Source organism: Macaca fascicularis, chromosome 19 (genome assembly GCF_037993035.2).
Source record: "Macaca fascicularis isolate 582-1 chromosome 19, T2T-MFA8v1.1".
Classification (NCBI taxonomy): Eukaryota; Metazoa; Chordata; class Mammalia; order Primates; family Cercopithecidae; genus Macaca; species Macaca fascicularis.
In genome coordinates, this window is record NC_088393.1 from 46,596,792 (window position 1) to 46,666,203 (window position 69,412).

Below are 69,412 nucleotides of genomic sequence, written 5' to 3' on the forward strand. Positions count from 1 at the left end.
TCCTTTGTCTCTTTATTAATGCCACAAACATTTATTGAGCACCTACTGCATGCCAGATCTTGTTCTGGGAGCTGGGAATACAGCAGTAAACAAGATGGACAAGGCCCCATCCTTGAGGAGCTCACAGCTTGACATTCCTTCTCAAAGTGGTTAAGCCCCAGGATGCTGGAGCCTGACAGGTTGAGTTTGAATCCCAGCTCTGCCACTTAACTAGCTGTGGGCGAATGTTTAGCGCCTAGCACTGTAATAAATGTGAACTCTCAGCCTGGCGCAGTGGTTCACCCATATAATCCCAGCAGTTTGGGAGGCTGAGGTGTGTGGGTCACTTGAGGCCAGTGGATCACTTGAGGCCAGGAGTTGGAGACCAGCCTGGCCAACATAGTGAAACCCCATCTCTACTGGAAATACAAACATTAGCTGGGTATGGTGGCGGGCAGGATGAGGCAGGAGAATCTCTTGAATCCAGAAGACTGAGGTTGCAGTGAGCTGAGGTCACGCCACTGCACTCCAGCCTGGGCCACAGAGTGAGACTGTCCCTCAGGTGCTCGCCATCATTCTCCAGATGTCACTTGTCCCCTTTTCTAGGAAGCTGTCTCTGATTGCCGCAGGCTGACTGAACTTATTCCGGGAAGGGGGCCGCCCCTCCACACCTGTGGATATTTCTCATCGGGTGGGACGAGAGACTGAGAAAATAAGTAAGACACAAAGACAAAGTATAGAGAAAGAAAAGTGGGGCCGGGCGCAGTGGCTCAAGCCTGTAATCCCAGCACTTTGGGAGGCTGAGACGGGTGGATCACGAGGTCAGGAGATCGAGACCATCCTGGCTAACACGGTGAAACCCCGTCTCTACTAAAAAAAATACAAAAAACTAGCCGGGCAAGTTGGCGGGCGCCTGTAGTCCCAGCTACTCGGGAGGCTGAGGCAGGAGAATGGCGTAAACCTGGGAGGCGGAGCTTGCAGTGAGCTGAGATCCGGCCACTGCACTCCAGCCTGGGCGACAGAGCCAGACTCTTGTCTCAAAAAAAAAAAAAAAAGTGGGCCCAGGGGATCGGTGCACTCAGCATACAAGGACCCGAGCTGGCACTGGTCTCTGAGTTCCCTCAGTATTTTTTTATCATTATCTCTGTCATCTTGGAGATGGGGATGTAGCAGGACAACAGGGTAATAGTGGGGAGAGGGTCAGCAGGAAAACATGTGAACAAAAGTCTGTGTCATAAATAAGTTTTTTTTTTTTTTTTTCTTTTTTGAGACGGAGTCTCACTCTGTGGCCCAGGCTGGAGTGCAGTGGCCGGATCTCAGCTCACTGCAAGTTCCGCCTCCCGGGTTTACTCCATCCTCCTGCCTCAGCCTCCCGAGTAGTTGGGACTACAGGCGCCCGCCACCACGCCCGGCTAGTTTTTTGTATTTTTTAGTAGAGACAGTTCCACCAGGTTATCCAGAATGGTCTCAATCTCCTGACCTCATGATCCGCCCGTCTTGGCCTCCCAAAGTGCTGGGATTACAGACTTGAGCCACCACGACCGGCCAATCATAAATAAGTTTAAGGAAAGGAGCTGTGCTTTGATGTGCACTATACAAACATCTGGGTGCATTAAAGAACAGTTTTGCTGCTAGCATGTCTCACCTCCAGCCCTAAGGCGTTTTTCTACTATCTCACTAAATATAACATAGATTGGGTTTTACACCAAGACATTCTATTCCCAGGGACTAGCAGGAGACAGATGCCTTCCTCTTATCTCAACTGCAAAGAGACAGATGCCTTCCTCTTATCTCAACTGCAAAGAGGCCTTCCTCTTGTACTAATCCTCCTCAGCACAGACCCTTTAACGGTGGTGTCGGGTGGGCTGAGGCGACGGTCAGGTCTTTCCCTTCCCACGAGGCCATATCTCAGGCTATCACTTGGGGAGAAACCTTGGACAATACCTGGCTTTCCTAGGCAGAGGTCTCTGAGATTAGAGATTAGAGAATGGTGATGACTTTTAACAAGCATACTGCCTTCAAGCACTTTTTTAACAAAGCACATCCAGCACAGCCCTAAATCCATTAAACCTTGAGTCAACACAGCACATGTCTGTGCAAGCACAGGGTTGGGGCGAGGGTTACAGATTAACAGCATCTCAAGGCAGAATAATTTCTCTTAGTACAGAACAAAATGGAGTCTCTTAAGTCTACTTTTTTCTACATAGACACAGTAACAGTCTGATCTCTCTTTCTTTTCCCTACATTCTGGGATCTCACAGCTCCTGGGCTCACTCATCCCAGCCCTGAACACTGGGCTGTGGCTCTTTGGTAATGGGTATGTGTCCCCCACTGGACAGGGAGCCTGGTGAGGGCAGGGACCAGAGCTTTCCTGATCCCTGCTCTGTCCCCAAATTCACCCCACAGAGAAGTGTGCATGCAGCAGGCACTCAGTACACATATGCTGAACACCTGAGTGCCACCGACAGCTGCGGGGGCACTGGGGCAATCTGTGTTTCTCAGCCTCGCGTCGGGGGTTAAGGGGGCGGGAATTACGCAGCGAGGTCCGGAGGTCAAACGCCCTTCGAAAGCGGTGGAACCCGGGGGCCAGGTGGAACTCGGTGTAACAGAGCCCCTGTGGTCGCGCCCCGTCTCAGAACCCGGTGTGGGAGACGCTCTCCCCGCCCGAAGAGGGAAGGCGGGCGGGACTCCCCCTGGGCTCCATGAATAACCAGGCGCGGACCCCAGCCCCTTCCTCGGCGCGGACCTCAAACTCAGTCCGGGCTTCTACCCCGACCCGGACACCGACTCCACTCCGGACCCCGACTCCAGTCCGGACTCGGACCCCCATCCGGACCCAGACTCCAGTCCTGACTCCGTCTCCGGCCCGGCTTCCCGCTCTGGTCCAGCCTCCCGCTCCAGCCCACATCCCCACTCAGGTCCCGACTCCCGCTCTGGCCCGGATACCCGGTCTGGTTCCGCCTCCTGCTCGGGCCTGGATCCCTACTCCGGTCCCGACTCCTGCTCGCGTCCGGAACCCAACTCCAGTCCCGACTCCGGCTCGGACCCTGACTCCTCCAGTCCGGGTCCCAGCCCCAGCCCCAGACCCCGCCCAGGTCCTGGCGGGGATTCGGACCGCGCTCCCCGCCTTGGACTCCTACCCGGCCCCGGCGCTATCTTTGGATTCGCCCCCGGAACCTGCTCAGGAGCCGCCTTTGTCGCCCGAGGAGGACCCTGAGCCGGCCCCGAGCCTGAAGCTCATCCCGTCGGTCTCCAGCGAGGCCGGGCCCGCCCTGGGGCCACTTCCCGCTCACACTCCTCTGGCCGCGAAATCATCCGGGCCCACCCTGGACTTCACCTTCAGGGCAGACCCGTCGGCCACTGGGCTGGCAGATCCCCACATTCCCAGCCCTGTCCCCGCGCCCATCCTGGGGACCATCCCGTCGGCCCTCTCCTTACAGAATTCTACGGAAACCTTGGTCTCCACCAGCGAGAACTTCGCGCTGGACAAGAGGGTCCTGATTCGAGTGACCTACTGGTGAGGACCTCACACACGCCTCTCCCAACTCCCGGGGACAGGGCCGGCGGTGGAGGCTGGGTCTCCGAGGACGTGGAGGTCAGGGTTGGGGTAGGGCGAGGGGAGGGATTCAGGTAGAGCCCCAGAGTCTCAGTTCCTAGATTGGAAACTCGCTCTTGTCTCTCATTCTCTTTGGGGCGGGAGAAATTCAGGTTCAAATCCCTGCTTTGGATATGAGCTTCATTCATTCATCCCCGCGGGCCAAGTGCCAGGCCTGTGCTGGGGATGAGGTGCTGAGCAGAGCGACCTGCTTTGCTCCCCAGCAAAACCGACACAAAGACACCGCACATGATGGGTGCTCTGGCTTCCCTTCCCAGCCTGTCTCCTGCCCTGGAAGCCTCTCTGGCGCCTTGTCTCTCTCTCTCTCACTTTCTCCTCTTCTGCCCAGGCAGTCTCTCCCACTCTCTGTCTCCCCACCTCACTCTCTCACTGTTTTGTTTTTGTTTTTGTTTCCGACAGGGTCTTGCTTTATTGCCCAGGCTGGAGTGCAATTTTGCACTCACAGCTCACTGCAGCCTCGACCTCTAGGGCTCAAGAGATCCTCCCACCTCAGCCTCCTGAGTAGCTGGGACTACAGGCGTGCACCACCATGCCTGCCTTTTTTTTTCTTTTTTTTTGAGCAGAGTTTCACTCTTGTTGCCCAGGCTGGAGTGCAATGCTGTGATCTCCGCTCACTGCAACCTCTGCCTCCCGGGTTCAAACAATTCTCCTGCCTCAGCCTCCGGAATAACTGGGACCACAGGCATGTGCCACCACGCCCGGCTAATTTTGTATTTTTTTTTTTTAGTAGAGACGGGGTTTCACTGTGTTGGACAGGCTAGTCTCTATCTCCTGACCTTGTGATCCACCTGCCTTGGCCTCCCAAAGTGCTGGGTTTACAGGCATGAGCCACCGCGCCTGGCCCCTAATTTTTTAATTTTTTGTAGAGACAAGGCCGGGGATGGGATGCGGGGGCAGTATCACTATGTTACCCAGGCTGTTCTTGAACTCCTAGATTCAAGCAGTCCTCCTGCCTCAGCCTCCCGAAGAGCTGGGATTACAGGTGTGAGCCACCGTGCCTAGCCTGTGTCTTTCCTTTCCCAGAGTGTTGTGTGTTTCTCCTTCCCCCTATCTCGGTTCCCTCATCTCTGGCCTCTTTCTTTCTCTCCATCTTCTCTTTTCTGTCTCTTTCTCTGACTCAATGGATTCATGGATTCATTCATTCATTTGACAACTACTTCTTCAGCACCCACCATGTTCCAGGCCCTATTGGCATCAGGGACACAGCAGTGAACAAGACAGAGATCCCTGTCCTTGTGGCTCCCACGGGCTGGTGTGGAGGGGCAAGCAATAAACAATAATATGACCCCTGGAAAATGATCTCATATGTGAGGAGGTGATACGTACTGTGAACAAAAGGCATTTTGGGGGGTTGCAGTTTTAGCTGGGGTGGTCAGGAAGGCCTCACTGAGAAGGGGATATATGAAAGAAGCCCTGAAGGAAGGAGAGAAGGACTTGTGTGGATGCTGTGGGGAGAGCATTCGGCTGAGGGAACTGCCAGTGCAAAGGCCCTGAGGCAGGGCATACCTGGGGTGTTGAAAGATGAGCTAGGAGGCCGGGCGCGGTGGCTCAAGCCTGTAATCCCAGCGCTTTGGGAGGCCGAGACGGGCGGATCACGAGGTCAGGAGATCGAGACCACCCTGGCTAACACGGTGAAACCCCGTCTCCACTAAAAAATACAAAAAACTAGCCGGGCGAGGTGGCGGGCGCCTGTAGTCCCAGCTACTCGGGAGGCTGAGGCAGGAGAATGGCGTGAACCCGGGAGGCGGAGCTTGCAGTGAGCTGAGATCCGGCCACTGCACTCCAGCCTGGGCGGCAGAGCGAGACTCCATCTCAAAAAAAAATAAATAAATAAAAAAGAAAGATGAGCTAGGGGCCAGGCCTGTAATCCCAGCACTTTGGGAGGCCGAAGCTGGTGGATCACTTGAGGCCAGGAGTTCGAGACCAGCCTGGGCAACATGGTGAAACCCCATCTCTACAAAAAATTCAAAAATTAGCTGGGCGTGATGGTGCATGCCTATAATCCCAGCTACTTGGGAAGCTGAGGTGGGAGAATCGCTGGAACCCACGAGGTGGAAGGTTGCAGTGAGTCGAGATCACACCACTGCTCTCCAGCCTGGGCGGCAGCACAAGACTCTGTCTCAAAAAAAAAAAAAAAAAAAAAAAAAATTGGGCACAGTGGCTCACGCCTGTAATCCGAGCACTTTGGGAGGCCAAGGCAGGTGGATCATGAGGTCAGGAGATCGAAACCATCCTGGCCAACATGGTGAAACCCTGTCTCTATTAAAATACAAAAAATTAGCCAGGCGTGGTGGGGGTCGCCTGTAGTCCCAGCTACTCGGGCGACAGAGGCAGGAGAATGGCGTGAATCTGGGACGCAGAGTGAGCCGAGATCACGCCACTGCACTCCAGCCTGACAACAGAGCGAGACTCCGTCTCAAAAAAAAAAAAAAAAAAAGAAAGAAAGAAAGAAAGATGAACTAGGGGCTTCTGTGGCTGGCACAGGGTGAATGAGTTGGGGAGAAGTGGGAGAAGATGGGGACAGAGGGGTGAGAAGGCAGATCCTGTGGTGACTTGCAGGCCACGGGACGGACTGGTTTTTCCCCTGCGTGAGATGGTGCTACTTCAGGGTTCTGAACAGGGGAGGAAAATGATCTAACTCAGGTGTTCACAGGGTCCCCTGAGCTGGGGAAGATACTGATGCGGTGTCTTCCCTGGTCTCTCTCTAACTTTCTCCTCCTGCTCTTGGCCTCCAGTGGCCTCTGAAGCTATAGCCTTCGGGTGAGTAGTTTTGGCTTTGGAGGTAGGGGGAGCCTGAGGCAGGAAGACTGGGAGGAGTCCCTGTTTCCCCTCCCCTGCGACCGCATGACCCCATCTCCTGCCCTCAGTACATTCTACTGAAAAACAGCCTGGAGCAGCAATTTCCAAGTCACCTACTCTTTGTAAGTGTGTGGGGGTCCTGGGGGAGAGGGGAGTGGTCAGGGATCTGAGATCCCCAAAGGGCTTGGAGGGGAGATCTTAGCCTCCCCTACCCCTGCCATCTCCTCCCAGGAGGAGGACAGAGCTGCCCAGGCTACAGGGGAGTTTGAGGTGTTTGTGAACGGGAGACTGGTCCATTCCAAGAAGGTGATTCTGAGTAAGGGACCGGGACAGGGAGGCGGGGTGGTGCTGAGGTCCTGGGGTGGGAGACCTGTGTGCTTTCTCCCCTCTGTGCCCAGAGGGGTGATGGCTTTGTGAACGAGTCTGGGCTGCAGAAAATTGTGAGCGTCATCTATGAGGAGATCAAGAAAAGGTAGCCGGCAAGGGGTGGAGCTGGAGGTGAGCGAGGAGCTCCCAAGGCTGTGGTGGGAGGGGTGGGGGCCGGGTAGGAGGATGGGGCGGGGCTCTGTCTCAGTCCTCATCCTACCTCACTGTTAGAATCATGACAAGTCACCTATACCCTTTTCTGAGCCTCAGTTTCCTCATCTGTAAGACCCTGGGGTAGGACTGTGTTCAGTGAGTTTGAAAAATAGCAAGGAGGCAGGGCACAATCCTAGCACTTTGGGTGGCTGAGATGGCAGATCACTTGAGCCCAGGAGTTCGAGACCAGCCAGGGCAACGTAACGAGACTCTGTCTCTACAATAAATAAATAAATAAATAAATAAATAAATTAGCCAGGCACAGTGGCTCACGCCTGTAATTCCAGCACGTTGAAAGCCTGAGGTGGGTGGATTGCTTGACCTCAGGAGTTAGAGGCTGCAATGAGCTCTGACTGGGCCACTGCACTCTAGCTTGGGTGACAGAGCAAGACCCTGTCTCTACAAGAAAAAAAAAGGGGGATGGGCGTGGTGGCTCACACCTGTAATCCCAGCACTTTGGGAGGCCGAGGTGGGCGGATCACGAGGTCAGGAGATCGAGACCATCCTGGCTAACACAGTGAAACCTTGTCTCTACTAAAAATACAAAAAATTAGCCAGGCGTGGTGGCGGGCGCCTGTAGTCCCAGCTACTCGGAGGCTGAGACCAGAGAATGGAGTGAACCTGGGAGGTGGAGCTTGCAGGGATCCGAGATTGCACCACTGCACTCCAACCTGGTGACAGAGCGAGACTCCGTCTCAAAAAAACAAAAAAATAAAAAGAAGGAAAAGAAAAAATAGTGAGGAAACTAGAATGGGCATTGTAGTCCATGGAAAACAGTAGAACAGTGCCTGAGGCATGGTAAACCCTGTATAAACACTTATTTTTATGGAGCCGTTATTGTTATTGTTATTTTAATTTTTTTTCTCTCTTCTCTCCCATCTCAGGAGTCTCAGCGGGATGATGAGAAGGGCTGAAATGTTGTCAAGTCAGGTCCTTTTCTGATGGTGGTTGGGGCTGGGGTGAGCTCAGGGAGGGGGAAGAGGAGAATACATGCAGAGTCTGCCCCCCTGTGTCCGGTCTGACTGTGTCTGCTGTCGCCACACTCACCTCGGAGGTCTGTGGAAGTCACCTGCTGCACTACTCCCAGCATCTCCAATATTCTAGCCCCAGGGGTGGGAGGGAGGAGGAGCTTGGAAGGCTAGTCCTGTGGCTCCAGTCCTCTAGCCTCCACTCTTCTTGCTGCTGAGGCCAGTTTGTTTCTTTGGTGGCTTCGTCATTTCTCATGCCCTGGTTCCAGATACACTTTGAAACCTTCCATCTTATTGGTATTTACTGGGGTTGTGAAGGAAACAGGGATGGCAGTCAGTCTCAAACTCTTGACACTCCAACTCGATTATGCTCCACGGCTCACTTTCTAAACCTGTAAGATCTATGTTCCAGCCTGGGCAACATAGTGAGACCCCAACTCTATAAAAAATAAAAAATTAGCCAGGTGTGGTGGTGTGTGCCTGTGGTCCCAGCTATTTGGGAGGCTGAGGCAGGAGGATGGCTTGAGCCCAGAAGGCTGCAGTGAGCCATGATTATGCCACTGTATTGCAGCCTGGGAAACAGAACGAGACCCTGTTTCGGAAAAAACCCATAGGTTTTAGAATGACAGTGTTGTAGGGAGTGTCTCTGTGACCTGGGGCTGGGGGAAAGGCATTTTCACATTCATTGGACGTTAGGGGCTCTCTACTGTGCACCTGGCATGGTGGGGTCAGTGGTCACATGCCAGGAGGTCAAGGGCACAGACGGGGGGACTCAGACTTTACCACTTAGTTGCTGTGTGACTACCAATAAGGGATGCCACCCCTCTGAGCCTCAGTTTCCTCCTCCATAAAATGGATGTCATAGCACTATTTAACTCGTGGAATTTTTGTGATAGTTACATACTAAATTATGCTTGGGAAGGGATTAGCAGAAGGCTTATCACAGAATTAGTAGGTTTCAGTTAGTAGTAGATTTCGGTTAGGAGTGCTTTTGCCTGCAAGTAACAGCAGACTTGACTGCCAATGTCTCATACAGTAGAAAACACAAATTCTGTTTTGTTTGTTTTTTGAGATGGAGTCTGGCTCTGTCACCCAGGCTGGAGTGCAATGGCGCAATCTTGGCTTACTGCAACCTCTGCCTCCTGGGTTCAAGCGATTCTCCTGCCTCAGCTTCCCGAATAGCTGGGATTACAGGCATGAACCACCACACCCAGCTAATTTTTGTATTTTTAGTAGAGATGGGGTTTTGCCATGTTGGACAGGCTGGTCTCAAACGCCTGACCTCAAGTGATCCACCCACCTCAGCATCCTAAAGTGCTGGGATTACAGGCATGAGCCACCTCGCCCCGCCTGATCTTTTCAACACCTCACAGGATAATGTGCTGGCCCTGTACAACGATATGCTGGTGTGAGCAGGAAATAATTTATCTATCATGTCTGCTAAGACAGAGTGCTGGAGGGTAGGGGAAAGTCCCAGAACATATATGGGGTTTCTCAGTGAAATCTGTATGTGTCAAGTGGTATAAAACATGAGAGGATATTTCCTATGTGAAAGATACTTTCCACCCCCTACAGTCAGGGAATTGCTTTTTTGTTTTGTTTTGTTTTGAGACAGAGTCTCGCTCTGTCGCCCAGGCTGGATTGTAGTGGCACAATCTCGGTTCACTGCAGCCTTGAACTCCTGGGCTCAAGTGATGCTCCCACGTCAGCCTCCCAAGTAGCTGGGGTTACGGGCATGTGCAACCATGCCAGGCTAATGATTTTGTTTTTTGAGACAGAGTCTCACTCTGTCCCCCAGGCTGGAGTGCAGTGGTGTGATCTCAGATCACTGTAACCTCTGCCTCCCGAGTTCAAGCCATTCTCCTGCCTCAGCCTCCTCCTGAGTAGCTGGGATTATAGGCGCGCGCCACTATGCCCAGCTATTTTTGTATTCTTAATAGAGAAGGGGTTTCGCCATGTTGGTCAGGCTGGTCTCGAACTCCTGACCTCGGGATCTGCCTGCCTCGGCCTCCCAAAGTGCTGGGGTTTCAGGTGTGAGCCACTGCGCCCAGCAGGCTAATGATTTTTGTATTTTTAGTAGAGACGGGGGTCTCCTCATGCTGCCCAGGCTGGTCTTGAACTCCTGGGCTCAAGCAATTCACCTGCCTCGGCCTTCCGAAGTGCTGGGATTACAGACGTGAGCCACCACGCCCAGCCAGGGATTTGCTTTAATCACACTTTTATGAACTTGGTGACACCATCCTGGTTCAGAACGCCTAACATACCTGATAAAATATTTTTATTTTTTATTTTTTTGAGACAGAGTCTCGCCCTGTCGCCCAGGCTGGAGTGCAATGGCGTGATCTCGGCTCACTGCAACCTCCGCCTCCCGGGTTCAAGTGATTCTTCCTGCCTCAGCCTCCTGAGTAGCTGGGATTATAGGTGTGCGCCGCCACACCGGGCTAATTTTTTTTTTTTTTTTTTTTGAGACGGAGTCTCGCTCTGTCGCCCAGGCTGGAGTGCAGTGGCCGGATCTCAGCTCACTGCAAGCTCCACCTCCTGGGTTCACGCCATTCTCCTGCCTCAGCCTCCTGAGTAGCTGGGACTATAGGCGCCCGCCACCTCGCCCGGCTAATTTTTTGTATTTTTTAGTAGAGACAGGGTTTCACCGTGTTAGCCAGCATGGTCTCGATCTCCTGACCTCATGATCCGCCCATCTCGGCCTCCCAAAGTGCTGGGATTACAGGCTTGAGCCACCGCGCCCGGCCCGGGCTAGTTTTTTGTATCTTTAGTAGAGACGGGGTTTCACCATGTTGGCCAGGCTGGTCTCCAACTCCTGACCTCGTGATCCGCCCACCTTGGCCTCCCAAAGTGCTGGGATTACAGGCGTGAGCCACCGCGCCCGGCCTAAAATATTTTAAAAGTATTTTTAATGCAAAATTGAGCTGGTGGGAAGGTAAGGGAACTCCTGGAGTCCAGAAATCTTACAGAAATATAAATCCAGAGGTGTTTGGTGTTGGAGCTGGTACTTGCTGTGAGGAAATCTGCTAATTTTGATGACGAGAACCTGCATGACTCAAAATGTGAAGGGAAAGGACAGAACCCAAGGCCCAAGCAGGATGAGATGCCAGAGTGGAGACCACGTGGATGCCGGGAACCCCAGGAGGCAGTACCCTCCAGTGGGTAGGTTGGGAAAAAATGCCCCTCACAGAGGTAGGAGGTTGGGGTGATTAGCTATCTTCACCTTGTTAGTGAGCAAATGATTGAAAGAAAGCCTTCTGGGCCGTGCGCGGTGGCTCAAGCCTGTAATCCCAGCACTTTGGGAGGCCGAGGTGGGTGGATCGCGAGGTCAGGAGATCGAGACCATCCTGGCTAACACGGTGAAACCCCATCTCTACTAAAAATACAAAAAAATTAGCTGGGCGTGGTGGTGGGCGCCTATAGTTCCAGCTACTCGGGAGGCTGAGGCAGGAGAATGGCGTGAACCCGGGAGGCGGAGCTTGCAGTGAGCCCAGATCGCCCCACTGCACTCCAGCCTGAGCCACAGAGGGAGACTCCGCCTTAAAAAAAAAAAAAAAAAAAGAGAAAGCCTTCTGTTAATAAGCCTGCACTCACAAATTTGGGACTTAAATTCCCGCCATCTGACAAGTCCAAAATTTCATCTAAATTAATGTCTGGTTAGGAATGTTCCCAAGTACATGTTAACATTAAACAGAAGTCAACTAAGATGCTAAACCATTTCCCAAGTAGTTCCCAAAGATAACGTTTTGAGGAACATGAGTTAGCCATGAAAAGGAGTGGGACATTGTGGCTCACACCTGTAATCCCAGCACTTAGAGAGGCAGAGGCGGGAGGATGGCTTGAGGCCAGGAGTTCAAGACCCCGGCCTGGGCAACATAGGGAGACCGTCTCTACAAAAAATACAAAACTTAGCCCAGCATGGTGGCATGGGCCTGTAGTCCCAGCTACTCAGGAAACTGAGGCTGAAGGATTGCTTGAGCCCAGGAGGTCGAGGCTGCAGTGAGCCAAGATGGTGCCACTGCACTCCATTCTGGGCAACAGAGTGAGACTCTCAGAAAGAAAAAACAAAAACAAGCAAAAAAACAAACAGTGGCTGGGCGCGGTGGGTCACGCCTTTAATCCCAACACTTTGGGAGGCTGAAGCGGGCAGATCACGAGGTCAGGAGATCAAGACCATCCTGGCTAACACGGTGAAACCCTGTCTTTACTAAAAATACAAAAAGTTAGCCGGGTGTGGTGGCATGTGCCTGTAGTCCCAGGTACTCCAGAGGCTGAGGCAGGAGAATCGCTTGAACCCAGGAGGCAGAGATTGCAGTAAGCCGAGATTGCACCACTGCACTCCAGCCTGGATGACAGAGTGAGACTCCATCTCGGGGGGAAAAAAAAATGTACTATGGAAAATGAGTAAACATGCATAAATGCATAGAAAATATTAAAACATTCTGCAAACAACCCAGATGTCCAAAAGATGTCTAGTTCATTATACTAAGATACAGCCTTACATTGTAGCTGTAAAAAAAAAAAAAAGCCCAGTGGAGTAGCTCATGCCCAGCACTTAGCACTTTGGGAAACAGGCGGGAGGAACAGTTGAAGCTAGGAGTTGGAGACAAGCCTAGACAACATAATGAGGCCCCATCTCTTTCTATATATTAAAAAAAAAGAAAAAAAAACCCTGATATATAAATCTCTCCATATACAACTGAAAAAACTCAAGATGCTGATAGAGGTATATAATACGCTACCTTGATTTTATATTTTTAAAAATGTATACTACGTGATGCAAATTAACTGCCTTGATTTTAAAAGGGAAAATGCACAATATTTAGATTGATGTTTATTTGCATATGCATTAGAAAACTTGAAAGGCATACAGTGAAAAAGCAAAAAACAAGCAAAACCAAGAAAACAACAACAACAAAACCCCAAGCCATAAGCAATGACACCTGCATGGAATAGTTCTGAGTTTGACAGAGGACAGCAACAAGAGAGAGTTCTCACAGCATCTTTTGATACTTTTTTTCTTTTTTTTTTGAGACGGAGTCCCACTCTGTTGACCAGGCTGGAGTGCAGTGGCGTGAACTCAGCTCACTGCAACCTCTGCCTCCCAGGTTCAAGTGATTCTCCTGTCTCAGCCTCCCAAGTAGCTGGGACTACAGGCGCACGCCACCACACCCGGCTAATTTTTTATTTTTAGTAGAGATGGGTTTCACCATATGGGCCAGACTGGTCTTGAATTCCTGACCTCAGGTGATTCACCAGCCTTGGCCTCCCAAAGTGCTGGGATTACAGGCGTGAGCCACTGCGCCCGGCCGATACTTTTTTTGTTGTTGTTGAGTCTTGTGAATAGAATACATATTCTAGAATAAAAAGTTTAAAATTAAAAAAAACAGTTTATTCCACACCTACCCAATTTCACATAGACTTGAAAACATGGATCATATAATAAATACGTGGGTTTTTCTACTGAATATTTACCGTTCATCTAAAGTACCTCAGAAAACACAAATATGAATCTTACACTAGGATTTGTTGACATGACCACAAATTGTGAAATTTCAAAGTCCTCTCAATAGCCTTCCAGTCCTAGTAACTCAGGTACACCTGGATTCCTGACAACTCTATTTCTTTGTTTCCTTTCATCACTTTGGTTCATTTCTATGGGTTCTATTATTGGCATTTTTTTTCTCAGATCTTTGCAAAACCATCCTTTATGGTGAAAGTCTTGAAGGATTCTCCACAAATGCAGGAAAATGCATTGCTAAAAAAGTGCTAAGTCAGAAGTATCTTGGGACCTGTTTGAACACAAGATTCGGCCGGGCGCGGTGGCTCAAGCCTGTAAAGTAATCCCAGCACTTTGCAAGGCCGAAGCGGGAGGATCGCTCAGGTCCAAGCGTTCGGGACCAGCCTAGGGATGCGAGACTCCCAGATTCAACAGTCTTGTCTGTTTCCATTTCGCAGTGTGCTTCCTCCTTCAATTGCACATTGCCGTATTCCCTTCCAGTTTGCATTCCCCCTAACGACAGAGTTAACTAAACTGGCACAGCCTGCCTGTTCTTTTGATCCGAAAAGGGTCACTTGGCTATTCTTTGCCACCAGTCCCATCATCACAGCCGACTCAGTCGGCCAGAGGACTGAGGGCCTCGGAGGCAGTCAGCGCTACAGTAAACGCGACAGCAGCGAAGTCCATCTGCGGTGGATCCGCGTCAAAGGCTGCTTCCCTCGCCCTGCAGCCTTCCACGAACAGCCTGCGGCGTTCCTCGAAATCCCGTAGTAATCTGACCGGAATCATGGAGCTACCATCCAGATACTCGCGGAACAAGAGCTGCCGGTTAATTTCTAAGAAAGCGAGCTGCTGATGGGGGTCTGGCGCGGACGCCAGGCCCGGGACGCTGCTGGGGATGGGCTCGGGCACAGGGCTCGGCACCCGCGCCATGGACCGCGTAGCTTCGGCCACTAGGCCTTCCCGGGACTCCTGCACCCGAACCCCGCCGCCGACTGCCCCCTGCAGTATGTCGCTGACGCCACTCGCTGTGCCCACCTGTGGGACACTGCTGTCTCCGGGGAGCTCAGACATCTCCAACAGTCCAGTCGACTCCGCCATAGTCCGAGTGTTTCTACGGAGACGGAAATAACGGTATTGCGCTGCTGTATGCAGGATATGCGCATGCGCGAGTCTCGGTGTGTGCGTAAACGCTGCGCGTGCGACAGTGTGCGCATGCGTAAGCACGGTGCACGCTCCTCGAGCGTTCCCTAGCGGTCCTGAGTAGCCATTACGTCTGTAGCCGCCTCTGATCCTCTGAGCGCCTGAGGACCTGCGGACTGTGCGGTATTTTAAATTACAACCACTTCAATATTAATGTAAAGTTCCTTATAAGGTCATTTTCCAGCTCCTGTCTTTTTTTTTTTTTTTCCAGACTGGGTCTCGCCCTGTCACCTAGGCTGGAGTGCGGTGATGCGATCTCGGTTACTGCTGCTTTGACCTCCCAGCTTCAAGCCATCCTCCTGCTTCAGCCTCTGGAGTAGCTGGCACCACCACACCCAGCTAATTTTTTATTTTTTGTAGAAATTGGAGCTCACTTTGTTGCCCAGGCTGGTCTCGAACTTCTGGTGTCAAGTGATCATCCTGCCTTGGCCTCCCAAAGTGCTGGGATTACAGGCCTAAGCCACGTGGCCTGGCCTGTAAGTAATATTTTGACACTGCAAGTTTGGGGGTTTCCCAAAACCACCTTTAGGCCTGATAATTCCCAGAGCTCATTGAAATGTTATACTCAGTCATGCGTATTACAGGCAAAGGACACGGATTAGAAGAGATGTATAAGGCACAATCTGGGATGGGGAGGGTTTCAACTGTGAAGTTCCTGTGTTCCTAGGGATGTGTTACCCTTTGTCGTCCATGTGTGGCAATAAGTGCGGGGGTAGTGCTGACATAGGACTCTTACCCAGGCTTTGGTGTCGAGAATTTTTATTGGGGTTTTACTACATAGGCATGCTTGATTAAACCATTGCCCATTTTGTTGAAGTCAATCTCCAGCCTCCTACCTGATATCACATGGCTCCAAGCCCCAACTCTCTAATGATGTGGTTAGTCTTTCTGTGTGGCTAGCTCTGATCCTGATGATAACCCAAAATGTGAAAGTCTGTGTTCCATTTAAAATCAGTCAGCTGGCCGGGCGCGGTGGCTCAAGCCTGTAATCCCAGCACTTTGGGAGGCTGAGACGGGCGGATCACTAGGTCAGGAGATCGAGACCATCCTGGCGAACACGGTGAAACCCCGTCTCTACTAAAAAATACAAAAAAAAAACTAGCCGGGCGAGGCGGCGGGCGCCTGTAGTCCTAGCTACTCGGGAGGCTGAGGCAGGAGAATGGCGTAAACCCGGGGGTCGGAGCTTGCAGTGAGCTGAGATCCGGCCACTGCACTCTAGCCCGGGCGACAGAGCCAGACTCCGTCTCAAAAAAAAAAAAAAAAAAAAAAAAAAAAAATCAGTCAGCTGTGGCTGGGTGTAGTGGCTCATGCCTGTAATCCCAGCACGTTGGGAGGCAAAGGTGGGAGGATCGCTTGAGCCCATGAGTTTGAGACCAGCCTGGGCAACATAGTGACACCCCTGTCCCTACAAAAACATATCAGGCAGGCATGGTGGCATGTGCACCTGTAGTCACAGCTGTTCAGGAGGCTGAGGTGGGAAGATGACTTGAGCTTGGGAGGTCGACTGTGCAGTGAGCTATGATTGCATCACTGCACTCCAGCCCTGTGTGACACAGCGAGACCCTGACTCGAAAAAAAAAAAATTCTTTGAATTTAACTGGAATCCAAATATGAGAGTTGCTGGCAATTGAACTTCAGGAGGATCCATCTAACAATTCTGACCTATCACAGGTCGTGTCTGGGAGCTGATTGGGTTGGAAATCATTCTGACTCATGCGTACCTTGCTTTGTTTCTACAATTCTCTTGGAGAGATGGAGTGAGTTCTCCTACATGTGACATATATGCTTCAAAAGGCACATTTGTGATATTCCACAGAAGACAAAAGAAAGGACTTCTTTGGAAGGTAACTTTAAATTAGGCAGATAGCTTGATCACTGGAGGGAATTGGTAATTATGAGCTAGCCGTAAAGTCTCCAGAATTCAGCATAGCTTCCAATTTGAATGGCTATAATAATACACTGCTCATTACCTGCAAGTCAAAGAGGCCAGAGAAACTCTCTGGAAAAATAGAAAAATCAAGTAAAAATTCTTAAAGTAAGTTTTAATGCTGAATCTCCAACTACCTTATTTTATTTTTATTTTTTTGAGACAGAGTCTCACTCTGTCACCCAGGTTGGAGTGCAGTGGGCACGATCTAGGCTTACTGCAACCTCCACCTCCCGGGTCACTGCAGCTTACACTTCCTGGGCTCAAGCGATTCTCCTGCCTCAGCCTCCTGAGGAGCTGGGATTACAGGTGCCCACCACCGTGCCCAGCTAATTTTTGTATTTTTAGTAGAGACAGGATTTCGCCATGTTGGCCAGGATGGTCTCAAAACTCCTGGCCTCAAGTGATTTGCCCTGCCTCGGCCTCCCAAAGTGCTGGAGGCCAGGCGCGGTGGTCATGCCTGTGATCTCAGCACTTTGGGAGGCAGAGGAGGGTGGATCACGAGGTCAGTAGATTGAGACCATCCTGGCCAACATGATGAAACCCCATCTCTACTAAAAATACAAAATTAGCTGAGTGTGGTGGTGCACGCCTGTAGTTTCAGCTACTTGGGAGGCTGAGGCACAAAAATCGCTTGAACCCAGGAGGCGGAGATTGCAGTGAGCTGAGATCGTGCCACTGCAGTCCAGCCTGGCGACAGAGTGAGACTCCATCTCAAAACAAAACAAAACAAAACCAAAAACCAAAATAAAGTGCTGGGATTACAGGCGTGAACCACCACGCCTGGCCGCCAAAACACAATTTTTGATAATTAGTCCCAAATAAATTCTGACCACAGCTTCTCCATCTCAACTGAAGGCAACTCAATCCTTCTAGTTGTTCCAAATGAAAAATCTTGGAGTCATTTGTTCTCTCTTTTTGTGTGTGTGTGTGTGTGTGCGCGGATTCTCACCCTGTCACCCAGGCTGGAGTGCAATGGCACCATCTCGGCTCACTGCAATGTCTGCCTCCTAGGTTCAAGTGATTCCCCTGCCTCAGCCTCCCAAGTGGCTTGGACTACTGGCACACACCACCACGCCTGGCTAATTTTTTGTATCTTTAGTAGAGATGGAGTTTCGCCGTGTTGGCCAGGCTGGTCTCGAACTCCTGACCTCATGATCCACCTGCCTTGGCCTCCCAAAGTGCTGGGATTACAGGCATGAGCCACCACGCCTGGCAACATTCTCAAATATGACATTCAATCTGTCAGCAAATTTTGTTGGGTCAGCTTTCTCAACATAATGAGAATCTGTTGTTCACTGTTTACACTTCCTCTGCACCCATCCTGCTGAACCACCACCATCTCTTCCCCAGATTATTACAATAGCCTCCTGCTGGTCTCTCTGCTTCTACTTTGCCCCCTACAATCTATTTTTAATAAAATATCCAGAATGGTTATTATTATTTTTCTGAGATGGAGTCTCGCTCTATTGCCCAGGCTGGAGTGCAGTGACATGATCTCAGCTCACTGCAACCTCTGCCTCCCGGGTTCAAGTGATTCTCCTGCCTCAGCCTCCTGAGTAGCTGGGATTACAGGTGCCCGCCACTATGCCGGCTAATTTTTGTATTTTTAGTAGAGACAGCATTTTGCCATGTTGACCAGGCTGGTCTCGAACTCCTGACCTCAAGTAAACCACCCACCTCAGCCTCTCAAAGTGCTGGGATTACAGGCGTGAATCACTGCACCCAGCCCACAATGATTATTTTAAAATGCAAGTCAGACAGCTCACTCTTCAACTCAAAACCTCCAGTAACTTCACTTCCCTCAGAATAAAAGCCCAAATCCCAACAATGGTCTATAATTCCAATACCAGTTCAGGCCAACTTGCTACTTCTCTGACTTCATCCCCATTCCTTTCCCCTTGCTTGCTCTGCTCCAAATCAAGGTGACTTCCTCACTACTTCTCAAATACCTCAGAGAACTCCTGCCTTTTTTTTTTTTTTTTTCTTTTTTTTTTTGAGACGGAGTCTTGCTCTGTAGCCCGGGCTGGAGTGCAGTGGCCGGATCTCAGCTCACTGCAAGCTCCGCCTCCCGGGTTTGCGCCATTCTCCTGCCTCAGCCTCCTGAGTAGCTGGGACTACAGGCGCCCGCCACCTCGCCCGGCTAGTTTTTTGTATTTTTAGTAGAGACGGGGTTTCACCGTGTTAGCCAGGATGGTCTCGATCTCCTGACCTCGTGATCCAGCCGTCTCGGCCTCCCAAAGTGCTGGGATTACAGGCTTGAGCCACCGCGCCCGGCCGAGAACTCCTGCCTTAAACAGTGACTGTTTAGTTTGCCTGGAATACATATAACTTGTAATAATATATGACATAAATAACATGTATTGTGTACAATAACATATAAAATATATTCTATATTTATAATACAAAATAATTTATTATGCCTATTTCCTCTATTTGAATGGAACCTGAATTCCACAGGGCAGGGAATTATAAAAATTTACCATTTTAGGCCGGGCGCGGTGGCTCACGCCTGTAATCCCAGCACTTTGGGAGGCCGAGGCGGGTGGATCACAAGGTCAGGAGATCGAGACCATCCTGGCTAACACGGTGAAACCCCGTCTCTACTTAAAATACAAAAAATTAGCCGGGCGTGGTGGCGGGTGCCTGTAGTCCCAGCTACTTGGGAGGCTGAGGCAGGAGAATGGCCTGAACCCGGGAGGTGGAGCTTGCAGTGAGCCGAGATCGAGCCACTGTACTCCAGCCTAGGTGACAGAGCGAGACTCTGTCTCAAAAAAAAAAAAAAAAAAAAAATTTACCATTTTAAGCCAGGCGTGGTGGCTCAGTCTGTAATCCTAGCACTTTGGGAAGCTGAGACGGGTGGATTGCTTGAGGCCAAGAGTTCAAGATTAGCCTGGGCGACATGGTGAAAACCCATCTCTACAAAAAATACAAAAATTAGCCAGGCATGGTTGTAGGTGCCCGTAGTCCCTGCTACTCAGGAGGCTGAGGTGGGAGAATCACCTGAGCCTGGGAGGTTGAGGCTGCAGTGAGCCATGATTATACCACTGCACTCCAGCCTGGGTGACAGAGGTGACATACTGTCTCAAACAAACAAACAAAGAAACAAACAACCAAACGAACAAAAAATTTTTTTAAAGAGATAGCATTCTTTATTTGAAGGCTGAGAGAGATTTTCTCCTGACAACACTTCTGACACCAAATATGTGTGGGATTTTCCATAACAATTCTCCAAAACAAAGTGAGTGTCCCACAGTTCCATTCTGATACCAACTATTTGCAGTTAGTGCAGACCCCACAGGTCCCATAAGACTATGCCCACTTCAGATGCCAGTCACAAATGGAGTATGTAGGCTACCCACACTTCTACCCAGCCAAGTACAAATTCAGGAGTTCCTATGACCCACCACCTCAGGTTTGATAATTTGCTAGAACTCACATAACTTAGCAAAGTGCTGTATTTACTAGTACTAGCTTATTTATTTCGAGACAGAGTCTCACTCTGTCTACCCAGGCTTGAGTGCAGTGGTTCCATCTCGGCTCAATGCAACCTCCACCTCCTGCATTCAAGTGATTCTTGTGCCTCAGTCACCTGAGTAGCTGGGATTACAGGTGTGTTACCACCATGCCAGGCTAATTTGTGTATTTTTTAGTAGAGACGGGGTTTTGCTATGCTGGCTAGGCTGGTCTTGAACTCCTGTCCTCAAGTGATCCACCCTTCTTGGCCTCCCAAAGTGCTGGGATTACAGGTGTGAGCCACTGTGCCCAGCCAGTACTAGTTTATTATAAAGGATACAACTCAGAGAGAGCCATGTAGAAGAGATGTACAGGGTAAAGGGTGGGTGTGGGGGTCACGTAGAGCTTCCATGCCCTCTCTTGGTAGGGTTCTCCCAGCACCTTGATGTGTTCAATCTGGAAACTCTCAAAATCCTGCTGTTTGGGACTTTATGGAGGTTTACTTACATAGGCATCATTGATAAATCACTTACCAATGGTAATTGACTCAATCTCCAGCCCCTTGCTCCTCTCCCCACCAGGAGGTTGGGGATGGGGCTGAGAGTTCCAAGCTTCCAGTGAAGCCTTGGTCTTTCTAGTGACTAGCCTCCACTGCAAAACTATCTAAGGGCCACCAAGTGTCACCTCATTAGAGCAAAAGATGTTCCTAACACACTATCACTCGTTGATTCTAAGGGTTTTGAGTTCTGTGCCAGGAACCAGAGAGAAAGACCAAACACTGTATCTTTCTTATTATAGCACAAAGGCTATTTTTACTTTGAGGATCAATGATTTTCATCTGGTGTTTGCTCCTTTTGGAGCAAACCCATGACCCATCCATTGCATGAGAAATGGAGGTATTTTTTTGCTTTCCTTGCAGAAAACAATATGTATGGGTAGATCTTGGTGACAGGAGGAGGTGGGAGTATCTAGTCATTGTATTTAGCTAACAGAGAACCACCTCCCTCTTTCCTTTTTTGTGTGTTCTGTCCAATCCCTGAAGAAAACAGAACCTTACCCACCATCCTAGTTGTATTCACTTCAGAGCTGGTGTCCAATGCCCATTTATTGGAAGGTCTTCCCACATTCAGCATGTGCAGGTGGCCATTTCTCCAGAAGCAGTTGAGTCTGGATCTCAGATATGAGGTCATGTGTTTAGGTTTGCATAAAGAAACTGAATTCAGTTTCAATGTGTATTTAATTCAAATTCAGTTGGAATGTGTATTTAGCTATTCTAAGGATGTGCGTTGGTCCAAGAACTCTAGATTCTTATGTGCTGCCCCTCACAAATCCCAAAACTTTGGATGTTTAACCTCTATAAGATGTCACCTTGACAGAGCAAGACTACATCTGGAAAAAAAAAAAAAACTTGTAAGGATGTAGAATGGCTGGGTGTGGTGGCTCACACCTGTAATCCCAGCAATTTGGGAAGCCAAAGGTGGCGGATCACTTGAAGTCAGGAGTTTGAAACCAGCCTGGCCAACATGGCAAAACCCCATTTCTACTAAAAATACAAAAATTACCTGGGCATGGTGGTGCACGCCTATAGTCCCTGCTACTTGGAAGGCCAAGGCAGGAGAATCACTTGATACCTGGGAGGTGGAGGTTGCAGTGAGCCGAGATCGCACCACTGTACTCCAGCCTGGTGACAGAGCAAGACTTTGTCTCAAAAAAAAAAAAAAAAAAAAAAAAAAAAAAAAAAAAGGCCGGGCGCGGTGGCTCACGCCTGTAATCCCAGCACTTTGGGAGGCCGAGACGGGCGGATCACGAGGTCAGGAGATCGAGACCATCCTGGCTAACACGGTGAAACCCCGTCTCTACTAAAAAATACAAAAAATTAGCCGGGCGAGGTGGCGGGCGCCTGTAGTCCCAGCTACTCGGGAGGCTGAGGCAGGAGAATGGTGTAAACCCGGGAGGCGGAGCTTGCAGTGAGCTGAGATCCGGCCACTGCACTCCAGCCTGGGCGACAGAGCGAGACTCCGTCTCAAAAAAAAAAAAAAAAAAAAAAAAAAAAAAAAGAAAAAAAGAAAAGAAAAAGAAAATAAATGAGGTGAGCTGACTTTGAGGTTGATGTAGTTACATAATGAATAAAACACCCAGAAGCACTCTGAAAAAGAAGTATAATAAAAGGCTTTAGCATTACCAGATTTAGAACTAGTTAGAAAATCTAGAACACAGTTTTTGTACAAAAAGGCATCTTAAAACAATTAGTGGGGCTGGGCATGGTGCCCAGCACTTTGGGAGGCTGAAGCAGGTGGATCGCCTGAGGTCAGGAGTTTGAGACCAACCTGGACAACATAGTGAAACCCTCTCTACTAAAAATACAAGAAAATAGCTGGGTGTGGTGGTGTGTGCCAGGAATCCCAGCTACTCGGGAGGCTGAGGCAGGAGAATCACTTGAACCCAGGAGGTGGAGGTTGCAGTGAGCTGAGATCCCGCCACTGCACTCCAGCCTGGTTGACAGAGCAAGACTACATCTGGAAAAAAAACAAAACCAAAACAATCAGTGGGGAAAAGGTGGACTACTCAGTAACTGATATCAGGGCAACCAGGAAGTCATCTAAAAAAATTGGATCCTTGCTGCTGTCTCCCATCTTCTGGCCTGCCTGGATGTTCAAGGGGACAATGACAGAGCTGTGGACTGCAGGAAGATGGCTTGCTTCTCTTCCAGTGTGATTTGGATCATGGGCATTTTGTAGCCTTTGAACTGGCATTAATTGCCAGGTTGGGCCATCAGGAACTTGCGCGTCCATCTCAGGGAGACCTGGCCTTCAGAAATGACAGCATTTGGCCCCAGGAGAAGCCTGCAATTCAGCCTTGGTCTTCCCAGTGTGTGCCACCCATGGGGATATGGGACAGTAAGGAGCTAAGCAGAACCTGCTGCCTGAATAGGGGAACCTGCACGCTGGGGTCCTTTTGTGGCTGCCCCCCGTCCTTCTATGGATGGAACTGTGAGCACGATGTGTGCAAAGAGAACTGTGGGTCTGTGCTCCATGACACCTGGCTGCCCAAGAAGCGTTCCCTGTGTAAATGTTGGCAGGGCCAGCTCTGCTGCTTTCCTCAGGCATTTTACCTGGCTGTGATGGCCTCGTGATGGATGAGCATCTCATGGCTTCCAGGACTCCAGAACTACCACCGTCTGCATGTACCACTTTAATGCTTGCTGGCATCTGCCTTTCTATACAAAGTTACTATTAATCGACATTGACCTATTTCCAGGAATACAATTTTAGATATCATGCAAATTTCATGACCAGTAAAAGCTGCTGCTACAATGTCCTAACTGAAGGATGATCATTTGTTAGTTGCCTTAAAATAATGAATACATTTCCAAAATGGTCTCTAACGTTTCCTTATAGTACCAACTACTTCTTACCTCTTTGCCCTGCCCTCACCCAAAAAACTACTTTTTTCAAAAGAAAGTCAGCCATATGGTCGGGTATGGTGGCTCATGCCTGTAATCCCCGCACTTTGGGAGGCCAACACGGGTGGATCACCTGAAGTTGGGAGTTCGAGACCAGCCTGACCAATATGGAGAAACCCTGTCTCTACTAAAAATACAAAATTAGCCAGGTGTGGTGGCGCATGCCTGTAATCCCAGCTACTCGGAAGGTTGAGGCAGGAGAATCGCTCAAACCCGGGAGGTGGAGGTTGCGGTGAGCTGACATCGCGCCACTGCACTGCAGCCTGGGAAACAAGAGTGAAACTCCGTCTCAACAACAATGACAACAACAACAACAACAAAAGTCAGCCATATCTCCATTGTGCCCAAGTCCAGGGTTTCTTTTTTTTCTTTTTTTTGAGATGGAGTCTTGCTCTGTCACCCAGGCTGGAGTGCAGTGGCACAATCTCAGCTGAAGGAATGGAAGTCCGTCTGCATGTATGCAGGGAGACTGGGTAAGAAAGAGGAAGCAAATAGGAGAGAGAGGTTGGAAAACATAAAATAGGTTATTTGATTGGTGATTAGGTGGGTGTAGAGAAGCAAGTTAAAAGGCTAAATGGAAGGACAAGTTTCCATCATCTATAGAAAGATACGTAAGACAAGGACTCCCCTTTTTTCCCCAAAGGCACTGTAAAAAGAATGAAGTCTTCTCAGAAAAAAATTATACCTCAATGTCCCCAACAAGATTGCTTAATAAATTATGTTTCCTCCAAGCTACACAATTATTTTAACTGTTGAAGAGAAAATGTTCACAATGTATTTAGTTGTAAACCAAGTGATAAAACCACATATTGTACAGCTCATTTTTAAAATACATTGTATATATGTGTATGCACAGTAAAAATGGAAAATATATTGAAAAAAATTTGATCCTTATATTGTACCTGAGAATAAATTTCAAATGGTTCAAAGATTCAAATATGAACAATGAAACCACACACACATACACACACACACACACACACCAAGAGTACCTTAGGATTCAAAATACTGCAGGTTTATTTATTTTTTATTTTTTGAGACAGGATCTCACTTTGTCACCTATGCTGGAGCCTGCTGGGCTCAAGTGATCCTTCCACCTCAGCCCCCAGAGTAGATGGGATTAGAGGCGTGTGCCACTACACCAGGCTAATTTTTCATATTTTTCATAGAGACAGGGTTTTGCCATGTTGCCCAGGCTGGTCTTGAACTCCTGAGCTCAAGTGGTCTGCCTGCCTCAGCCTCCCAAAGTGCTGGGATTACCGGTGCGAGTCACTGTGCCCAGCCTCCTGCCTCCTGCAAATTTAAAGGAAAATAGGCAACAAAAATTACCATGGCCAAAGGCTTTCCAAAAAGCCAAAACCTAATGATCAAATTGTGAAAAGATATTAACTCATATCCCAAGCTATTATCATACCTCATATCACTAACATGATTGTCATAAATAGCTACTGGATTCAACGAAGAAAGTACGAAATTATCTGGGAGGGGAGTGGATAAAGAATATGAACAAGGCGCGGTGGCTCACACCTATAATCCCAGAACTTTGGGAGGCCGAGGAGGGAGGATCATCTGAGGTCAGGAGTTGGAGACCATCCTGGTCAACATGGTGAAACCCCGTCTCCACTAAAAATACAAAATGAGCCAGGTGAGGTGGCATGTGCTTGTAATCCCAGCTACTTGGGAAGCCGAGGCACAAGAATCGCTTGAACCTGGGAGGCAGAAGTTGCAGTGAGCCGAGGTGGTACCACTGCACTCCAGCCTGGGCGAGAGAGCTAGATTTTGTCTCAAAAAAAAAAAAAAGAAAAAGAAAAAAAAAAGACTATGAGCAGAGAGTTTACGGAAAAGGGAATTTCCATGACTCTTAAAATTAACTGGCCGGGTGTGGTAGCTCACCCCTATAATCCCAGCACTCTGGGAGGCCGAGGTGGGTGGATCACCTGAGGTCAGGAGTTCAAAACCAGCCCGGCCAGCATGGTGAAACCCCATCTCTACTAAAACTACAAAAATTAGCCAGGCGTGTTGGTGCATGCCTGTAATCCCAGTTCTTGGGAGGCTGAGGCAGGAGAATCCCTTGAGCCTGGGAGGTGGAGGTTGCAGTGAGCCGAGATCACACCATTGCACTCCAGCCTGGACAATAAAACCGAAACTCCCATATCAAAAAAAAAAAGGTATTGGCCGGGCGCGGTGGCTCAAGCCTGTAATCCCAGCACTTTGGGAGGCCGAGGCGGGTGGATCACGAGGTCAGGAGATCGAGACTATCCTGGCTAACACGGTGAAACCCCGTCTCTACTAAAAATACAAAAAACTAGCCGGGCGTGGTGGCGGGCGCCTGTAGTCTCAGCTACTCGGGAGGCTGAGGTGGGAGAATGGCATGAACCCGGGAGGCGGAGCTTGCAGTGAGCCGAGATCACGCCACTGTACTCCAGCCTGGGAGACACAGCGAGACTCCATCTCAAAAAAAAACCAAAAAAACAAAAAAACAAAAAAACAAAAAAAAAAGGTATTTAAGTCTGTTCATAATAAAAGCAAATTAAAACTGATATACCAGTTTTTCGACTATCAGATTCTCAAAAGCCAGAAATTGATGGTTTAGTGTGTTGGCTAGGCTGTAACATCCATGATCATTAACTGCTGGTGGGAGTGCAAAGCAGGACACATATAGAATGTTGCATAGCAATATCCATAAAATCTCAAAGGAGTACCTTTAGCCCAGAATTCTCATTTCTGGGGAATGAGCCTACAGATATTACATGTAAAAAGGAATCTAGGTAGCTATTGATTATAAGACACATCATTAGGGCTGGGCGCGGTGGCTCACACCTAGAATCCCAGCACTTTGGGAGGCTGAGGCGGGTGGAACACGAGGTCAAGAGATCAAGACCATCCTGGCCAACATGGTGAAACCCTGTCTCTACTAAAAATACAAAAATTGGCTGGGTGTGGTGGTGGGCACCTGTAGTCCCAGCTACTCGGGAGGCTGAGGCAGGAGAATCACTTGAACCTGGGAAGTGGAGGTTGTAGTGAGCCAAGATTGTACCACTACACTACAGCCTGGTGACAGAGCAAGACTCCATCTCAAAAAAAAAAAAAAAATTAGTTTCATGAAAACCTAAGGAAAAAATGATCTATTACAGCATCAAATGTAAGATGCACCCACATTTCAGAGATGTTCAAATATGAAGTGAATTTTGAATTGAAGCAATACTGTATTTGTGCACATGCCACATGATATACAAGATGAACTACTCTAGCAATTTTTTATTCTGCCCAAAGAAATAGATGGGCAACAACCTAAATGTCCGTCAATATATTCCTGGTTAAGTAAATTTCGACATAACCTCAGAATGGAATAAAATGCCACTTTAAAAAATAATGAGGAAATACAGTGGTTTGGAAGGGTCAACATACGTTCTTAATGAGAAAGCAATGTATAAACCAGTAAATATAATATGCTGACTTCTGTGAATAAATAAAACAAGTAAACCAGATTTATATGTGCCTGTGTACATGTAAGGAAACTAGAAGGGCGGAAGGGAAATTGTGGCTATTAGAGGTCATGGTTGGTACTGGATGGAGGAAAATAAGAATGGAAGGCTTTTCACTGTATATTTTATATATTTTTTGGCTTGTGAATGGATTTTTTTTATACCAAAAAACTTTAAAAATTAAAAATTGAAAGAAAAAAGTCCAGAAATTTGATGTTCTTGTAAACATGATTTATCACATAATATGTACATTTACTTTGCTTGTCACTTGAAATGTCTAAGAAAACACAAAATCAATATTAAACTAGAAACTTCTATTGAATATTACATGAAGAGAGCACATATTCCGACAATTTCAAGTTCTTTTCATAGCCTTTTAGTCCCAATAACTCAGCGTTAACGTCTTATTCTGTTCAGCACTATCTGATAATTTCTTTCATCCTCATGGACTCTAGCATTGGTGATTTTTCATCAAGTCTCAGTTTTATAAAACCATCCTTTACTTTGTAATAAAGCAATGTTGAGAGACATTTTCCATAATGCAGGGGGAAAAATGTAGATCAATCACAAACTCAAATAATGTTACAGTTATAATGCTTTGGACATTTTTTTCTATTTCTTCTGTGATGCTTTTTCAAGATAAGCTTCCCCCTCCCCCCTTTTTTCCCCTCCACCTGTGCACTGTCTTATCACAATATACTCTTGACTTCTGAAAATCAAGTTGCAGGATTGGTATAACTGGAATGCAGAGGTTCTCTTGAAGTAGTGTCACCACGTAACTATTCTCTATTGATAAACTTATCACAACCAAGTTCTTCTATCAGAGGGTTGATAACTTCAGATGCAGTCAGAGCTATCGTAAAGGTTAAAATATCGAGGTCCACCCTGTGAGGATTTCGCTGATATTCGGCATCAAACGCTGCTTCCCTTGCTCTGCAGGCTTCCACGAATCGCCTGCGGCGTTCTTCAAGCTCTTGTATTCTGCCGGGAGCAATCGGGTAATTTTCCAGATAGTGGCGGAGAAACTGCTGGTAATTGATTCCTAAAACGCTAAGTGGGTGGCGGAGACGGAGATAAGGCAACGCAGCCAGGCCTCCGTTCCCGTGCCTGGACCTGGGCCTGCCCTCGGGACCCTCTTCGTCCACCGGCTCCCCCAGCAAGCGGGCGACCTCAGCCATCCGGGCTTCCCTGGCTGCCGCCGCCGCCGGGCTTTCCCTACCCGCCGCGGCTGCCCTGGCCACCGCCGCCGCTGCCACCGGGGCTCCCCTGGCTGCCGCCGCCGGGGCTCCCCTGGCCGCCGCCATCCGACCTTCCCTGGCCGCCGGCATCTGGCCTCCCCTGGCCGCCGCCATCGCGCCTTCCCCGGCCTCCTCAGGCTGTGCCGGGGCCGGCTCCCGCCTCCCGCGGCCTACCTCCGCCTGCGGGACATCTCTGTCACCATTCGCCGCGCTTGTCTGCGGGACGCTGCTGTCTGCGGGCAGCTTGGACATCTTAGACCGTGGGGTCAACTCGGCTCCTCCCAAAGAAACTGGAATAACGGGACAGCGCGATGCCCGGTGGACGCCCCAGTGCGCGTGCGTGAGCGCTGTGCGCACTATAAATGCCGTGTGCGTAACCGGGCGCGAGAGCGTAGATTCTACCGCATACCCTGGGAGCAGTGCGCATGCGTACTTTCCCGGCGCCCGCAGTTCTGCAGATGCCCCCTCGAGGCCGGGAAGCGCCAACGCATCTGAAACAGCCCATGGCCATTTCAACCAGCTTGATGTTTATGAGAAATGCTTACAAGATCGCTTCTTATAGGCATTCTCAAAGTTCTGTCCTAGGGTGTTTCTCTTTGTTCTCCAGTAGATTATATGCCACCTCTATTATATATCAAGATATTTTAGATTCATGGTCTTTTCTGGATTTTTAATTTTTTTTTCATTCATTCCTTTCCTATCTTCACCCATACGGATCGATTATAAAGCTACTAAAGGTTTATAATTATAGTCTTTTCTTGTTATCTTTAACTTTGCATTGACTACCCTGGACATTTGTTTTTCAAATCTTATTTGTGCAATATAACATTCAGAAAAGTAAACAAAACATAAATATACAGCTGAATGATTTATCACAAAGTGAACATCCATTTAACTGCCACACAGGCCAAGAAATGGAATATTTCCAGTATCCCAGAACCCTTCCTTTTCTTCTTATCACTATCCTTTTCTTTCTACCCAGAAGTAACTACTACCCTGATACTTACGGTAATCACTTTCTTGTTTTTCTTTTCATTTTACCACCTAAGGGTGCATTCTTAATGCTGTAGTTTAGTTTGGTCTGTATGATGAATTTTATGTATGTGAGAAACACACTCACCTGTCCAAACCCGAAGAATGGATTTGGAGGCACGAAGAACAGTGGAAGTGAGACTTTTAATAAAGATGTTGCAAGATCAGCTGGCGAGTAGGCAGGCACACCCAGAGCAGTCACAACAGGTAATTTATCTCCTAGCATGCAAGTCCCTCCCCCGGTTCCTAATTGGTCAAGTACTATGGGGTTACAATCTTCCCGGACTTCACCTAGGTTTCACTATCCCCTTTATAAGGTTATACCCCATCCCCTTACACGTTTAAGTTTCGATTTCCCAATAATAAAAATTCCTTCCTTTTTTTTTTTTTTTTTTTTTAAATGGAGTCTTGCTCTGTAGCCAGGCTGGAGTGCAGTGGCGTGATCTCGGCTCACTGCAACTTTTGCCTCCTGGGTTTGAGCGATTCTCCTGCCTCAGTCTCCCCAGTAGCTGTGACTACAGGCGCATGCCACTAAGCTCAGCTAATTTTTGTATTTTTAGTAGAGATAAGGTTTCACTATGTTGGAATCTCTTGACTTCATGATCCACCTGCCTCGGCCTCCCAAAGTGCTGGGATTACAGGCGTGAGCCACCGTGCCGCCGGCCACTCTCTTCCCTTTTATGGGCTGACCCCGCCTCTACATTCTATTCCCTTATTGTGACCTTCTAGGTGCATGAGCCCTGCGATTTGTTACATTTTCAGCCTGGCTGCCAGTACTTAGATTTATCATGCCTCAAAAATGAACCATTTAAAATGTTTTCTCACGTATACTCTTGTATCTGGTTTTTTGCACATAACATTATTTTTATGAGATTCACCCATTCACATTTTCTCTTTCTCTCTCCTTTTCTTCTCTCTCTCTCTCTCTCTTTCTCTCTTTCTTTCATCTCATTCTGTTACCCAGACTGGAGTGCAGTGGCACAATCACAGCTCACTGCAGCCTCAACCTTCTGAGTTCAAGTGATCCTCCCACTTCAGCCTCCCGAGTACCTGGGACTACAGGTGTGCACCACCACACCCTGCTAATTTTTAATTTTTTTGTAGAGCCAGGGTCTCCTTATGTTGCCCAGGCTGGTCTCAAACTCCTGGGCTCAAATGATCCGCCTGCCTCGGCTTCCCAAAGTGCTGGGATTATAGGCGTGAGCCACTGTGCTGGGCCTCCAGCCTACATTTTCATTATGGTTTTTAAATATTTTACTTTCTTGATAGTTACTATATTCATTACCATTCTTTTGTTTTGTTTTGTTTTGTTTTTTGACGAAGTCTCACCCTGTCGCCCAAGCTGAAGAGCAGTGGCGTGATCTCGGCTCACTGCAACCTCTGCCTCTCGGGTTCCAGTGATTCTCCTGCCTCAGCCTCCTGAGTAGCTGGGATTACAAGTGTGCGCCACCACGTCCAGCTAATTTTTGTATTTTTAGTAGAGACAGGGTTTTATTATGTTGTTCAGGCTGGTCTCGAACTCTTGACCTTGTGATCCGCCTGCCTTTGGCCTCCCAGAGTGCTGAGATTACAGGCATGAACCACCGTGCCTGGCTTATTACCATTCTTTTACGGGTCTCGTAATATTGAAACATGCATCTTATATACTGGCTCTCCAATTACTTTCTCTTTGTTCTGATTAATGTGAACAAACAAAATAATTTGCTTTGATTTTGCTGGTGGTGGTCCCTGTCATGATGCCATGATTCATGACCATCAACAAATGACTTAAATGACTTATTGTTCACTGCTCTATCAGAAGTAGCTATTCTGAGGCAGTAAGGTCTCATCCACAGAACACAAGACTGCATTTTAATTTTCCTGGTCCAAGCACCAAATTAATAAAACACAACAGCTAGACTACTTGCTGCTTCCTACCAGCATCTCTGCAATCACTAAGTGTGCGGCTCCTTTAAGGCAGCTCCCAGGCTAGGCTGGAGTCCTCACCTTCAGGCTGCCTGGAGAGTCACAAATATTTAACAAAAGAAGTTGCAGACTTAGGTAATAACATATATTATCACAGGAAGAAGTAGAAATCATAGTAATTTGCTGTAATCCTACAGAAGCAGATATAATCTTGTTCTCCAGACTAAGAATCACCTTAGAGCAGAAGCTGAAAGGCCTTCTGATTTTCCAAGAATAGAAATTGCTCTAAGTAAAATGATGATTTATTAGACAGAAGTGATATAAAAATGGTTCCAGGAAAATGAAGTGAACTAAAATAAGAAGCTACAAATAGAGGAAGGCAGAAAAACTTGGTGATAATGTGAGGGGATACAAACAAAAATTTGAGAGGTAGTCCAGGTTTTCTGTTGCTCCCAAGACTGTGTCTGTTGTGGCTGCAGCATCTTTGTAATTCACCGCCAGTATTTCAGGATGACTTGAGGATGATTGCAACCATGTTGTAGACTAAACCATTAAGGCAGCTGGGATCAGGGGCTCCACATTGCTTAAAATCTTTACAGCAGAGGGGTGTGTGTGTGTGTGTGTGAGAGAGAGAGAGAGAGAAAGAGAGAGAGAGAGAATTTGAACCCAATTAATATATATATATTTTGAGACAGAGTCTAGCTCTGTCATCCAGGCTGGATGTGCTGGGATTACAGGCGTGTGGCACATGCCTGGCAAAAAGTGGTTCATTTTTATGGTTAGGTTTGAAACTACCTTTGCACAAATGATAACAGTGAGAAAATTATGATGGTGTAGGAGATCTGATCTAACCAATCCCCGTCTTGCGTTTTTTTTCTTTGGTTTTGTTTTTGAGGTAATGTCTTGCTGTCTCCTGGTCTGGACTGCAAAGGCATGATCATGGCTCACTGCAGCCTTGATCTCCTGGGCTTAAGTGATCCTCCCACCTGAGCCTACCAAGTAGCCGGGACTACAAGTGGGTGCCCCCATGCCCGGCTAATTAATTATTTAATTTTTTTTTTGGTAGAAATAGAGTCTTGATATGTTTCCTAGGCTGTTCTTGAACTCTTGGCCTTAAGCGATCCTTTCTCCATCTGCAATCTGTCTGCTTTGGCCTCTCAAGGTGTAGTATTACAAGCGTGAGCCACCGTGCTCGGCCTCTTCCCCTTTTTTTGTGGCTATCTTGACACTGAGTTTTTGAATAGCCCAGGCCAGTTGTTTTGTATAACATCCCATACTTCTGGGATTGTCTGATTCTTTCTTTATGATTAAACTATCCTTTACCCTAAGTCCCTGCTGCAAACGGAGCCCGGAAATAAACATTTGCACATAAACCTCTAAAATAGAGGCCCGGACTCAGCCAGGTGCAGTGGCTCACACCTGTAATCCCAGCACTTTGGGAGGCTGAGGCAGATCACTTGAACTCAGGAGTTCGAGACCAGCCCGGCCAACGTGGTGAAACCCCATCTCTACTAAAAATACAAAAGAAAATTAGCCGGGTGTGGTGGCGTGCGTCTGTAATCTCCGCTGCTCAGAAACCTGAGGCAGGAGAATCCTTTGAACCCGGGAGGCGGAGGTTGCAGTGAGCCGAGATCGCGGCACTGCACTGCAGCCCAGGCGGCAGAGTGAGACTGCAAGTCACAAAAAAAAAAAAAAAAAAAAAGAGGCCAGGACTCAGAGCATCCTGGAAATATTGTGCAGAATCTACACTCCAGATGGAAACACTGGGGAAAGTTTAGGAGCCCACCTTTTCCTCCCCTTACCCTCCGTTCAGGCTTCTGCCCACTAGAGGGCAGCCAAGTCAAACACGGTCTAAAGCTTTACTCAGATTTGGTGATCTCTTCTGGGATCGTTTTTTTTTTTTTTTTTTGAGACGGAGTCTCGCTCTGTCGCCTAGGCTGGAGTGCAGTGGCCAGATCTCAGCTCACTGCAAGCTCTGCCTCCCGGGTTTACGCCCTTCTCCTGCCTCAGCCTCCCGAGTAGCTGGGACTACAGGCGCCCGCCACCTCGCCCGGCTAGTTTTTTGTATTTTTTAGTAGAGACGGGGTTTCACCGTGTTAGCCAGGATGGTCTCGATCTCCTGACCTCGTGATCCACCCGCCTCGGCCTCCCAAAGTGCTGGGATTACAGGCTTGAGCCACCGCGCCCGGCCTTTTTTTTTTTTTTTTTTGAAAATAGGTATGGCTCTGTTGTCCAGGCTGAAGCGCGGTGGCGCGATCTCGGCTCATGGTGGCAACCTTCCCCTCCTGAGCTCAAGCTATCCCCCTGCCTCAGCCTCCCGAATAGCTAGGATTACAAATGCATGCCACCATGCCAGGCTAATTTTTGTAATTTTTGTAGAGACAAGGTTTTGCCATGTTGTCCAGGCTGGTCTTGAACTCCTGGGCTCAAGCAATCTGCCTGCCTTGGCCTCCCAAAGTGTTGGGATTACAGGCATGAGCCACCAGGCCCGGCCTTCTGAGACTGTTAATGTGAAAAATTCTATCGAAGTTGTCTATCAAAGTTGCCACACACCATTTGTCTCTTATGAGTGTTCTTTTTTTTTTTTGAGACGGAGTCTCACTCTGTCACCCAGGCTGGACTGCAATGGTGCGATCTCGGCTCACTGCAACCTCCTCCTCCCAGGTTCAAGCAATTCTCCTGGCTCAGCCTCCCGAGTAGCTGGGATTATAGGCGTGCGCCCCCATGCGGGCTAATTTTTGTATTTTTAATAGAGGCGGGGTTTCTCCATGTTGGTCAGGCTGGTCTCGAACTCCTGACCTCAGGTGATACACCGGCCTCTGGCCTCCAAAGTGCTGGGATTACAGGTGTGAGCCACTGCGCCCGGCCCTTAGGAGTGTTCTTTTGGGACCCTGTCAGAGCAGCTTACTAAGCACTTCCTCTGTTGTTACCTTGTTGAGTCGAGGTCTCCTCTGAAACTTTGTGTATATTTTGAGGAGATGGACTATTTCTAGAGGTCGTCCCAGAACTGCAACTGTGCTTTCCCATAATAAATCTACGAATACTGACTTCTCTTTTTTTTTCCCTTTGAGACAGGATCTTGCTCTGTCACCCAGGCTGGTGCAATCATGGCTCACTGGAGCTTCGATCTCCCGGGCTCAGCTGATCCTCCTGCCTCAGCCTCCTGAGTAGCTGGGACTATAGGCATATGCCACCATGCCTGGCTAATTTTTTTGTTTGTTTGTTTTTGGTATATTTTGTAGAGATGGGGTTTTGCCATGTTGCCCAGGTTCTGACTTCTAATAAACAAAAAATTTGGTCTCTGTATCTTTCTTTTTCCCTTTATATTTCACTGAAGAAAATGAAGGTGGGCTTCTTCATGGGGCTGGGCCAGTTAAAATTAGGCTACACTCATATAAGCATTTCCCCAAATCCTCCTAATACCTCTTGTGAAAAAGGGTATCCGCCACATCACACCATCAATTCTGTGACAACTTATTCTAACCTGCTGCTTCTCAATCCTATCTGCAAGACATCATCTTGAAAACAACATCAAAAGAAAAATAAAAAAACCAAAAAAACGCAAGATGGGCATTGGTTATATCAGATGTCTTCCACTGTCATAATTTTCTCACTGTTATAATTCGTGCAAAGGTGGTTTCAATCCTAAGCATAAAAATGAACCATTTTTCCTGTATTTTTGGGTCTTCAATCTGAAAGCACTTGTGTATACATATTAAATAAATTTGTATACCTTTTCTCCAATTAATCTGCCCTTTGCAAATTGATTTTTCAGCAACCTTGAGAGGACCAAAGCCCTTGGCCCCTACAAGGGATTTATGGCTTTTATTTTCAGACTTCTTATGGAAGTTGGCTGCCTTTCTAATTAAAAAAAAAATACTTGCCATAGGAAATTCTTTGCTTTTTTATTTATTTTTTTAAATAATAGAGACAAGGTCTTGCTATGTTGCCCAAACCAGTCTCAGACTCCTGGGTTCAAGCAGTCTGCCACCTCAGCCTCTCAAAGTGCTGGGATTACAGGTGTGAGTCACAGTACCCAGCCAGGTAATTCTTTTTATTTGTCATCCTTGTATGGTAGCTGAGACCACACAGGTGTGCACCAACATGTCTGGCTAATTTTTGTGTTTTTTGTAGAAACAGAGGCAGGCTGTGTAGCCCAGGTGGGTCTCAAACTCCTGGATTCAAAGAATCTCCTGCCTCAGCCTCCCAAACTGCCGGAATTACAGGCATGAGCCCCTACGCCCTGCCTATAATCCCATGTAGCTGGGATTATAGGTACCCACCACCACTCCCAGCTAATTTTTGTATTTTTAGTAGAGATGAGCTTTCACCATGTTAGCCAGGCTGGTCTTGAACCTCAAATAATCTGGCCGCCTTGGCCTCCTAAAGTGCTAGGATTACAGGCATGAGCTACCGCGCCCAGCCTGTCACCTTGATTTAAATGAATGCAGCTTTCTTAGTGTCTTGATGTTTGTGAATTTCTGTGGAGTTTGATACTGCTCCTTTTGCTGCTTGTTCTGTTTTTCCATGGTCCCCTTATCACGTGACCTGCTGTTATATTATGTTTGATTTATTACAGATACCCCTTCAGCCTGGGTCTCTCTTTACAGCCTTTGTACACATATGTCTCCACACAGGGATTTGGATTATCTCAGTATCCCACATCCTCACTGTCCCCTGTCCCCGCCAACACCTTTCTGAAGTTTTCTAGTCCCTCTTTTTCGTTTGTGCTCCTTAAAGCCCAGCCCCATGCCTGACTTTGGTTCCCACTGAGTACTGCTACAAGCATTCTACATTTGTGGATATTAAATCTTTGGCAAGGTCATTTACCTGGGCTGGAATAGGGTTCTCGGCTGATCTTCCTTCTTAAACACCCACCCAATGGGAGAGGCTGATACTCAACATGTAAACCTTGTTTTTTACTTCTCCTGGCAAAGGGTGTTGGAAGACATTCTGAAAGGGGTGTGTTGTGAAGATTTACAAATAGTCTTTGAACATCTGCTTTATGATAGGTCTTGGAGGTGCCTTGTGGGTGTGGCTTTGGAAGGATGGTTACAAGGAAATTGTGGATATTAAGGAAGTCAGGAAAGGAAAAGATCACTCACAATTCAATAATTCAGAGAAAGCTACTAAGGGACTTGCTGGCTGCTTGATGCCCAGAGGCCAGGCCATAACTTCTATCAAGGCTCAGGACTGTGGATAGAGAATTTAAAGGGGCACCACAAAAGAAACTCAGTAATCAAGATAAACAAATTTTTAATGTAATATCTTTAAAAACACAAACTAATGCATAAAGAAAACACCCATATTGAGCAGAAAGGTTACAATTGTGCCTCCGCTTCAATTCCACCCCACCCTCCAGAAGTTTCCCTCAAGCCGCACCTGTAAGATAAAAAAAAGATAAAAACCTGTAAGATAAAAGATAAAAACGAGCTGGGTGTGGGGGCTCAAGTCTGTAGTCCCATCACTTTGGGAGGCCGCCGCAGGTGGATCACTTGAGGTCAGGAGTTCGAGACCAGGCTGGGCAATGTGGCGAAACACCGTCTCTACTAAAAATACGAAAAAAGAAAGAAAAAAAAATTGGCATGGTGGCGGGTGCCTGTAATCCCAGCCACTTGGGAGGCTGAGTCAGGAGAATTACTTGAACTCGGGAGGCGGTTACAATGAGCCAAGATCTTGCCATTGCACTACAGCCTGGGAGACAGAGCAAGACTGTCTCAAAAAACAAAACAAAACAAAAAAAACCCTCGGGAATTTTTGGCTCAAGCCTCCAATTCTCACCACCACTATCACCAGGGGATCTTCTGCTGTTCACCCAAGTCCAGCCTAAGTCCCCTAAAATCCTGGGGAAACGTGACCAGACTCTCCCCATCTTCATCCCAAGAGTTTGCCCCGAGCCAATATTGCTCTCCCTGAGAACAGTCTGGGGGTTCCCTGTCCTGGTACACTGTCCTACTCTAGGGGACACAGGGTTAGTGTCGCCCCCAAACCGGGAGTTCCGAGAGAGTATTGCCTCTCCCTGAGCCACTTCTGTCCCAACCTGGCATCTGCTTGGGGAAGGGTGCACCAGGGCAGAGACTTGCGTGGTGAGCTCAGCTCACCTGCAGGTGAAGGTCAGCGCACACTGGCCACCCGGGACCGCATTTTCCAGAATCCTTTGGCGGTCCTATGATGCTCTCGCAGTCATCAGATCTCATTGGCTCGCAGAGGAGAAACTTGTCAACGTCACTTGGGCATCTTAACAGTGGGCTCTTAAACTCGGCTGTGTGCGCTGTGCAGATGTCAGAGGCACCCTGTGTGGGCAAAGCCAACTGCTTGCCCGCCTCTCTAGCTCCAAAACTACAATACCCAGAGGCCTCTGCGGTCACTTCCACTACGTACCCTACGCACCTTCCGTGTGTCGCGTTAACGTCAGAAGCACTTCTGGTCGCTGGTCCCGGCTGGTTAGGCTGGTGGGCACCCGGGGAGGCCTCCCTCCAGGTGTTTCCCATACCTCTGCACCTCGTTACCTGACCGGCTTCAGGATCCGCAGCGTGCACCCGCATTCGGTGAGTGCCCTATAGGCAGGCAGCATGCCCCTCTGTGCGTCCCTGTGTTACTCACGGGGACTCAGGCTGGGAGCCATAGATCTGTCTCAGAACTCGGGTGCTCTCCTGTGGGCACCTCCAGGCCATTTTCCTTTCACTGGAGCCCACAGGGTTAGAGACAAACCCTCACTCTGTTGCTTGGGGACAAGGGCTTCACTCCCTGGCCCGAGCTTGGGGCTGAGCTTGAGGGTGCTGGGTCATCCTGGGCACCCTGTGGATGGGAATTGGCTGCCCTGGTGATTTCTGTGACATCCCCGACCCCAACTTCGGGGCTCTGGAGCGGACTCCGCTTCACCTCGTGGGGAGGGGGTTTCCACCTGAGAGTCAAAAAAGAGGTGAGAGTTACCTGTAATTCCATCTTGGATGTCAGCAGGATGGATCCCGTTACCTTTTCTTGCCCTGGAGGCTGCCTTGTTGGTACTGGGGAAAGTTCATTCCTAGTTCTGGAAGAGCGGCTTATTCGAACAGGAGTTCTCCTTCAGCATTCCTTTCTGCTCCATCCGTACTGCAGTCATTCATGAAGTAGTTAATTGTAAACACACAAGGAATGGTTTAAATAAAAGTACTGAGACATGTGCACTTAATTGTTCAGTGATGTGGATGAAAGGCAGGGACAGCAGAGATGCCTGTGATTTCAAGTGGTTGGGGAGGACTCCCAGAAGTAGGGCTGTCTCAGCTGCCCCTGACCAGTTTGTTATCTTGGAGATTCCGGGGAAGGCATTCCAGTGGGAGGCAGAAGGACGCCTAGTCTCAGAGGCTGGGCTCTTGCTAGTGTGGAAGGATTATGGTGGCCAAGGGCCTTCTTAAGGTTGATTTTTAAATATGCATAGGTGAAGATACAGACTAGCTGTTCACACATAGAACAAGGAGAAGCTTGATATAGTCTGACCTGAATTTTACATTTGAGAGCATTTTCAGCTTCTGGCAATTGGGACATTTCACCCAAAATTCCAGGTTCCCTGCTTCTTTGAAAATAAATCTGCTTTAACTCTGCACTATTCTTGTTTTTTTGAGATATAGTTTTGCTCTTGTTGCCCAGGCTAGAGTGTGGTGGCATGATCTCTGCTCACTGCAACCTCCGCCACCTGGGTTCAAGTTGATTCTCCTGCCTTAGCCTCCTGAATAGCTAGGATTTACAGGCATGTGTCAACACGCCTGATTAATTTTCTTGTAATTTTTTTTTTAGTGGAGATGGAGTTTCACCATGTTGGTCAGGCTGGTGTTGATCTTCTGACCTCAGGTGATCCACCCGCCTCGGCCTCCCAAAGTGCTGGGATTACAGGTGTGAGCCACCTCACTTGGCCAGTCTGCACTGTTCTTAGTGTCAGACAATTTGAGCCAAACAATGCCTTTCTCATTCGGATATGACCTTCTGGGTCTAATTTTTGTATTTTTGGTATAGCCAAGGTTTCAACATGTTGGCCAGGCTGGTCTCGAACTCCTAACCTCATGTGATCCATCTGCCTCAGCCTCCCAAAGTGCTGAGATTACAGGCACGAGCCAGCGCTTGTCCTTGCCTGGCTAATTCTTTGTATTTTTGAAGAGACAGGGTTTCACCATGTTGGCCAGGATGGTCTTGGATCTCCTGACCTCCTGGTCCTCCTGCCTCAGCCTCCCAAAGAGCTGGGATTACAGGTGTGAGCCACTGTACCTGCCCTCAGTGTAGCTCTTTATCAAAGTATTTATGTAGGAAAAATTAATCAAAGGGCACAAGCATTTCAATACTTAGGTTGTTTAAGATGAAATCTGTGACTGGAAGAGTGCCAGACACACATGAAATGTTTCCTGCATGAAGGAACCACAACTGAAATAAACAAATTTGAAGGAACTAAGTAACAAATTATTTTCTGTTGTTTGGTTTGGTATATTATTTTGGGAATGTATTGGTTACATATGTCAAGGGTGTTGGGAAGAATTTCCAGATACTCTGATATGCATGACAGCTTTATCATACAAAATAAAGCAAGGCTATCTTAGGAAATTAGGTATCACTGCCAAGGACCTTTACATGAGAGGATAAATTAAAATTACTATTAAGTTTGTAACAATCAGATGGACTGGCAGGCAAGTTGTGTCATTTTTTTCTCAGCATTTTTTCTTTTCCTTGATTCAGTAAAACAAACTTAAATGCCAGTTATCTGCAGAACACTCACTAGACTATGTTTAATGATATGTGAAACACAGCCTGCACACTCACAGATCCTTGCCACGTCCCATTCCCGTCCTCTCAAAACCTGTGTTGCCGGGCGCAATGGCTCACGCCTGTAATCCCAGCACTTTGGGAGGCCGAGGGGGGTGGATCACCCAAGGTCAGGAGTTCAAGACCAGCCTGGCCAACATGATGAGACCCTGTCTCTACTAAAAATACAAAAATTAGCTGGGCCTGGTGGCAGGTGCCTGTAATCCCAGCACTTTGGGAGGCTGAGGCCGGCAGATCATGAGGTCAGGAGATCCAGACCATCCTGGCTAACACGGTGAAACCCCGTCTCTACTAAAAATACAAAAAAATTAGCCGGGCCTGGTGGTGGGCACCTGTAGTCCCAGCTACTCCAGAGGCTGAGGCGGGAGAATGGCATAACCTGGGAGGCGGAGCTTGCAGTGAGCTGAGATCGTGCCACTGCACTCCAGCCTAGGCGACAGAGCGAGACTCCGTCTCAAAAAAAAAAAAAAAAAAAAAAAAAAAAAATGGCGGCGACGAGGCGGATTCGGGGACTGGGGCAGCCCTGATAGCGGCGGCTGCGCAGTCTGAGGCGGCGGGTGGGAAGAGGACTATGAGAGGGGCCTACGGGAGACCCAGCATCGGACCCATAGGAGTCCTGTTCTCAGGAGTCCTGTTCTCAGGACCTTCTCCATTGGTCTTCTGCTTCGGTTCCCGGTGGAGGAGAGCTTCAGGGTGCCGGCTGGCCTCTCCAGACTTCTTTTCGGATCCGATTATGGATCCGACCGGGTGACAGGAATGGGGTTACAGTGTAGTGAGGTGGGAAGGGTCTCGCTGGGGCACAGAAAGATCCCAAGGGCCGCAGGGCGTACTGTCCGCCGAAAATGCACTGATCCGTGAGCCCACTGCCTCCCTCCTTCCTGGGTGGAGCAGTGGACTCCTGCCTTAATCTCCAAGGCCCAGGTACTCCGCATCCCAACACTCCTTTCTGCCGTATGTGCAAAGAGAGACAGAGGTGAGTCTGAGATGGAGGCAATGTGACCACACGTGGCACTGATGTCCCCCAAGAGCAGATAGAGTGAGCGTGTGTCTTTGAGGCCATACGGGGCGATGCCGAGACGGACAGTGATGGACGTACCCCGATGCCACCTCCCTTGCACCCAGCAAAACCCAGTCCTTTGGCCCCCTGACATCGTGGCAGCGAAAAGATTCAGTGCTTGCAGGCACTTTCCTCAGGAGCAGAGGAACTGGATGACCCTCAGGAATGAGAGAGGAAGTGCAGGTGAGATGCAACACTGCCTTTTCTAGAAGGCAAAGGTGGCCGGGCGCGGTGGCTCAAGCCTGTAATCCCAGCACTTTGGGAGGCCGAGACGGGTGGATCACGAGGTCAGGAGATCGAGACCATCCTGGCTAACACGGTGAAACCCCATCTCTACTAAAAAATACAAAAAACTAGCCGGGCGAGGTGGCGGGCGCCTGTAGTCCCAGCTACTCAGGAGGCTGAGGCAGGAGAATGGCGTAAATCCGGGAGGTGGAGCTTGCAGTGAGCTGAGATCCGGCCACTGCACCCCAGCCTGGGCGACAGAGCAAGACTCCGTCTCAAAAAAAAAAAAAAAAAAAAAAAAGAAGGCAAAGGTGAGTCACGCTGGTGTCCTCTCCCGCTCTTCCTGGACCGACCATGCAGCCAGCAGTTGGGACATGGAGACCAAGGGAGCTTCCCCGCTCAGACAGGTATGGAAGCCCAGAGCTCCAGGATTATCACACCTGCCCAATCAACCAGAAATAGGTTTGCAGAGAGAAGCAATCACGAAATGGACCCCCACGAAGTTTGTCCCTGATAGACTGGGAAGTGATCTTTGTTGAAGACACTGAGCCAGACGAAGAAGCCTCAAAGCTTGTCCAAAATTGGGCAGACAGAGCAAGAGGGAGGACAGAGCAGAGGCCAGAGCCCAGGCAGGATACGGCAAATGCAACCATCACGGGCATCCAGGGAGAAGTGCAAAACGGGTGACTTGGACAGAAAGGCCAGCGTTTGTGTGACAGAGATGCTTGCCCCATGCCATTGCCGGCTTCCTTCTCTGTCCCTGTGTCGAGCTGTGGCTAGATTACTCAATGAGGGCGGAGGGCGAAAGGAGTGAGAACCATCTTCTTGAAGGTCTGTGGGCACCCTCCTGCGGGTGGACAGTGAGCACCTGGGAGACCTTTGTCCTTGGCTGGGGTGTGGTCCTCGGGATCCTAGCAAAGAGGCCGCTCAGAATGGAAAGGGGATGAAAACACTGTGGGGCAGGCCGGAGACTCGGAGCCCTGATACCCAAGCACTGCCACGGAGGGCTCCTTGAGCCCTCCTTTGCCAAGCCTCAGGGACAAGTTTCTGAGACAACCATGGGAATCACTGTGATGGGAGAGTCAGCTCGCGCTTTGCGCATGCGCATTGGCTGGTCCGACTCGCGCTCTGCTCCTGGAAGTCAGACTGTGGCCCCTTGAAACAATGGCAGCTGCGCGGCTGCAGGGGGGCTACTGCTGCAGCCCTGGTGGCGGCTAGATCCGAGGTCCAGTAGGGGACAGCGTGGGAGAGGGGGCCGTGGGCGTCCCACGGCCAAATCCTCAGGAGTCCTGTCTTCAGGACCTACTGGAGCCGACTGCCACCGGTGGAGGGGTAGCCTCAGGGTGCCTGTTGGGGTCTCAGGACTCCTCTTCAGGTGCGATTTTGGACCCCTCTGGGTGAGAAAGAGGGCTCACCGCAGCTGGTGAGGCAGGCAGGGCCTTGCTGCAGTGCAGAATGATCCTATAGGCCTCAGGGCGTGGTGTCAGCTGAAAATTCACTGACCCATGAGCCATCTGCCTCCCTCCTCCTTTGAAAGAGCAGTGGCCTGCCCGGCTTCTAAAAGCCCCGGGGCTCCTGCAAGCCGACACCGGTTTCCAGGACATGTGCACACAGGGACAGGGGCAAATCCGAGGTGGAGCCAATGCAACCACACGTTGCACTGGTGTATCCCAGAGCAGATGGGGTGAATGTGTGACACAGAGGGCATATGGAGCAATGGCGAAACAAACGATGGTGTCCAGGCATGTGCCTAGTGGAAGAGGGGCACAGGTGACCCTTCCATCAATGCCAAGGAAAATCAAAGAACACCTGGGAACCAGGAAGGGGGCTGTGCGTGAGCCCAAGCCACATTTTGAAATGCCTGCCAAAGGAGCAAAGAGGTTTCTGCAAAGTTCACCCCACTCCCGACACTCCACCGCCCAGGTAGCCCCGAGGCAATCTCCCCTGCGCCCAGCCCCAGGCCCAGCCCAGTCCCGTTGGTTCCCCGACATTCCTTACAGCCAAAAGATTCAGTTGTGGGATGCAGCCCACCCAGGAGCAAAGGAGAGGATGTCCCTCAAGAATAAGACAGGAAGTGCAGAGGAAATGCACTTTCCTAGAATCCAAGGCCAGTCACTGTCACCTACCGCTCATTCTAGGCAAACTACTCAGCCATCAGGTGAAACATGGAGACCGAGGGAGCTTCCCTGTCTGAGACAGGTATGGAAGTTCAGAGGTCCAGGGTTGTCAAAACTACCCAATCAACCAGAAACAGGTTTGGAGAGAGAAACACTGATGACACGGATCTCCACGAAGTTTCTCCCTGATGGACTGGGAAGTGTTTTTTGTTGAAGGCATTGATCCAGACCAAGAAGCACCTAGACCCCTCAAAACAGGGCAGACAGAGCAAGAGGGAGGACAGAGCAGAGGCCAGAGCCCAGGCAGGATAATGCACAGTGTCACCACCACGGGCATAAGGAAAGGAGTGCCAAACGGGTGAGTTGTCCAGAGTCCAGCGTCCCAGTACAAGGATCCTTGCCATGTCCCCTTTCCTGCTTCTTTTTAAGATTGTGTGGTGATGTGTGGTTTCATTTCTCGGAGAAGAGCCACGAGGAGATAGAACCATCTTCTTTGACTTTGGTTTGCTTCCCTCCTACAGGACAATGAACTCCTGTGAGGCTATTTGTCCTTGGCTGGAATATGGTCATCTTGATCCTAGAAAAGAGGCCGCTTAGTATAGCGATGAGATTTTAATTTCTCCGGGAGCGATGCCTCTCCACATGTTGTCCAAACCTTCACAAACCCAAAGTGGAACCGCTGCGAAAAGGACTGACAACCCCCCACGTGACCCAGCCACAGAGGCAGAAAAGAGGCTCACTAAAGACAGGCAGACATGCCGGAAATCGCTTTGTGGTGCACAGGGCACATTCACCCCAACACTCACTCGCACACGGGCGCACAGACAGAGACAGAGAAAGCGAGAGAGACAGACAGAGACGGAGAGACAGAGAGAAGAAAGAATGTGATACACACCCACAGACACAGCAGTGGCACAGAAACACACCCTCTAGGCAATCCCTGAGGCTGTGGGGTTCTGCTCTTTAGGAGAACGACTCTCGGGTGAGACAGCAGTCCACGGGCACACAGGCAGACCTGTCCTCGAGATCACGGGGGTACGACTTTTGGGGGGACTCACCAGATCACTGTCCGGGCAGGCCTGAGGCTGGGATGCCGCGCTGCTTTCCTTGGACTCCGTCTGTTTCTGCATCCTGGTAGGCCCTCCGTGTATCGCGGTGTCCCAAAACGGTTTTGTCGACCCCTTGGATTGGTGAGGCTGGCGCCTCGACACCGACGCACTGCCACGGAGGGCTTCTGCTTTGTCGGGGCTCAGGGAGTCGTCCTCAGCCAACCGTTGGAGTCGCTGTGACAGGAGAATGGGCTGGGGCCTCGCGCATGAGCATTGCCCAGGCCGACTCGTGCTTGAAGTCCGGCTGCGGCCCCTTTACACAGGTTCGCCGACGCGTGTGCGGGGGCTTCTGTGGCAGTCGCGGTGGCGGCTGGAGCGGGGATGTAGTAGTGAGCATTGTGGCAGTGGGGGCTTCGGGCCTCCCAGGGTCGGCTCCCCGGGAGTCCTGTCCTCAGGACCTCCTCGAGCTGACTTCTACCGGTGGAGAGGGAGATTTAGGGCGCCAGCTGGGGTCTCCGGACTCACAGGCTGGAGTGCGTTCGTGTGATCATAGCTCACTGCAGCCTCAGTCTCCCAGGTTTCAGCGATTTTCTTGCCTCAGCCTCCCACGTACCTGGGACTACAGGCATGTGCCCCCACACTCAACTACTTTTCTTCAAAAACATTTGTGTATGAATGGGGACTTACTATGTTGCCTGGCTCATGTCAAGCTCCTGGGCTCAAGCCGTCCTCCTGCCTTGGCCTCCCCAGGTGCTGAGATTAAGGTGTGAACTTCGCATGCAGCTAAATTCTTATATCTTAAATCCCTACCTCCCACAACAAGCAGATGTTAGTCCTGCTTATTTTATAACTTTTTGCTGTTCATGTCTCTTTTTGTCCCTGGACATAGTGATTAGCAACCTACTCTCCACCAAATTTCAAATCATTAAGGGCATTATGCTGTGTCCCAGGAGTGGCTGAGGCTTCAAGGACCTGCTGCTCTAACCTAGGCCTGTTGAGGAGTACAATTCATCTTGTGTTTCTGTGTTGTTTAACGACCTTCCTGAGCTCCTCTAAGTCAGTCCATCCTGCCACAACTGGGAAGAATCAGGAAACTCTCCAGGAAAACGTTTCTCAACCTGCCTGTTGTCAGGTAGAAGACAGGTCTGCTGACCATGGCAGGCGTGGCAGCGCGGGACAGTGAGCACCCCCCACCGTGTTTGCTATTCACTGCATGTTCCACCTGAACTTTCCCGTCTGCTCAGTGAGTCTTGACAGTGGGGTAAAGGAGACTCATGCTCAAAGACCAAGGCTGACCCTCTTTGAATACAATGCCTTGACCTAGTTACTGTCACCATGGTTTTGTCTTCAGGGACTAAAAGATACAATAAGAATTGTTCCTTTAATCGTCCTGTTGATGCACAAAATACTTAAGTGCTTCTACATAGGTCTGCTCTTTTGCACCACAGAGCATTAAGGGAAAGTCCCCACAATAAGAATGCCTTTCACCTGAGCTGCTACATGTGACAGTTAGACAGCTAAAGGTTAAAAAAAAATCAAAGCTCTCCAAATGTTGTGGGTATGACAGCTGGTCCAACTTCACAGTCTGTACTTTCCCTCTCTAACAGCAAGGATAAATACAGAGATAACTAGCAACTGATACCCTAGTGTGCCAAGCCATTGATGTATCTGTGTGATTAAAAACCAGCATTTAACCATACCCCAGATACATTAAAAATCAACCCCACACTCATAGTAATCAAAGTAATGAAAGTAATTCCACTTTGCTTCCAGATGGCAGTTACAATTGGAAAGGAAATACCTAGTTTACAGGAGGCATTAATACTTACATTGTTGTAGAACCTGAACGCTTATAAGAAAGTATTCTGGACTTTCTGACCTGGATACTAACAAATAGTGAAAAATACATGTCTGAGAATACTCTTGGAACAGAAATGTGAAAAACCCAAAGTAAGAGATATTATGAAGGATCAAATATAAAATGACCCACTGCTAAAGAGGCAACAAAGAAAATTGTAGAAGAAAATGACAAAAGGTACTATGCCTTAGTGGGTTTGTGCTACTGTGTAACAAAATACACTAGACTGGGTAATTTCTAAAGAACAGAAATGTATTTCTCACAGTTCCATAGGCTGGAAGTCCAAGATCAAGGTGCCAGCAGAATTGGTGTCTGGTGAGGGCCTGGTCTCCGCATCCAAGATGGCGCCTTGTGCACTGTCTTCAGGAGGGGATGCACTGTGTCCTCATATGGCAGAAGGAGGAAGGGCAAAACAGGGGAAGCCCACTCCCTCCAGTCCTTGTGTAAGAACCCTAAACCCATTAGTGAAGACTCTCCTTTCATGACTGAATCACTTCCTAAAGGCCCTACTTCCTAATCCTGTGAATTGCTGATTAATTTTAGGGGAACACATTCACAGTATAGCACCCTATATTCAATTTCTTAAAAATTATTTTGTTGTTTTGCTTTTCTGTTTTTCAAATGGCTTAAAGTGCACAAAATTGGATTCATCATAATCCTTGGCTCATAGCATACCTTGGCTCCTATTTCATCCTTGTCTGTGCCTGGGCCTCTATATAAATATATTTGAATGTATTTGAGTAATACGGTAATCACTTGTGAACCCACAACACAACCCAAGAACTAGGGTTCTGATCCTAACATCTGCTCCTCCTTTGTCCCTTTTCCTGATTTACACCCTTCAGCCCCAGAGATAACTACTACCCTGAATTTATGTTTAGGATTCCCTTCCTTTAAAAACAATTGTTTTATTGCATATATATGATTGCCCTAAATGATATATTATTTAGTTTTTTAAGGGTATAATTTATTTACCCATTCTCCTATTAATTTACCCTTTCTCCTATTAGTGAACATTTGGCTTATTTCCAGATTTTTGTGATTATGAATGACATTACAGGAGCATTTCTTTTCTTTTTTTACTGCTTCTGGTACATATGGGCAAGAGTTTCTCCAGGGCCTACGGTAGAGGAATTACTGTGCCATAACATATGAGTATGCTCATTTTTATAAGGTAATCCAAATTATTTTCCAAAGTGGTGGTTCTAATTTAAACTCTCACCTCCTGTATTAATTCAAAATGATCTTGTTGATCCACAGTCTCTCCATATTTGGTGATGTGGTTTGGCTGTGTCCCCACCCAAATCTCAGGTTAAATTCTCTCTCTCAGAATTCCCACATGTTGTGGGAGGGACCCAGGGTGAGGTCACTGAATCATGGGGGTCAGTCTTTCCTGTGCTATTCTTGTGACAGTGAATAAGTCTCGTGAGATCTGATGGGTTTATCAGGGGTTTCTGCTTTGGCTTCCTCCTCATTTTCTCTTGCTGCTGCCATATAAGAAGTACCTTTTGCCTCCTGCCATGACTCTGAGGCCTCCCTGACCATGTGGAACTGTAAATCCAATTAAACCTCTTTTTCTTCTCAAACTCGAGTTTGTCTTTATCAGCAGTGTGAAAACAGACTAATACAGTAAATTGGTACCAGTGGAGTGAGGTGCTGCTGAAAAGATATCCAAAAATGTGGAAGCAACTTTGAAACTTGGTAACAGACAGAGGTTGGAACAGTTTGGAGGGCTCAGAAGAAGACTGGAAAATGTGGGAAAATTTGGAACCTCCTAGAGACTTGTTGAATGGCTTTGACAAAAATGCTGATAGTGTTATGAACAATAAGGTCCAGGCTGAGGTGGTCTCAGATGGAGATGAGGAACTTGTTTGGAACAGGAGCAAAGGTGACTCTTGTTATGGTTCAGCAGAAAGACTGGCAGCATTTTGCCCCTGCCCTAGAGATCTGTGGAACTCTGAACTTGAAAGAGATCATTCAGGGGAGCTGGTGGAAGAAATTTCTAAGCAGTAAAGTATTCAAGAGGAGACTCAGGTGATGTTAAAGACATTCAGTTTTATAAAGGAAGCAGAGCATACAGGTTTGGAAAATTTGCAGCCTGATTTTGTGATAGAAAAGAAAATCCCATTTTCTGAGGATAAATTTAAACTGCCTGCAGAAATTTGCATAAGTAATGAGAAGATGAATGTTAATCCCCAAGACAATGGGAAAAATGTCTACAGGGCATGTCAGAGGTCATCACAGCAGCCCCTCCCATCACAGGCCCAGAGACCTAGGATGAAAAAATGGTTTTGTGGGCCAGGCCCAGGATCACTGCTCTGTGTGTAGCCTAGGGCCTTGGTGCTCTGCGTTTCAGCCACTCCAGCCATGGCTGAAAGGGTACAAGACAGATCTCAGGCCATGGCTTTAAGAGTGCAAGCACCAAGCCTTGGCAGCTTCCACCTGGTGCTGAGCCTGCACGTGCACAGAAGTCAAGAGTTGAGGTTTGGAAACCTCCACCTAGATTTCAGAGGATGTATGAAAATGCCTGGATGTCCAAGCAGAAGTTTGCTGCAGGGGTGGGGCTCATATGGAGAAGCTCTGCTAGGGTTGTGCGGAAGGGAAATGTGGAGTTGGAGCCCCTACACAGAATCCCTACTGGAGCACTTCCTAGTGGAGCTGTGAGAAGATGGCCACTGTCCTCCAGACCCCAGAATGGTAGATTCACTGATAGCTTGCACCGTGAGCCTGGAAAAGCTTCAGACACTCAACATCAGCCCATGAAAACAGCCAGGATGTGGGCTATACCCTGCAAAGCCGCAGGGGCAGAACTACACAAGGCCATGGGAGCCCACCTCTTGCATCAGCATGATCTTGATGTGAAACATGAAGTCAAGGGAGATCATTTTGGAGCTTTAAAATTTGACTACCTGGCTGGATTTTGGACTTGCATGGGGCCTGTAACCCCTTTGTTTTAGCCAATTTCTCCCATTTGGAACAGCTGTATTTACTCAATTACCTGTACCCCCTTTGTATCTAGGAAGTAACTAGCTTGCTTTGGATTTTACAGGCTCATAGGCAGAAGAGACTTGCCTTGTCTCAGATGAGACTTTGGACAGCAGATATTTGGGTTAATGCTGAAATGAGTTAAGACTTTGGGGGACTGCTGGGAAGGCATGATAGGTTTTGAAATGTGAGGACATGAGATTTGGAGGGGCCAGGAGCAGATTAATATGGTTTGGCTATGTCCCTACCCACATCTCAATTTGAGTTGTGTATCTCAGAATTCCCATGTGTTGAGGGAGGGACCCAGGGCGAGGTCGTTGAATCCCTTGGGCTGAGCTTTCCCATGCTATTCTTGTTATAGTGAATAAGTCACAAGATCTGATGAGTTTATCAGGGGTTTCGTCTTCTGCTTCTTTTGCTTCCTTCTCATATTCTCTTGCCATTGGTGTGTAAGAGGCGCCTTTCATCCATGGCCATGACTCTGAGGCCTCCTCAGCCATGTGGAACCATAAATCCGTTAAGCCTCTTTTTCTTCACAGTCTCAGTTATGTGTTTATCAGCAGGGTGAATGTGAACTAATACATTTGGTATTGTCAAACTTCTTAATATTTGTGGAGAGAATAGATATGTAGTATCTTGGGCATTTTCCTGATTACTAATGAGGGTGAGAAAATTTTTATGTTTTAGGGGCATTCTCTTTTGTGAAATCCCTATTAATGTCTTTTCCCAATTTACTGTTGGGTTGCTATTTTTAAAATTAATTCATAGGAGCTCCTTATACTTTGTTGATATGATATTAATCTTTCATAGGTTTTAGGTATTGCAAATGTCTTCTTCTAGTTTATAGTTTATCTTTTTACTTTTTTACCTTTATTTTTTATTTTTTAATTTTTTTTTTTTGAGACAGAGTGTTGCTCTGTCATTCAGGCTGGAGTGCAGTGGTTCACTGCAACCTCCACCTCCCAGGTTCAGATGATTCTTGTGCATTAGCTTCCCAAGTAGCTGGGATTACTGGTGTCTGCCACCAATGCCTGGCTAATTTCTTGTATTTTTAGTGGAGATGGGGTTTCACCATGTTGGCCAGCCTGGTGTCAAACTCCTGACCTCAGGTGATCTACTGTTGGGATTACAGGCTTGAGACACCATGCCCAGCCTATCTTTTCACTTTTTGATGTAAAAAGTTCTTAATTTTGTGATAGTCAAAACGTCTAATCTTTTTAAATGGTTAAGTGGCTTTTTGTATCTCATTCACTTACATTTTCTACTAAAAGTTTTAAAATTTTGTTTCTGATGGTTAAGTCTTTGGTACATCCGGAATTTAATGTTTGTATATAGAGCAAAGAAAGAATATAATTTCATTTTGTTTCCTATATCAATAACCATTATTTTTCTTTTCTATTTATTGAAAAGTCCTTTCTTCCCTTGCTGATCTGCCATGTCACCTGCATCACATATGAAATATTAAATTTGTGGAGATTTGTTTGGGAGCTCTCTATTCTGTTTCATTGGTCAGTTTATCAGTGAAGACCACACTGTCTTAATTGCTGTAGCTTTATAAAACTTCTGATATTTGACAGGACATCTTTCCTCTTCTTCAATAATGTCTTTGATATTCTTGGTGCCATCCCTTTTCCAGATATATATATATATATATATATATATATATATATATATATAGAGAGAGAGAGAGAGAGAGAGAGAGAGAGAGAGAGAGAGAGAGTGAGCGAGAGAGTGACAGGGTCTCACTTTGTTTCCCAGACTGGAGTACAGTGGTACAATTGTAGCTCACTGCAGACTTAAACTCCTGGGCTCAAGAGCTCCTCCTATCTCAGCCTCCCAAGTAACTAGGACTCTAAGGCATGCACCACCACATCCAGCTAATTTTTAAAAAAGTTATTATTTTTTTGTAACGATGGGGATCTTGCTATGCTGCCCAGGCTGGTCTCAAACTTTTGGCCTCAAGCAATCCTCCCACCTCAGGCTCCCAAAGTGCTGGAATTACAAGTTTGAGCCACCACATGTGGCTCCATTTTCCATATTTTAAGACCATATTTTAAAAGCTCCTCAAGCCTGCTTTTTTCTCTTGGTGCTACTTGCAACTCCCTTACTTAGCCTTGGAAATACTATTAGTGAAGAAAATTTGAAGAGTTGAAAAATAAAATCTTCTTTCTTTTCTTCCAATTGCAAAAGAGCAGACACCCTCCTGAATCATAAAACTAGTTTTGATAAATTGGTGAACTGAGAGCATACACAGTATTATTAATTCTGTTCTAATTTCTGCTTCACTGTGGAGTCTCTTTGCATAGTCTTAAAAGATTATTGCTATGAAATATTCTTTTACATTTAACCCATAACCTCTGTAATTCTGCGGTTGTAATTGGTTGTCTTACCTAATAATCTGTTGCTTTGCTTCATAATATTTAAATTGGCATCTCTATTTTCCAAAAGGCATAAATACTAATATGGATTTTTTAGTTAAGCCAGAAGAAAGTTCACTTTATTTACTAACATAACTTATACATAAAGGTTTAATACATCTCCCTGCTTCTTTTCTTTTGCATCATGACAACCACTGAAAATAATATTTCTATAGCAGTTGGGGGTAAATAGACAGTGGCTTTTGTGGCCAGAGGTGAATGGCCCAGGGTCTCCAGCACTCCAGGTCCCACTGAGCCTGCCCCACAGCTGAGGGCATCGGTATTTCCACACACCTATAGTGCATGGTGCCCCAGAATAGAGATTGGATGCCCTCCTTTATTCAAATGGGAAGTTGAGAGTATTGCCATTGTAATTAAATTAATACATACATATTTATACACTGTTAAAATCTGGTTGGATTTATGTCCCTTCACAAAACAAATCACTTAAATGAAACCACAGAGTTAACATAATTAAGTACATCTGCTTCTGTGAGATGCTGCTCTTTTAAATTGAATTAGAATCTAATTTGAAATGTCAATAAAAAGTTCAAATATTCAACTCAATTATATTTAGATTTCTTTTTGTTTTATTTTGAGATGGAGTTTAGCTCTTGTCACCCAGGCTAGAGTGCAATGGCATGATCTCAGCTCACTGCAAGCACCTTCTTTTGGGTTCAAGCGATTCTCCTGCTTCAACCTCCCGAGTAGCTGGGATTACAGACACGTGCCACCATGCCCAGCTAATTTTTGTATTTTTAGTAGAGATGGAGTTTCACCATGTTGGCCAGGCTGGTCTCGAACTCCTGACCTCAGGTGATCCACCCACCTCAGCCTCCCACAGTGCTGGGGTTACAGGCGTGAGCCACCACGCCTGGCCTTTTTAGATTATTTTACTTTATTTTAATTACTTATTATTATGAATTTATTGTTATAAAAATGCTAGTTTTTAAAAAAAATCAATCAATATAACAAAGAACAAAGAAGATGATCAACAAGCATTCCCACCTCCACGATCTGGAAATAACTGTCATCAATCCAAAAGCTGACGCATGGTGGATCCCTTCACACCAGTTCACAGTACAAAGTAACCCCTTGCTTATAGAAAACATTATTATCATTATTATTTTTGAGACAGAATTTGACTCTTGTAGCTCAGGCTGGAGTGCAATGGTGCAATCTTGGCTCACTGCAACCTCTGCCTCCCAAGTTCAAAGGATTCTCCTACCTCAGCCTCCCAAGCAGCTGATATTACAGGCACGCACCACCATGGCCAGCTAATTTTTTGTATTTTTAGTAGAGATGGGGTTTCACCATGTTGGCTAGGCTGGTCTTGAACTCCTGAACTCAGGTGGTACACTCGCCTCAAGCTCCCAAACTGCTGGGATTACAGGCGTGAGCCACCGCACCCGGAATAGAAAATATTATTAAGTAGCAAACAGTAGCAGTATGCTTGGGGGTTTTAGGATTGATTATTTTCAAATCTCTAGAAAAGCTGTAATTCCAGGGCAGAGTCTCATCTGTTAATGGGGGACTGGTCTAAGGTTCCTTCCAGCTCTCAGATTAATGGTTTCCCAGGTTGATCTGCTCCCTGCCACTCACCCATCCTTGGTTTTGTTTGTTTGTTTGTTTATTTTTACAGAGACAAGGAAGGTCTCACTATATTGCCCAGGCTGGTCTTTAACTCCTGGCCTCAAGTGATCCTCCTGCCTTGGCCTCCCAAAGTGCTGGAGTTACAGATGTGAGCCATTGTGCTCAGCTCATCCTTGGCTGTTCAAGTGTGGAGGTAAATAGATGCCAAGGTTACCTCCAGGTCAGAAGTGGCAGATGCCCCAGGGCAGAATCATAAACCTAACCAGGCCTCCCGCTGCACAAAGACCTTATTTTCTGAAACTTAAACCTGGACAGAGGTCTGACCGGTAGCACTGTGTTCTTGAATATCAGGCCAAAATTGAAAACTGGGACTATCCAGAAGAACCTGGTAGCCGCAGGTGCAGTCTGCAGTCCAATGGTCAGCTACGAAAACAGGCTACTTGTACTTTCTCTTTTTCATGGAGTCTTTGACGTAAAAATTGGTAACACTTTCTTGCTTCTGGTGTGCTTCCCTTTCTTATTCATTTTCCATAAGTAGCTTCCTCCATCCCACCTCCCAACAGGCACAGTCAATTCAAGACATTTTAACCATGAAAATGAGTCTCCATAACACAAGTTTAGAGGACAGGCATGGTGACTGACGCCAGTAATCCCAGCACTTCAGGAGGCCGAGGCAGGCAGATCACTTGAGGTCAGGAGTTCAAGACCAGCCTGACCAACATGGTGAAACCCCATCTCTACTAAAAATACAAAATTAGCCAGGCATAGCAAAAGGGCTGTCATTCTGCCATCTTGGTAGGAACTCCAAGAAGCTGAGAATGGAGGCTGAGGGTAAGTGCTACAGAGAAACATTCCCAGAGAAAATGAAAATAGGTGTCTGGTTGGTTTCACCAATGATATGGATTAGGGACTGCTGTCTATTTTATTTTGCCCCTCTAAAATAGGTGTATTCATTGCCTTTTTCTTGTCTCTTTCAGTCTTCTTTGCTTGATTTGTATAAAGCAGATAATGTGTTCCTTTGATGCACAGGTTGAGAGAGATTGCATGTGATAAGTTGTAGTCACATCACAGACACCATATTCTGATTAGATAAGACACTGCACTTTACTCTGAGCCTGTTCCTATAATTGTACGCCTTCAGAGATTCCTCACAGGGTGTGTTTTTGGTATATGGGAAGTAGTTCTGAGGGGAACTAGTTGCCAAGGATGGCCCCTCATGACTACAGTCACAATAACTACAGCTTGTGGAGTCCTCTCCTTTTGATTAGGGCTGTCTGTGTGACTCACCTTGATCAATGTAAAGTCATAGAAGTGACACTGTCTGCCATTCAAAGGTAGGTCTGTGATGCTGTGCATCTTCTCCATGAGCCTTTTGGAAGACTTTCTTTGGTGAAAGCCAATCACCATTCATTAAGTCTAAGAACTGTGAGAGTCTATTTGAGGAAATTAAAGGCATGAATGGGAAGGTGAGGTAGTGAAGGAAATAATCAGCCAGTTTCCAGGTGTTCACTCAGCCCTAGTGTTGAATTGGGCATGAGTAAAGCATCCCTTGAAATCCCAGCCTAAAAGATCCCTCAGAAAATGTGACTCCCATCACATGATCGACCACTCACATGAGTTCAGTAAACCTGTAAAGCTGGGAGAGATCAAAATAAATGATTGCTTCTAACCAATATGTGTTGGGCGGTTTTCTATGCTGCAGTTTATCACAGGAATAGCAGCAAAGCAGAGTCTGCTCACTGTGTCCATGTACATGAATTGTGTCTATTCCAATAATAATCTTCGTGTTCTCTGATCTAAAACCATGACCATTTATTTCCAAAGAGAAACCCCTGGATTCTCCCCACATAAAATGAAAAACTTTTCAAATATTTGCAAATAAGAATAATTGGGATTATTTAAGGGGAATCACTGGGCTCCCGTGATTCTCTATTACTTGGATTGAAAACTTTACATGCAAAACTTGTCATCTTTTTCTTCACTTCTTTCACAGCAGCCCGCACAAAGCCAGGCATAGTGTTCATACACAATAAGCATCCTGAGAACAATGGGAAAAGTTAAGAAATTCCACATCATTTTCCTCAAGTTATAGGTTTTTCCCAAAGCTACTAGGTACACCTGCCTGGCTGTAAACAGCTGTCTAACATTTAAGTGCCGTGAGTCATCTGAGATTGGGTAAGTATTTTGGTTCAGACTGTCTGACGTCAACTACGTACTATAGAAGGATGCTGTTTCTAATGTCTTATCAGACATTCCAGGGACCTTGTCACTCACTCCCTTTGTCACAGGAAGGTTTATCCCCTTTGATTTCCTGATGCCTCCCATAGAATGCCCTGGCCCCTTTTGGGGATGATCACATCCTCTTTCCCCCTCTTAAAGCAAGAACCAAATCATGTGCGGTTTCGTGCTGTTTTAATGACCAAGTGTAGGGGAAAGGGTTGAGGAGGGATAATTCTGTTTGCAGGCTCCAGGAATCCCATGGTCAGGTAGAAAGAGGGTTTCCTCAACAATGAAGAGTGTAATCATCTCCATCCATTGCTGACAAGCACTGAGTCCAGGGAGACATCTCTGCATACTTGAATCATCTTCACATATGATGGTGGGATTCGATGGACAAAGGCGTAAATGTATTCACCATTTACCTTTACCTTTAAGAGGAAAAATGCATCAGAAAGACAAGTTTTCAGCCTCCTCTCTACTCTGCCCTAGTACCAATAACATTCTCCAAGAAAACTCCTGGTTATACAAGTGAATGTTGTAGATACACTTCTGTTTACAGATGATGTTTTGTACCTATTTGAGACAGTTGCTGACTTTATTTCTAGTTTCCTCTCATTCCTCTTGTGACGTTCTACACTCTGTGTCACACAGTCCCTGTTACTCAGCCTCCCTTTTAAACTGGATGACCCCATTACCAGGGACTGTGTTTCAGGAACCTGAGACCCTGCATCTCACACAGGACCTGCCACAGGGTTAGTGCTAGACCATGTTCATTGAAATGCATACTTTTCAGTTCCACGAATTGTGACTGCCTTTCATTATTGATGGCACAGTTCCTCTTTGGAGTAGCCTACATCTGAGGTGTTAGTGGCAAAGAATGAAGCCCAGGGTTCTTAGAGAGTTAAAGGAAGACAGGTCTTGTATAACATAAGATATTATCTTCAACAACTTCTAAGCATAGGAAAAGATCCCTCACATGAATCTGAATGAGATGGGAATCTTTTGGCCTACTCATTAGAGAAAGCAAGAGAGTATGGATATATTCCTTATATTGAGACTATAGAGAAAGTCACCTTATTAGTATTAGTTTTTCAAATTTAACATGCACATATTTTTCAACCAATTTTTTCATTTTTTTGTAATTATGTCCCAATATAAGTATTGGGAGGTTGGTAATGACAAAAGGATTTATTTGAAAGCCTGATACAGCATCATTTGTGAGAGCAAAATACTGGGAACAACTTCAATGCCCAACTGAACAATTGAAGCAGCACCATGGATTGAGAATGTCTTCAAGATATATTCTTTGGTAAAAAACCAACTTAGTTCCTAAAGTGTAATGTGTAGAGCAACTTATACCAGGATTTGCTTAAACACAAATGAAATCATAGACATATCTATATGCTTCCATAGGCAAAGATTTCCTCTGAAGGGGTTGGCTCGGTGGCATATGCCTGTAATCCCACTATATTGGGAGGCTGAGTTGGGCTGATAACTTGAGACTGGGAGTTCAAAACCAGCCTGGCCAACATGGTGAAACCCTGTCTCTGCCAAAAATAAAAAAAATTAGCCAGATGTGGTGGCATGCACCTGTAATCCCAGGTACTTGGGAGGCTAAGGCAAGAGACTCACTTGAATCCGGGAGGTGGAAGTTGCAGTGAGCTGAGATCATGTCACTGCCCTCCAACCTGGATGACAAAGTAAGTCTCTGTCTCAAAAAAAAAAAAAAAAAAAAAAAATTCTCTCTGAAGGAGAGCAGAGCACTGGTAATGTTATTCGTATGAGTAGAATTGGGGCCCAAAAGTGAGACGAAGACGTAAGTTTTGATTGATAGAAAAAACTTTTTTCTTAAGTATGATTGATAGAAAAAGCTTTTTTCTTAAGTATGATTGATAGAAAAAACTTTTTTCTTAAGTATATTGTATTCATTCAGCTACATGAAAATTTAAATACTGGCATACGTAGAAATGAGCACTATGTGAAAAGACAGAGGAGATTCTCCACTATTGGGGAAATGGAAGGTGAGCCGACCTTGACCTTGGTCAGATTTGGGAAAGAGCTGAGGACGGCAGTGCAAGCAGAGGGTGCTCTGTGATGAAAACCTGGGGCAGGGGTAGTTATGGGAGATGGGCCCTGAGGGACTGGTGAGGCCAGGTCAATGAGAGCTGCCTCTTGCTCTGGGATCCCAAAGAGCCTGGGTGCTAGGAGCTCCAGGGGTGCTCACCTCATACTCATTGCGACACACATAGATGCGCAGGTCAAATGGTTTGCCATCCTCAAAGGGCACATAGTGTAAATTCTCCTCCAACATCCATATCCCAAACTCACGACTGTTCATGACCACACGACGGCCTAAGTGCACTCGCAAATGGAAGGCAATTTCTGACTCCTCATTCATCTCAGTGTAGAAATCCACCTGCAGCTGTGGTTCATTGCTGAGGGCAAAGCACACAGCATGTTGGACAGGTTCCTTCATTGTGCAGACACACACTTGACACACACACAAATCCCTTCCCCCCTTTACCCAAGGAAAAAGTCTCCCCGATGATACTGCAGGCCTGATCCCTGTGGGGATGCTTAAGCTCCTCGTGCCCCCAGCAGGGAGATGCTGTGCTCCTCATCCCCAGATGAAAACTGAGTCACAGCCACTGACCTGGGCCTATGACTTGTTCATTCCCTGAAAATTCTATGCCCCTTGATGAAGAGCCACAGCCCCAACCCACTGAGTGTCCTCCTCCGCTAGACCCCGTGACTGGCCCACAGGTAGTTGCTGCAGATTTCATGCCTGATGCTGGAGGGTCTCCAGGACCTGCACCTGCATGGGGCCTCCATCCTGCCAACTGGACATTTCCACATCACCCACACATAAGGTCGAACTGTTAGCAAATATACTCCTTTCTCCTCCACCCTCTCCATTGGACCATGGAGTACTCACACAGAAGAGTCGATCGGTGTCCCTTTGATTATCACGCAGGAACCAACAGACAAAGACACAGGCAGTTTGTATGGCACCTGCCAGAGTATTGAGAGTAAGTGAGAGGTGCAGGGTCAGGCGCAGTCTCCCCTCCTGTAACATATTCCCATAGTGCAGGAGGTTAGAGATCACAGGGAAGACTCTGTGGACTCTCCCCTTTCACCCTACCACATCAGACCCCGTGTTCCTGAAGATATGGTGGACCCATAGGTAAGAGCAAGGGTTCAGGAGCCAAGATGCCTGGATTCCGGTCCTCATTCTGCCTTTTACTAGCCGTGCAATCTTAGATCGGTTACTTGACTTCCTCAGTTTCCCTAAAACAAAGAGGATTATCACGAATTCCTACTTTGTAAGAAATTCTTTATAATAGAGCAGTTAATATATGTAAACCTTTTCCCCTAATCCCTGGCATGGGTAGGGCCTGTTAGTGGTGACCTAACAGAACCGGGGAGTCCTCCTGAGACACTGACCTGCCTTCATTTTCAACTCTGAAAATGAAAACAAGACTTGAGGATGTAAGAATTTAGAAATTCACTCCAGTGAGAGAAACAACACTTGTTGAAAGAGAGAGAAATGATGAAAGAACAGGAAACCCCTGTGTGTGGGAGGCACATGCATCACGATCAAGGGCAATGGACGTCCTTCCAAGAAGGGGCACACATTACTGAGAGCACAGCCCCAGTACTTGCACAAAAGAAGCCTGTGGGTCAGAGACATAACTGGAGGGAACGATTGATTTCTACCACGACTACAAGTGGTTGATGATTTTTCTGTATTTTTGAGATAGGGTCTTGCTCTGTTGCCCAGGCTGACATGCAGTGGTGCGATAATAGCTCAATGAAACGTCGAACTCCTGGGCTGCAGTGATCCTCACACATCTGCCCCCTCTTGTGTAGCTGGGGCGAAAGGTGCCTGCCACTCTGACAGTCTGATATTTAAAGTTTTTTAAAGAAAGGGTCTCACTATGATACCCAGACCAGTCTCAAACTTCTGGCCTCAAGTTATCCTCTCATCTTTGTCTCTGAAATTGGTGGGATGATGGCCATGAGCCAGTGAACCCGGCTGCTTTGTTGATTAATATCCACTGTGAGCTCTGTCTGAACTGAGACTAAACTGTTCCTTCATGGGTGGAGGAACAAGTTTAGACTCAGTTGAGACAGAGCTTACAGTGGGTATTTTACGTGATTCAGTCTCTGAAACCATGGCCTCTGATGTCCTTCTCTAGCAAACCTCCTGTCTCACAATGAAAAGTACAGGATAGGCTGGAGACAGGGAAGCTGAGCCTGGGAGGCAAGAGCCAGTGGTCACTCTGTGCAGACCCCACCTGAGGAACCATCACCCCCATAGTCTGCATTCCTCTTCCCCACTCTTACTGGGAAGAGACATCTACTGACCATACATTCCACTCTCACAAGTGATCTGAAACAAGTCCTTGGTAACTCACAATCTCCAAGATCCCCACCAGTTAAGCCATCTGGGATTCACATTGCCACACATGAAAAGACACACAGTTCCTTCATCAGAGATGCTGCTGTGTGGGGAGGAACCTTCACATGCACAGAAGGCCACACGTATGTTTTCCCTTCAATACCCAGTCACATCCCAGCACACACATCCACAGTCACACAGAGCCATGCCACTCACTGAGTCACACACACCTGTTCACTGTATGCATAAAGATGCTCATGCACTGGTCTGGCTGTGCACAAACACACACTCATATCACAAAGAGGAAGACAAAGCACAATCACCCCTTACACTGATACACACACCTGCTTGACCTGGTGGGCCATCCACCTCCCACCTAAAGTCATATCATCTCAGCAGAGTTCACTCTCATCAGACACCACCTCATGCTCACACAGGGTTACATTGGTCCAGGATCCACACCCCACATGGTACAAGCATCTCAGATACCTAGCCTCAGTGTTTCTCTTCCACACACCCAGAACTCTCAGTAAAGCATTCACAGTAGGAATGCTCATATTTTCATCTCATAAAATACCCCATTTCTTTCTTGGTTTGTGTGATGTGAGATTATTGAAGGCTGTGCCTTTTCAACTCACAGTTAGAAATGACATTGTTCTCTCCCTCTGGGCGACCTTTGGAATTGTGTCCAGTCTTCTGAGTGAATCTCTGAGTTGCAGCACTTAAATGACCCCTTTAAGCCTTGCCCTCTGGCTTCATTCCAGATTCCAGGCTCCTCCCAGCAAGCTTTCCTTGCAGCATGAGAAAGGGTCAGGTGTCATGAAGAAATTCAGTCACAATCATAGCTATTTGCAAGTCTGTGTTTGTAATGCAGCAGAAATGACAGTGGGGAAGGTATCAGGCTGTGGATGGGGTTACCAGGGAAATGCATAGATAAGGATGATGGAGTGAGGGGTAGTGATTGTAAAGCCTAGCCTTTGTGCCTCTCAAGCCTTTTCTCCACTATGCAGAATCTACCCAGAAGTTGTACATTTCCCCAATTTTGTACAATGGCTAAACAAGAAAAAAAAGTTGGAGATTTTGGGAAAACATGTTAGCGCCCTATAAGGTAATTCTTCTCCCTGCCTTTAAACGTTCTGGGACAGCACTGACCTTGATCCTGAGGAGGATCTGGGGAGAGAAGTAGAGAAAGTTCTTGAATGAACCTGCCCCACACTAAGCCACTTGGCTTTGCCAGGTAAGGGCCACTTTCATCTGACTGTCACACACTTGGGCTCTAGCTACACCCTCTGTTGATGTCCATGCAAATCAAAGTTTCAGAGACACTGTTTCTTCTGCATATTCTGGCAGAAAGGTGAGATTTATTACTATTATTATTATACTTTAATTTCTGGGGTACATGTGCACAATGTGCAGGTTTGTTACATAGGTATACATGTCCCATGTTTGTTTGCTGCACCCATTAACTTGTCATTTACATTAGGTATTTCTTCTAATGCGATCCCTCTCCATCCCCCCCACCCCAGACAGGCCCCCATGTGTGATGTTCCCCGCCCTGTGTCCAAGTGTTCTCATTGTACAATTCCCACCTATGAGTGAGAACATGCAGTGTTTGGTTTTCTGTCCTTGTGATAGTTTGCTCAGAATGACAGTTTCCAGCTTCATCCATGTCCCTGCAAAGGACATGAACTCATCCTTTTTAATGGCTGCCTAGAATTCCATGGTGTATATGTGCCACATTTTCTTAATTCAGTCTATCATTGATGGACATTTGGTTTGGTTCCAAGTCTTTGCTATTGTGAATAGTGCTGCAATAAACATATGTATGCATGTGTCTTTATAGCAGCATGATTTATAATCCTTTGGGTATATACCCAGTAATGGGATTACTGGGTCAAATGGTATTTCTAGTTCTCGATCCTTGAGGAATCGCCACACTGTCTTCCACAATGGTTGAACTAGTTTACAGTCCCACCAACAGTGTAAAAGCGTTCCTATTTCTCCGCATCCTCTCCAGCATCTGTTGTTTCCTGACTTTTTAATGATTGCCATTCTAACTGGTGTCAGATGGTATCTCATTGTGGTTTTGATTTGCATTTCTCTGATGGCGAGTGATGATAAGCATTTTTTCATGTGTTTGTTGGCTGCATAAATGTCTTCTTTTGAGAAGTGTCTGTTCATATGCTTTGCCCACTTTTTGATGGGGTTGTTTGTTTTTTTCTTGTAAATTTGTTTAAGTTCTTTGTAGATTCTGGATATTAGCCCTTTGTCAGATGGGTAGATTGCAAAAATTTTCTCATTCTGTAGATTGCCTATTCTGTCCCACACTAAGCCACTTGGCTTTGCCAGGTAAGGGCCACTTACCTGCCAGGTTGCCCACTCTGATGGTAGTTTCTTTTGCTGTGCAGAAGCTCTTCAGTTTAATTAGATCCCGTTTGTCTATCTTGGCTTTTGTTGCCATTGCTTTTGGTGTTTTAGTCATGAAGTCCTTGCCCATGCCTATATCCTAAATGGTATTGCCTAGGTTTTTTTTTCCAGGGTTTTCATGGTTTAACATTTAAATCTTTAATCCATCTTGAATTAAGTTTTGTATAAGGTGTAAGGAAGGGATCCAGTTTCAGCTTTCTACATATGGCTAGCCAGTTTTCCCAGCACCATTTATTAAATAGGGAATCCTTTCCCCATTTCTTGTTTTTGTCAGGTTTGTCAAAGATCAGATGGTTGTAGATGTGTGGTGTTATTTCTGAGGGCTGTGTTGTGTTCCATTGGTCTATCTCTGTTTTGGTACGAGTACCATGCTGTTTTGGTTACTGTAACCTTGTAGTGTACTTTGAAGTCAGGTAGCATGATGCCTCAAGCTTTGTTCTTTTTACTTACAATTGTCTTGGCAATGTGGGCTCTTTTTTGGTTCCATATGAACTTTAAAGCATTTTTTTCCAATTCTGTGAAGAAAGTCATTGGTAGCTTGATGGGGATGGCATTGAATCTATAAATTACCTTGGGCAGTATGGCCATTTTCTTTTCTTTTTTTTTTTTTTTGGTGATTTATTTTTTATTATGTTAAAGGTGATCTTGGCTTAAGAAAAACCAGATTCGTGACTAAAGGAAACATTTTCTTGGAGCTTTTCATTGTCTGGCTTAAATTTCCTTTAAAAAAAAAAGTAACTTTCCCTAAGTTAAAGTTAGCACTTTCACAAATGCTAGCAGAGTCACTAAATGAAATATTAACATCAAAACAAAAAAAACATGATTAACGAAGAAGTATTTTATTATTTTGCTGCAAAGCTGTTGCTTCACCGTATAAAAATAGCACCAGCAAATGCAGTGTATTGCAAAATCAAGATAGTGGTGTGTCATCTAACACTGTACAAGCAACAAAAACCTCTTCACTCCCAGTTATTTCCAATGGAAAGGTCATTAAGTATTTCATCCCAAATCCAGGCAAGTTACAATATTATATAAGGCTTAAGAATAACAACATTATCTTTGAATTATGTAATTTTTAAAACTAGTTTTTACCATGGATAATTTAATGAATTCTGAACACTAGAGCCTAGTCTAAAATCTATAATCATTACAAAGTTAAAGGACATTTTCCTTCATTAGCAGCGTTAACAGTAGTTTTTTTCTTCCCCATTGGTAATGCTATAAGTTGCTATTCTAAGTCTTCTATCCACCACTAATTTAAGACAATCTGCTGGGTTGTGGTATTTCATACTAGTTTATTTAGGGGTTCCATTTTCACTCCTCAATAGATTTGATGTATTTCTCATATGCTTCTTCACTCATAAGTTCATCTAGTTCTGAAGGGTTACTCAGTGTCATCTTGATCAGCCAACCTGCAACCAAAAAACAACCATCTTCATAACAAGATTTGTTTACAAGTCCTGGATTTTCTGCAAGAGCTTCATTAATTTCAGTTACTTCTCCTGATAAAGGAGAATAGAGTTCACTAGCAGCTTTCACACTTTCCAAAGCACCAAACTCATCTTGTTTGTTCAATTTTGTCCCAACTTCAGGTAGACTACAGTAAACGACATCTCCCAATGCTTCCTGTGCAAAATTGCTGATTCCCACTGTTCCAATACCATTTTCTGTTGTTATCCATTCATGTTTCTCTGTGAATTTACGCACCAAGAGCAGAGCGGGTCGCGTGCGCAGTGTCCGGACGGCGCCCGCCCCCAACTGCCAGGGCCTCAGCGGGCAGGGCGCGGCGGGTGACCGGACAGCGCGCAGGGTGCGGAGCAGGTCCCGCATGCTCCGCACCACTCGCAGCGCCATGTTCGCAGGGATGGGGGTCGCAGCGCTACGCCTCGGCCACCCGCGCCGGGAGGCGGGGGGCCATTTTCATGATATTGATTCTTCCTATCCATGAGCATGGAATGTTCTTCCATTTGTTTGTATTCTCTTTTATTTCATTGAGCAGTGGTTGGTCGTTCTCCTTGAAGAGGTTCTTCACATCCCTTGTAAGTTGGATTCCTAGGTATTTTATTCTCTTTGTAGCAATTGTGAATGGGAGTTCACTCACGATTTGGCTCTCTGTTTGTCTGTTATTGGTGTTTGGGAATGCTTGTGATTTTTTGCACATTGATTTTGTATCCTGAGACTTTGCTGAAGTTGCTTATCAACTTAAGGAGATTTTGGGCTGCGACAATGGGGTTTTCTAAATATACAACAATGTCATCTGCAAACGGGGACACTTTGACTTCCTCTTTTCCTAATTGAATACCATTTATTTCGTTCTCCTGCCTGATTGCCCTGTCCAGAACTTCCAACACTGTGTTGAATAGGAGTGGTGAGAGAGGGCATCCCCATCTTTTGTCAGTTTTCAAAGGGAATGCTTTCAGTTTTTGCCCATTCAGTATGATATTGGCTTTAGGTTTGTTATAAATAGCTCTTATTATTTTGAGATACGTTCCATCAATACCTAGTTTATTGAGAGTTTTTAGCATGAAGGGCTGTTGAATTCTGTCGAAGGCCTTTTCTGCATCTGTTGAGATAATCATGTGGTTTTTGTCACTGGTTCTGTTTATGTGATGGATTACATTTATTGATTTGTATATGTCGGACCAGTCTTGCATCCCCTGTATGAAGCCGACTTGATTGTGGTGGACAAGATTTTTGGTGTGCTGCCAGATTCGGTTTACCAGTATTTTGTTGAGGATTTTTGCATTGATGTTCATCAGGGATATTGCTCTAAAATTCTCTTTTGTTGTTGTTGTTGTGTCTCTGCTAGGCTTTGGTGTCAGGGTGATACTGGCCTCATAAAACGAGCTAGGGAGGATTCTCTCTTTTTCTATTGATTGGAATAGTTTCAGAAGGAATGGTATCAGTTCCTCCTTGTACCTCTGGTAGACTTCAGCTGTGAATCTATCTGATCCTGGACTTTTGTTTTGGTTGGTAGGCTATTAATTATTGCCTCAATTTCCAAGTCTGTTATTGGTCTATTCAGAGATTCAAATTCTTCCTGGTTTAGTCTTGGGAGGGTGTATGTGTCCAGGAATATATCCATTTCTTCTAGATTTTCTAGTTTATTTGCATAGAGGTGTTTATAGTATTCTCTGATGGTAGTTTGTATTTCTGTGGGATCAGTGGTGATATCCTCTTTATCATTTTTATCGCATCTATTTGATTCTTCTCTCTTTTCTTCTTTATTAGTCTGGCTAGTGGTCTATCAATTTTGTTGATCTTTTCAAAAAACTAGCTCCTGGATTCACTGATTTTTTTGATGGTTTTTTTTTTGTGTGTGTGTGTCTCTATCTCCTTCAGTTCTGCTCTGATCTTAGTTATTTCTTGCCTTCTGCTAGCTTTTGAATGTGTTTGCTCTTGGGTCTCTAGTTCTTTTAATTGTAATGTTAGGGTGTCAATATTAGATCTTTCCTGTTTTCCCTTGTGGACATTTAGTGCTACAAATTTCCCTCTACATACTGCTTTAAATGTGTCCCAGAGATTCTGGTATGTTGTGTCTTTGTTCTCTTTGGTTTCAAAGAACATCTTTATTTCTGCCTTCATTTTGTTATGTACCCAGTAGTCATTCAGGAGCAGGTTGTTCAGTTTCCATGTAGTTGAGCTGTTTTGAGTGAGTTTCTTAATCCTGAGTTCTAGTTTGATTGCACTGTGGTCTGAGAGACAGTTTATTGTGATTTCTGTTCTCTTACGTTTGCTAGGAGTGCTTTACTTCCAACTATGTGGTCAATTTTGGAATAAGTGCGATGTGCTGAGAAGAATGTATATTCTGTTGATTTGGGGTGGAGAGTTCTGTAGATGTCTATTAAGTCTACTTGATCCAGAGCTGAGTTCAAATCCTGGATATCCTTGTTAACCTTCTGTCTTGGTGAGCTGTCTAACATCGACAGTGGGGTGTTAAAGTCTCCCATTATTATTGTATGGGAGTCTAAGTGTCTTTGCAGGTGTCTAAGGACTTGCTTTATGAATCTGGATGCTCCTGTATTGGGTGCATATATATTTAGGATAGTTAGCTCTTGTTGAATTGATCCTTTTACCATTATGTAATGGCCTTCTTTGTCTCTTTTGATCTTTGTTGGTTTAAAGTCTGTTTTATCAGAGACTAGGATTGCCACTCCTGCTTTTTTTTTGCTTTCCATTTGCTTGGTAGATCTTCCTCCATCCCTTTATTTTGAGCCTATGTGTGTCTCTGCACATGAGATGGGTCTCCTGAATACAGCACACTGATGGGTCTTGACTCTTTATCCAATTTGCTAGTCTGTGTCTTTTAATTGGGGCATTTAGCCCATTTACATTTAAGGTTAATATTGTTATGTGTGAATTTGATCCTGTCATTATGATGTTAGCTGATTATTTTACCCATTAGTTGATGCAGTTTCTTGCTAGCATCAATGGTCTTTACAATTTGGCATGTTTTTGTAGTGGCTGGTACCAGTTGTTCCTTTCCATGTTTAATGCTTCCTTCAGGAGCTCTTGTAAGGCAGGCCTGGTGGTGACAAAATCTCTCAGCATTTGCTTCTCTGTAAAGAATTTTATTTCTCCTTCAGTTATGAAGCTTAGTTTGGCTGGATATGAAATTCTTGGTTGAAAATTATTTTCTTTAAGAATGTTGAATATTGGCCCCCAGTCTCTTCTGGCTTGTAGGGTTTCTGCCAGGAGACCTGCTGTTAGTCTGATGGACTTCTCTCTGTGGGTAACCTGACCTTTCTCTCTAACTGCCCTGAACATTTTTTCCTTCATTTCAACCTTGGCTAATCTGAGAATTATGTGTCTTGGGTTGCTGTTCTCGAGGAGTATCTTTGTGGTATTCTCTGTATTTCCTGAATTTGAATGTTGGCCTGCCTTGCTAGGTTGGCAAGTTCTCCTGGATAATATCCTGAAGAGTGTTTTCCAACTTGGTTCCATTCTCCCCATCACTTTCTGGTACACCAATCCAATGTAGATTTGTTCTTTTCACATTGTCCCATATTTCTTGGAGGCTTTGTTTGTTTGTTTTTACTCTTTTCTCTAAACTTCACTTCTCACTTTATTTCATTAATTTGATCTTCGATCCCTGTTACCCTTTCTTCCACTTGATTGAATCGGCTACTGAAGCTTGTGCATGCATCACGTAGTTCTCATGCCATGGTTTTCAGCTCCATCAGGTCATTTAAGGTCTTCTCTACACTGTTTATTCTAGTTAGCCATTCATCTAATCTTTTTTCAAGATTTTTAGCTTCCTTGCAATGGGTTCAAAGAACCTCCTTTAGCTCGGAGAAGTTTGTTATTACCAACCTTCTGAAGCCTACTTCTGTCAGCTCATCAAAGTCAGTCTGTGTCCAGCTTTGTTCTGGTGCTGGTGAGGTGCCACGATCCTTTGGAGGAGAAGAGGCACTCTGGTTTTTCAAGTTTTCAGCTTTTCTTCTCTGGTTCCCTATCTTTGTGGTTTTACAGCATTTTTGATGCTGGTGACCTACAGATGGGGTTTTGGTGTGGATGTCCTTCTTGTTGATGTTGATGCTATTCCTTTCTGTTTGTTAGTTTTCCTTCTAACACTCAGGTCCCTCAGCTGCAGGTGTGTTTGAGTTTGCTGGAGGTCCACTCCAGACGCTGTTTGCCTGGGTATCACCAGTGGAGGCTGCAGAACAGCAAATATTGCAGAACCGCAAATATTGCTGCCTGATCCTTCCTCCAGAAGCTTTGTCCCAGAGGGATACGCACCTGTATGAGGTGTCAGTCGGCCCCTTTTGGGAGCTGTCTCCCAGTTAGGCTACAAGGGGGTCAGGGACCCACTTGGGGAAGTAGGCTGTTGGTTCTCAGAGCTCAAACACCGTGCTGGGAGAACCATGCTCTCTTCAGACCTGTCAGACTGGGACATTTAAGTCTGCAGAAATTTCTGCTGCCTGGTGTTCAGCTATGCCCTGCCCCCAGAGCGGGGGTTTACAGAGGCAGCAGGCCTTACAGAGCTGTGGTGGGCTCTGCCCAGTTTGAGCTTCCCAGCCACTTTGTTTACCTATGCAAGCCTCAGGAATGGTGGACACCCCTCCCCCTGCCAGGCTGCTGCCTCCCAAGTCGACCTCAGACTGCCGCGCTAGCAGTGAGCAAGGCTCTGTGGGCATGGGACCTGTGGAGCCAGGCGCAGGATATAATCTCCTGGTGTACCGTTTACTAAGACCATTGGAAAAGCACAGTATTTGGTTAGCAGCCTCCCGATTTTCCGGGTACAGTCTGTCATGGCTTCCCTTTGCTAGGAAAGGGAAATCCCCCGACCCCTTGTGCTTCCCGGGTGAGGCGATGCCCTGCCCTGCTTCAGTTCACCCTCTTTGGGCTGCACCCACTGTCCAACCAGTCCCAATGAGATGAACCAGGTACCTCAGTTGTAAATGCGGAAGTCACCGTCTTCTGCGTTGATCATGCTGGGAGCCACAGACCAGAGCTGTTCCTATTCGGCCATCTTGGAACAGAATTGAGATTTGTTTTTTTCTTTGATTTATTTTTCCTTTTATTTTAGGTTCAGTGGTACATATGCAGATACAGTTGTGTCATGGGTTTTGTGGTAAATATGATTTCTTCATCTGGGTACTAAGCATAGTACTCAATAGTTATTTTTTGCTCCTATTGTACCTTTCACCCTCCACCCTCAAGTAGGTCCCCGTGTGTGTTGTTCTCCTCTTGGTGTCCATGAGTCTCATCATTTAGTTCACTCTTATAAGTGAGAACATACCGTATTTGGTTTTTTGTTCCTGCATTAGTTTGCTGAGAATAATGACTTCCAGCTCCATCCATGTTAATGCAAAAGACATAATCTCACTCTTTCGTAGGACTGCATAGTATTCCATTGTGTACATATACCACATTTTCTGTATTTAATCTGTCCTTGATGAGCATTTGGGTTCATTCCATGTCTTTGCTATTGTGAATAGTTTTGCAATGAACATTCATGTGCATATGTCTTTATGGCAGAATGATTTCTGTTCTTCTGGGTATACACCCAGTGATGGAATTGCTGGGTTGAATGGTAGTTCTGTTGTTAGCTGTTTGAGGAATCACCACGCTGCTTTCCACAATGGGTGAACTAATTTACACTTTCACCAACAATGTGTAAGT

General features: G+C 46.7%; 5 protein-coding genes, 1 long non-coding RNA gene and 2 pseudogenes across 13 annotated transcripts in view; 3 read left to right on the plus strand and 5 right to left on the minus strand.

Moving 5' to 3' along the window:
* Nucleotides 1-2,505: 2,505 nt before the first annotated feature.
* SELENOV (selenoprotein V) lies at nucleotides 2,506-14,605 on the plus strand. Of its 3 annotated transcripts, XM_005595302.5 has the most exons (6): nucleotides 2,506-3,496; nucleotides 6,331-6,355; nucleotides 6,463-6,516; nucleotides 6,626-6,700; nucleotides 6,793-6,892; nucleotides 7,858-14,605. In XM_005595302.5, the coding sequence occupies exons 1-5, from the start codon at nucleotides 2,682-2,684 to the stop codon at nucleotides 6,868-6,870; spliced, it is 1,047 nt and encodes a 348-aa protein (XP_005595359.4). In that variant the 5' UTR covers nucleotides 2,506-2,681; the 3' UTR covers nucleotides 6,871-6,892; nucleotides 7,858-14,605. The 3 variants fall into 3 exon arrangements, 2 of the variants coding, with proteins under 2 accessions (XP_005595359.4, XP_045237173.2); XR_006694558.3 differs by having other exon boundaries at nucleotides 6,626-6,892; XM_045381238.3 differs by lacking the exons at nucleotides 6,331-6,355; nucleotides 6,463-6,516; nucleotides 6,626-6,700; nucleotides 6,793-6,892.
* On the minus strand, nucleotides 12,763-14,605 carry EID2B (EP300 interacting inhibitor of differentiation 2B). The gene has a single exon (XM_005595301.4). It carries the CDS (start codon nucleotides 14,540-14,542, stop codon nucleotides 14,057-14,059), a length of 486 nt encoding a protein of 161 aa, XP_005595358.1. The 5' UTR covers nucleotides 14,543-14,605; the 3' UTR covers nucleotides 12,763-14,056.
* An 8,028-nt stretch (nucleotides 14,606-22,633) lies between these two features.
* Nucleotides 22,634-26,272, plus strand: LOC102142501 (protein Cripto-like; annotated as a pseudogene).
* A 912-nt stretch (nucleotides 26,273-27,184) lies between these two features.
* Nucleotides 27,185-28,547, minus strand: EID2 (EP300 interacting inhibitor of differentiation 2). Its single transcript, XM_005595300.4, has one exon. It carries the CDS (start codon nucleotides 28,463-28,465, stop codon nucleotides 27,755-27,757), a length of 711 nt encoding a protein of 236 aa, XP_005595357.1. The 5' UTR covers nucleotides 28,466-28,547; the 3' UTR covers nucleotides 27,185-27,754.
* A 7,846-nt stretch (nucleotides 28,548-36,393) lies between these two features.
* Nucleotides 36,394-38,997, minus strand: LOC102141845 (uncharacterized). Of its 3 annotated transcripts, none has more exons than XR_012427595.1 (3): nucleotides 37,541-38,997; nucleotides 37,252-37,443; nucleotides 36,394-36,532 (listed from the first exon to the last, which is right to left on the minus strand). It is a non-coding gene; the product is annotated as an uncharacterized lncRNA (long non-coding RNA). The 3 variants fall into 3 exon arrangements; XR_012427594.1 differs by having other exon boundaries at nucleotides 37,532-38,997; XR_012427593.1 differs by lacking the exon at nucleotides 37,541-38,997 and having other exon boundaries at nucleotides 37,252-37,493.
* The window catches only part of LOC107128627 (small ribosomal subunit protein uS14-like), a 108,512-nt gene continuing 76,663 nt past the window's right edge, over nucleotides 37,564-69,412 (plus strand). Inside the window, exon 1 of the mRNA XM_074023496.1 lies at nucleotides 37,564-37,698. The gene's annotated coding sequence lies outside the window, so the exon portion shown is untranslated. The remainder of the gene's footprint in view (nucleotides 37,699-69,412) is intronic.
* On the minus strand, nucleotides 55,634-60,558 carry LOC102141184 (galectin-16). 4 transcript variants are annotated; one of them, XM_065534321.1, is made up of 5 exons: nucleotides 60,499-60,558; nucleotides 58,611-58,746; nucleotides 58,394-58,470; nucleotides 57,683-57,893; nucleotides 55,634-55,886 (listed from the first exon to the last, which is right to left on the minus strand). In XM_065534321.1, exons 2-5 carry the CDS (start codon nucleotides 58,638-58,640, stop codon nucleotides 55,761-55,763), a joined length of 444 nt encoding a protein of 147 aa, XP_065390393.1. In that variant the 5' UTR covers nucleotides 58,641-58,746; nucleotides 60,499-60,558; the 3' UTR covers nucleotides 55,634-55,760. The 4 variants fall into 4 exon arrangements, with proteins under 4 accessions (XP_065390393.1, XP_045237178.1, XP_073879595.1 ...); XM_045381243.2 differs by lacking the exon at nucleotides 58,611-58,746; XM_074023494.1 differs by lacking the exon at nucleotides 58,611-58,746 and having other exon boundaries at nucleotides 58,394-58,525.
* LOC102116601 (glycine cleavage system H protein, mitochondrial pseudogene) lies at nucleotides 63,111-64,170 on the minus strand (annotated as a pseudogene).

Excerpts from the sequence above, each read along its gene's own strand:
- SELENOV (XM_045381238.3), top strand. The coding sequence starts at position 2,682 with ATGAATAACCAGGCGCGGACCCCAGCCCCTTCCTCGGCGCGGACCTCA. Across the intron at positions 3,497-7,857 it reads CTGATTCGAGTGACCTACTG|GAGTCTCAGCGGGATGATGA; the intron begins GTGAGGACCTCA and ends CTCCCATCTCAG.
- EID2B (XM_005595301.4), bottom strand. The coding sequence starts at position 14,542 with ATGGCGGAGTCGACTGGACTGTTGGAGATGTCTGAGCTCCCCGGAGAC.
- EID2 (XM_005595300.4), bottom strand. The coding sequence starts at position 28,465 with ATGTCCAAGCTGCCCGCAGACAGCAGCGTCCCGCAGACAAGCGCGGCG.
- LOC102141184 (XM_065534321.1), bottom strand. The coding sequence starts at position 58,640 with ATGGGTCCACCATATCTTCAGGAACACGGG. Across the intron at positions 58,471-58,610 it reads CATATCTTCAGGAACACGGG|GTGCCATACAAACTGCCTGT; the intron begins GTCTGATGTGGT and ends ATACTCTGGCAG. Across the intron at positions 57,894-58,393 it reads ACACCGATCGACTCTTCTGT|CAATGAACCACAGCTGCAGG; the intron begins GTGAGTACTCCA and ends CTTTGCCCTCAG.